At 34.2% G+C, this 64,985-nt stretch overlaps 4 protein-coding genes across 5 annotated transcripts; 2 read left to right on the top strand and 2 right to left on the bottom strand.

The window, feature by feature from the left end:
- Positions 1–8,237: 8,237 nt before the first annotated feature.
- On the bottom strand, positions 8,238–11,707 carry LOC130943497 (putative disease resistance protein RGA4). The gene is made up of 2 exons (XM_057871396.1): positions 11,538–11,707; positions 8,238–11,109 (listed from the first exon to the last, which is right to left on the bottom strand). The coding sequence occupies exon 2, from the start codon at positions 11,106–11,108 to the stop codon at positions 8,526–8,528; it is 2,583 nt and encodes an 860-aa protein (XP_057727379.1). The 5' UTR covers position 11,109; positions 11,538–11,707; the 3' UTR covers positions 8,238–8,525.
- Positions 11,708–14,586: 2,879 nt separating this feature from the next.
- LOC130944984 (DNA topoisomerase 2-like) lies at positions 14,587–21,478 on the top strand. 2 transcript variants are annotated; one of them, XM_057873612.1, is made up of 18 exons: positions 14,587–15,261; positions 15,820–16,112; positions 16,210–16,276; positions 16,374–16,644; positions 16,727–16,926; positions 17,121–17,330; positions 17,416–17,529; positions 17,623–17,733; positions 17,822–17,986; positions 18,085–18,426; positions 18,530–18,663; positions 18,757–19,105; positions 19,209–19,395; positions 19,483–19,532; positions 19,622–20,062; positions 20,132–20,309; positions 20,400–20,543; positions 20,636–21,478. In XM_057873612.1, the coding sequence occupies exons 1-18, from the start codon at positions 14,686–14,688 to the stop codon at positions 21,274–21,276; spliced, it is 4,473 nt and encodes a 1,490-aa protein (XP_057729595.1). In that variant the 5' UTR covers positions 14,587–14,685; the 3' UTR covers positions 21,277–21,478. The 2 variants fall into 2 exon arrangements, with proteins under 2 accessions (XP_057729595.1, XP_057729593.1); XM_057873610.1 differs by having other exon boundaries at positions 17,416–17,733.
- Positions 21,479–29,751: 8,273 nt separating this feature from the next.
- On the top strand, positions 29,752–33,154 carry LOC130944074 (cation/H(+) antiporter 28-like). The gene is made up of 3 exons (XM_057872217.1): positions 29,752–30,150; positions 30,236–31,849; positions 32,386–33,154. The coding sequence occupies exons 1-3, from the start codon at positions 29,980–29,982 to the stop codon at positions 32,992–32,994; spliced, it is 2,394 nt and encodes a 797-aa protein (XP_057728200.1). The 5' UTR covers positions 29,752–29,979; the 3' UTR covers positions 32,995–33,154.
- An 8,121-nt stretch (positions 33,155–41,275) lies between these two features.
- LOC130944646 (uncharacterized) lies at positions 41,276–52,239 on the bottom strand. The gene is made up of 12 exons (XM_057873070.1): positions 52,018–52,239; positions 51,500–51,830; positions 50,128–50,299; positions 49,630–49,679; positions 48,643–48,735; positions 48,459–48,547; positions 46,514–46,592; positions 45,993–46,075; positions 44,802–44,880; positions 43,248–43,974; positions 42,236–42,845; positions 41,276–42,032 (listed from the first exon to the last, which is right to left on the bottom strand). The coding sequence occupies exons 1-12, from the start codon at positions 52,047–52,049 to the stop codon at positions 41,891–41,893; spliced, it is 2,487 nt and encodes an 828-aa protein (XP_057729053.1). The 5' UTR covers positions 52,050–52,239; the 3' UTR covers positions 41,276–41,890.
- Positions 52,240–64,985: the final 12,746 nt, after the last annotated feature.

Below are 64,985 nucleotides of genomic sequence, written 5' to 3'. Positions count from 1 at the left end.
TGTTTTCCCCTTTGATGAAAATGAGGGTTAATTTCTGATTTGTGTTATATTTTATTGAATAGTCACTTTTTGATTTTTCAAATTAGCTTCTGCAATTGTGCTGTGGTAAACAATTTATGTGTTTATTAGAATACATTTCAGTTCATTTGTAACTAAATTTCGGTTCATTTGTGTTTTTTCTATTGTTGAGCTTTGATAAATACATTCAATGTATTTAATGTGAATCTAGATTCATTTAAATTAATTCGATCTTAATACAGCCCAAATATTTTCAACAAATAAATCAAATATATATATGTGTGTGTGTGTGTGTGTGTTAACATTTTTAATTTCTTACAAAACAGTGTTCAAGAATGTTAATAGAAATTCATTACAATTTAGAAGATTGAAGCTATTTACTTTCTATATCTCCATATGAGAATCCAAAAAAGAATTTGAGAGGGCAGCGGATGGCTTTGAGATTCTTATGACTTTAGATCCCTGGATAACTTTGTCTCTCAATTTATTTATCTTGTCCAAGAGAATGGTTGGACCATATTCATACCAAAAAGCATCAACTTGTACCTACAATTGAAAGAAATTTATTCATATTAACCGAAATAAACTAAGAAATGAACCAAAATGAACTAAGATATGAACTTAAATTATTTAAGGAATAAAAAATTTGGTTAATACTTATCAGCAGCATCAAGTGAACCTCAGTTAATTCACAAATGAACCGAAATTAGTTCAGATTTGAACAAGCAGTCAAAAAGACTCAATCATCAATAAAACACATTGAATATATACAATTGACAAAAACTAGAGGTATAACTAACTAAACAAGCACACATGAACAAGTTCAGCAAAGTAAAGTCAAACGAAACCAAATGAACCTCAATTAAACTAAGAAATGAAATGAAATTACTTAAGGAATAAAAATTTTTGTCAATACTTAATAGAAATATCAAGTGAACCTCAGTTAATTCACAAATGAACTGAAATTAGTTCAAATTTGAATAAGCAATCAAAAAGACTCAATCATCAACAAAAACACATCCAATTTATTTCTGGGTTCAAATAAACATCAATTAAATAAGAAATAAACCAAAATTTATTAATATGTATTAATTTAGAAGTAGAGGATCAAGTATGTTTAATGATACTTACCTGTTTCCAGTTTTTACATTTGTATTTTTGCTTTTTGATCTTTTTGGGATCGATTGTTTCCAGCCATTTTTATTACGTATATTCCACAATCCTAACTAATAAAGAAATAAGAAAGTAAAATATAATTAATAGGACAACCACAGAAAAGCACAGTAAAACATATTAAATAACACTATTATAGCAAAAAATAATAGGAAGATTGATACGATGTTTGTTGACCGCTAATCAAAATATATGGTACTTTAACACCCTCTTCGTTGTCCACCAAAAATTTTGCCCTAGTATAGATCCTCATTCGGGATACTATGAAGCTCTAAAAATGATAGGATAAAAATAATGATCAATCAGACACAAAAAGTAGTTGATATGATTTAATTAAAGCAGAAGGACTAGAAATAAGAGATAACTTACAACAAAAATATGTATTATGTAAATAACTTATAACAAATTTATTCAAAGCTATTTTTTCAACAGGCACATCTTCTTTTTTGATGGGGTCAAGCATATGAAAGACCTTCTTCTGAACATCAGCAATCCATAACCACCAATGGCCTTCATGGCAAATTGGTGCAAACAGCTGAAAGTTTGGAAAAAATGATAGAATATTTTAGTCTAAATGATACCAAATGACAGAAATATTTAAAAAGTTTTAGAAACCACAACTTACAAATAGATGGGATGCTAGTATTTTTGTCAAGAAAAGGTAGGTAGTCCTTAAATTCATTGATTTGGAAGGCCTTCTTTGTGTCTGGATCAATGTACTCATGTTTATGCTTCGCCAACATGGAATTCTGCAAAATGAACCGAAATAAAATTCTTGTATCATACCATACATAATCAAAATGAACCAAAATTAATGATAAACTTTAATGATAGCTTACCACAATATCTGTTGGGATGCAGTCTATTTCTTCATCAAATATGTGAATTTTTTTGTTGTTGAGAAGCATACACAGTGCAGAGACCACCTATAGGACCAAAATTTATTAGATATATGGGAATATAATTTTTTAGAAAAATCATTAATCTTAATATAATAGCAGAAGAATTTACCATATTTTCTACGTATTCTCTGTGTTTTAGAGATAAGAACTGGCATCTACTCCCCTCTAAATGAGCTTTGTGGTCCAAGAGGAATATGGTATCAAACTCATTGCTTGACCCTTTTTTTTGTCAGTCTTGATATGTGTCATCCACTGATAATATTTTTTCCTCAGCTTCTTTGTTATTTTCTTTTCCTTTATCGGAGTCTTGTACTTTTCAAGGGTGCTCAAACTCAGCTCCGGACTTGTTCCTTCGCATATTGCAATGCTGCTGCTGGTGCCACCCCAGCATCCATCACCACCTCTACCAAACTTTCAATTTGTATTACTGTTGGTGCAGAGCTCGGTGGAATTATGCCAAGGTTGAATGAAGGTACACCAAAGTCATCTTCCCAATGTTGAGGATAGAGAAGACTGCAAGATGACAGAAGAAAGTTTTCAAAAATAATAAAAAAGCATTATGATATAACATCAAAACTAATAAAAAGGATTTTCAATAGAACTTACTCATTAACGGGAGCTTCTTGCTCTGATTCTCTTGCCGAAGTTTCTGTGGAGGCTTGCTGTTAAGGTTGTGAAGGGTAATTGGATTATACAGTAAAATGTTTCAAAATGAACTGATAAAACTAATAAAAAGGATTTTAAGTAGAACTTATCCATTAATAGGAGCTTCTTACTCTGATTCCCTTGACGAAGTTTATGCGGGGGCTTGTTGTTGTGGAAGGTAGCTGGATTATACAGTAAAGTGTTTCAAAGTGAACTGAAATTATTATGATATAGAATCAAAACTAATAAAAAGGATTTTAAGTAGAACTTACTCATTAACAGAAGCTTCTTGCTCTGATTCCCTTGCCGAGGTTTCTGTGGAAGCTTGCTGTTGTGGAGGGCAGCTTGATTACACAGTAAAGTGTCTCAAAATGAACAAAAATTATTATGATATAGCATCAAGACTAATAAAAAGTATTTTAAGTAGAACTTACTCATTAACAGAAGCTTCTTCTGTTTGAGTTTGTGAAGGGACAAAGGTAAATGTTTTTGCTTGTTTTAGCTCTTCCTTAAGAGAACTTGGAAGAGCAATTGCAATAGAAACTCTAATGAAGGTAAACAAGAAAGAAATTAACATGTAGTAAAGTAAATTGAAAATCTACACCAAATGAAATCTGCACATTGATTAGAATATAAAATTAAATTGAAAAACTCACATATCCAGAAATTCAAACTGACTTTGTTGTCAAACTAAGAGGATTTGTTCTTCACGATCTGCTCTTGGGCTACTCATAGTAAATAAAACTCCATGTCAATAATTAAAAAAAACTTAATATTAGCTAAATTTAATAGAGCAATGTAAGTATGTCAACTTACATAGTTGCAGGTTGTAAACTATGTTTTTTCTATTTTTCATGCCATCTTTTTCTTGTAAAAAGTCTAACTGGGGATTTAGGTGTATTTTTTCTAATAAAAAAGATACGGAATTAATCATCAACCAAGATATTCTAATTAAAAGCAGAAGAAGTAAATAAATGTTAAGAGAAATTACATGGTATTACTCGGTGTAAAACCTAATTACCCTAAGCCTTATCCCGCATCGTAAAGCAAAGTTTACGATAAGTCTAAAGCTCATACGTATTTATCTATAGAAACAAATAATAATTCTAGAAACCCGATGAAGGATTAAGCTCAAAAAAACAGAATTTGAAAAGCGCAAAACGTTCACACGAAGCTACACTAATCGAGGCACAAGATATACGTACAGATATAAAGATATATATAGATATATCAAAGTATAATTGTCATAAGAGTCTAGCCGCGGCTTTGCGGAGTTTAAGCCGGCTAGTTATATACAGACATACAGAATTTAGAAAGTAAAACAGCTTATACAAACTTCCTCTCAAAGTAAGCCTCTAGGCAAAATAAATACAAAAGTGAGAGATCTACACAAAATAAATCAAAAGACTTCAAAATATAGCAAGGATCCTCCGCTCTGTCACCATCAAAGCAACTCACTGAGGTGGGTTGCGACCTGCATTTGAAAAAACAAAAACAAAAACAAAGTATGGAATGAGAACCGGAGATTCTCAGTATGGTAACAGTGCCCAGTGATGTAAGATACAAGACTCCTGGACGCCAGAGGCAATTCTAGAGCTTCATATCCATCATGAGATTCAAGCTTAAACCAAAAGTAAACTTAAAAGCATACTTTAAAACCATAAAGAGAAAGGGTAATCTAACTTAGTGGGTTTCTAATCTAACAACTCTCTACTGTCCCACAGCCTTTGCCTGCCTAACTTCCATGCGATCTCATCGCCACCACCTTCCGAACCTCCTCAATCCCAGTAGAAAACACAAATAATACAATGCAAGGAAAGCACAAGTATAAGCATGTATATCAAGTAATTCAAATAGGCAATTAGGCATGTTATACAATTAAGCAAGCAATTCAAGTCGGAAAAGCAAGCAAACAGATAAAGATGCACATAATAAATGCCTGCCCTTTTTGGATGTGATATCACATTGTCAATTCAACTGCCAACCCGACACATCTCCATGGAGATGTCGCCCTTCGGTCTCATAATGGGAACCCCCGAAATATCGTGCCCGGATCACGGTCCAGGATGTCAGTGCCTGCACACTATAGTGATTCCGAAGGGATGCGTGCGGGATACTCTTGCCACGGACCTCACATCTCAATGTAAGCAGTATAAACCTACCGTCCTTACGCCGCCGCTGCGACCTCGACAGGTGGGATTAACCTACCGTCCCTGCCAAGCACATAGCGTCTCGACAATCTCAGTATAAATTAGTAACTCAGTGGGTTTCATAAATCATTTTTCAATATATCAGTAAATCATCATTCCATTCCGAGTCCCAGACTCATCTCAACCACTATCAATTCATAATTTCCACAACTCATTATATCAATCGTTATTACAATGCTCCGTCATCTCTCTTAACAAATTCATCCTCAGTACACCAGAAACCTAAGTCTCTGTCTTCTAAAATTTATACAAAAATTTGTCTGCTTAGGTCATTAATTATCCTCTATTAATCCTTAGGCCTAACTATACCACATTACCCTCAAACTACATCTTAGGGAAGTTTAGAAAGTTGAGAGAACCCTTTTCAAAAACATAAAATCAATTTTAGTAAAGCAGGGGTCTCGCGTATGGAAGCCCCGCCTCGCGTATGTATGCTGTTCGAAAGGGGGTGGTCGCGTACGCAACCACTTACTCACGTACGCAAGTGTCTCAACCCGAATGGGTTGCTCGTGTCGCGTGTTGAAGTTTGCATACGCAAAGGTCGATTTTGAATAGTTCGCGTACGCATACAATGCCTCGCGTACACGAGTCGCCCAACCCGTAAGGTTTGGTCGCGTCGTTTGCACTGAGTCGCGTACGCATGGGTTAAAAATCCAATTGCTCGCGTGTGCAGGTAGTAGTCACATACGCGATTTACCCAACCCGAAGGATTTGCTCGCGTCGCGTGACCCATGTCGCATACGCAGCCAGTACCAAACTTAGAAAAATTTCAATGTTGCAAAATTCAGTTTTTGCACCAAACTTTGAGCAGTCATAACTTTTTTTTACAGAAATTCATTTTCTACAACCTTTATATCAATTAAAAGCTCTCAAAGCCAACTTTAATTTAAAACCAAGTTCATTCAATTTCAAGTTTTGAGGCTCGAGTTATGCTCTGTCAAAGTTCACTAAAAGCTAATTTATTACCGAAAGCAATAAGGTTCTCAACTTTCCAATTCATAACCAAAACCAAATCAATACCACACCAAACGCCAATTCACATCAAATCTTACCCTTTGGGTTATAATTCACCACTCTTACCATATTTGCACTCACATTATACAATCCTCAACCCCAATTATCAAATATATCACACTAAAATCATTTCTCCACCAACACAATCATCCATCATCATTTTATCATCACTAACAATCATCATAATCAATCTCATTCGACATCAATCTCAAACTTCAATATCATTTGTCAACATCAACAATATTTATTCATCCAAATCATCAAAGTTATCAATTCATCAAACATCATCAATCAACCAAGTTCAACAACCAATTCACCAAATCTATCCTATGGGTCACTAGCCTAAGTGTCCAACAATATTATATTTTACATAGAGGAAACTGAAATCATACCTTGGCCGATTTCTAATATGCACAAAAAACCAAGATTGAGTACAAATCAAGCTTCCAAACACAACCAAGGTACCAATCCAACTCCAAATGCTCCCAAGTATCCAAGGCAATGCCAACAAGCTCCAATATTCAAACTAACATCATATATTTCATATAAATCAAAACCTAATACTCATAATATATCAATTTACAAGGGTTATTGAGAAACCTTACCTTATCCACTGAAATTTGGGATAGAACCCAACAATCCCTCACTAATGATTAATACCTAAACAACCAAAACACAAATTTCACTCAAAACCAAAACCCACAAACTCAAAATTCTTAGGGCAGAGGAAAGGAGATGAAAATTTGAAATCTTACAAACAAAGGTTAGATAAAAGTAACAAGCTCGGCCAGAGCTTCGCGTAGCCGCTGACGGCACGCAAATCAAAACACCGTAACTCGAGTTATGATCGAAAGAGTGATGAAGTGAATAGTAACTCTCTTCTCCCCTTTCACCCTTAACCTAGCAGCTGGAACTGGTGTTTTATGAGAAGTGAATGTGCTGAATTGCCTTCACTTATGGGTATTATATGTTGGACTTGGGCACAACTTGGGGCCGATCCAACCTATTAGCGTTACTTTGGACCAAACCTTTAAAATTAGTATCCGGTTTCTACTATTTTTATCATTCTCGCACAATACCAGACATATTTAAGCCGATACTGCCGGTTAATTTATCGGTACGCATTTTTACGCAATTTTTCGAAGAAAATTACATTTTCCAACTCAGAAAAACCTACTGAGTCCAAATATCGTATTTATAGTTTCTAATTAATATTCTAAAACTTTGAACCTATTTCGTACAATTAAATTATTATTATTTTACGTTAATTAATCGGTTAATTAATTCACAATTCTTACACTCAATGCGTTTATAGACCGTTCTAAGCTTCACAGATTTATTTTCGCTGTCCAAATTTATTTTTATCACCTATCTAATTGATTGGTTGAAGGATCCAATTGATTGGTTAAATTATCTAATTGATTGATTGATTGGTTAAATTATCCAATTAATTGGTCGAAGAAAACAATTGATTGAAAGATTTTTCTAATCGATTGTATTCACAACAAACGAACACGCATCTTTGATTGTTTACGCCATCAAACAAATCAAAACAATTTATTATATAAATTCTTTTCAAATGATTCACGCTGTTTTTCTTGCTTTTTCCAATAAAAGTTCAATTCAAGAGAATAATTTGCGGATCAGAGTTCTATTTAATGAAAATAGATTACTGCAAGCATAAAATAGGATCCAAATCTTCAATACTTACTTAAACGCACTAGTAAAATCACTACTAGATCAATCTAAAATGGTTAAATTATTTTCATTTATGTTAAAAAGAAATTTAACAAGAAAAAGAAAATTTTGCCCAATCAATGATAGGCTCGATCTAATCAAGCAACAAAGTTTGGCTCCCATAAAAGAAAAAACTTAGTCCACCAAAAAACAATTATAAGAAAAAAGAACATAAAAGAGTATGAGAATAATTAGCAATTAATTCACACTGCTTTGTTAATTAGAGCATTCAACACGGACGGACAGAAGGAATTAAAGTTCCCACAGAACATCCCTTTCTTCAAACAAAACCACCAAACGAACCTGAGAAAAAAGGATCTTTCTGGTTCAGCCATTTTCTGTTTTCATTTTCCCAGAAAATAGAAAATGATACAGAAAACGTGTTTAGCTATCCATTTCATTTTCAATTTTAAAAAACGTTACCAAAACTCTAAAATTTTGAAAATGATTATGAGACATTTTTCCTGGTTTCACTTTGGGCGGATCCATGCATCACAATAAAAATTGAAACCAAAATTAAGAGAACTTTATTGTGAGAACAGATTCATAGTTTCAAAGAAAATTTAGAGATCAACTCATCAAATAGAAACTTACTTTAGCGACAAGCAATACAGAGCAGCAAGTTACTGCCAGAAAATAATGCGAAATACAGAATCGCTTTATGAAACTATCCAAGTGCAAAACACAATTTAAGGGTGGATTACGTAATTAAAAACCATTTGCATAAAGAGATTGTAGAGATCAGGTATCATATAATTGAGAGAATACTCCGAAACTTGAAGGAAGACGTAGAATCATAAACGAACTCCATTACCAAGGGAAGGTCTCAATTTATATACTTGAGTAGAGAAGGTGGTAAGGGTAAGATCAGAACTTTTGGAATGTGAGAAATTTTATTCCACTCGTCACCGTGATTTCGTGCACAACTTTCCTCCAACTGTGAGCAAGAATAAATGCAGAGTCTCTGTAATGATTTGAGGTTTCGCAGTCCTTCAGGTAGCGATGTCAAACCATCACAATTGTTGATTTCAAGAACCTTGAGTTCTGTGAGGTTCCCTATCCAATCTGGTAGTTTCTTGCCACAAAATCCGTTTATTACTAGTCTTTTAATTGATTGATGTGGCTGCAAGCCTTCTAAAATCACCTCATCTTTCAAACCATCTTCTTCTTGTTGTATGGTTGATTTGAAACCTCTGTTGAAAAGAGGATCCGACACCAAACTTATAGTCTCCTCTTCACACTGCCACTGCCACTGCAATTCCAATTCTTGAAGATGTGGCTTCTGAAGAAGTACCTTTGCAGACTCAACACTCGCAGCGATGCCTCGGAGTGAATTCAACCCTTTAATTTTTAGCTTCCCTCTTAGATTGTTTAGCCCACTCAGCTCACTTAAACTAAGCTTGCTTCCATGGCCTAACACAAAAAGTGTTAGTGTTTGAAGGCCAGTCAACTGTTCCAACCCGGGTGGCATACATGTCAAACTCACACAAGAATCCAACTCAAGATGCCGAAGACTCATCATTTTGTTGATATCTGCTGGCAATTCTTTGAGGTTGGAACAATTTGAAAGTTTTAGAGTCTGCAAGTTATATAGGCTGGTAATTTCTGATGGAAGGCTTTGAATATTGACATTCCCTTGAAGATCAATGTATCTCAAATGCTTCAACTCTTCAATGCCTTTTGGAATTACTGTTATGTCCAGTGCGCGAAGCGTTAACACACGTAAGCACCTAAGGCTTATAAGTGAACCAAAAGAAAAAACCAAGTCTCTACTTGAATGAATTGGTTGTCTAGGAACATGAAATGTCCTCAACTTGTCCCCATTGAGCAAATAAGATGATAATGTAGCTGCAGAAAACAATGGGATATTATATGACAGATAACGTGTTTTCTTTCCTACATTTACTTCTTTTTCACCAACAACAGCATATTCTCTTCCAACCACAAGCAGTGATAGATCATGTATAAGATCATGCATTTTATATGCAGTTACATCACCACAGTCATTGGTAGTGGCAGCTTCAAACAGAGACATTGACAGCAAATTCATGAAGTATTCATGGCCGATATCCTCTGCAGAGCGAATGTCATCTGTTGTTCGAATGAACCCTTCCGCGACCCATAACTGGATGAGTGTATTCTTTTCAAACATGAAACCTTTGGGAAATAACGAACAATAGGAAAAACAATTCTTCAAAGGGGAGGGAAGATGATCATAACTCAGTTTGAGAATTGCAAAGATTTCATCCTTCTGTGGATCAATTTTTGAAAACTCAACATCCCTGAAATATATCCAATCACTGCGGCCCAAGTTTCGCGAATACAAGAGGCTGCCAATAGTCCTTATGGCAAGTGGAACCCCAGAACACTTTTTAACAATGTCCCTTCCAATTGCTACCAGCTCCAAATCATTTGGTTCTTTCTCCTGATCAAAAGCAACCCGACAGAACAATTTCCAAGATGTTTCTACATCCATACCCTTCAAGAAAAGGGGTGGCTCTGTGCCCATGATCTTTGCCACTTTTTGATTGCGTGTTGTTACTATTACCATACTCCCTTTTGCTCCCTCCATCAGTAAGCTATTCAGTTGGAGCCACAACTCGCGATCCTCACTCCACACATCATCCAACACAAGCAGATACTTCTTCCTTTCAATTTTTTTCCTAAGTTCTTGTTGGACTTCCTCAACCTCACAATCCTTATTATTATTGTGTCTGATCATTTTTTGAGCTATTCGCCTTATGTCAAATTCATCAGATACACACACCCACATTATTAGCTCAAAATAGTTCCGAACCGCCTTATCATTACACACTAGCTGAGCAAGAGTTGTTTTCCCTAATCCTCCAATCCCAACAATGGGAATCACTGAAAGGTTACTTGTCACAGAATTGTTCCCCAGTAGATAACTTTTAAGAAGCAATTTTTCCTTCTGTCTCCCAAAAACTTCATCTTCACCCACAAAAGAGTATGTTTGCCTTCGTCCCCTGTATGAAACTGGAGGCTCAATCGAACAATCTCTCAGTTGCAGCACGTGCCTATCATTTGCAATATCATCTAGCCTCTTCCGGATTTCTTTCATTTTCCGGCCCATTTTATGAGCATAGGCCATTTTGTTTTTCCAAGAGAAGAGAGTTTTCATCTCTTTTATCGTCTTGCTTCTCAAAGCCTCGGTGGAGAAATCATCCAGTAAGTCATCTGCATCATATAATACCTCTTTCAGCTCCTCCAACCAATTACTAATTTGATTGTTAGTAGCTTTTGCTTCTGCATCCAAGAGAGCAGCTTTTATTGAAGTGGTGATCCTCTTCATTCTTTCTTGATCAGCTTTGAGATTCCATATGAATCTGAACTCTTCAACTGCCAGAGAAGCAATCCCTTCAATGATCTTTCCAGCAAACGCATCCATCCTATATTATTCAAACATAATTTTGAAAATGACCATATGTCTGACTTGTTTTAGTAAATAAATTCTAATATTAGTGAATGAAGAAATAATAAAAAATTAAGAACTCAACATCGTAATTTATTGTTTATTTGAATTATTAAAATTTCAAATTATAACACAACTAAATTCAATGAGATGCCTTTTCTTTTTTCCTTCCATATCACTGGAATAATAATAATAATTAAAGCATCTAACTGATGTCAAGAAAGGAACTAGGTTTGATTTCAATCATTCCCTGCTTCGTCATCAAATTACGAAGTTCAACCATATATAACTCTCAAGAAATGAAACGCACATCAATGATTCAATTGAATTATTAAAAAAAATAAAAAGAAAGAAAACAAAATAAAACGCACGCACAATAGTTGATAATTAGAGAAACTACCATACCTTAGATATTATCAAAAAGGAAGCAGCAGAAGCAGTTGTTGAGTTGCGTTGTCTGTTTTGTGTTGTGGATGATGAGCTAAGTGTGGATATGAAATTAGACGTAATACATAACATTATTGATCTTTGCCAAACAGATATCAATAGCAGTTTCAATAGACTTGGAAGTCAATGCCACGACTTACAAACAAGAAATAATGAATATTAAATACGCATGTTCATGGATGAAAAATAAATCGAAAATTGGATGTGCTTCATTGGAGCATTTTCAGGTTTTATTTTCATTCAAAATAAAAAATAAAAATAAAAATATGTTAGTTTGATTTTAATGAAAATGTTTTTTTTTTTAAATTGGTCGTTGCTCTCTTTTGTATTGTTTAAGGCTGGAAGTAAGTCAAGCCAACTCAAAAGACGGTTTGAGCACAACTCATTAATAGCTTGATAAGCTGAACTTGTGAGCTAATGAGCCGAGCTCATAAATTAAATGAGTCGAGTTTGAATTTGGATAAACTTAGTTCATTAACTCGTGAGTTGACTCGATTATACATATAATATTGAAAGTATAGATTAAATGCATATAGGATATATATATATATATATATATATATATATAATTTTATAGTAATTTTTTATATATAATTTTGAGGTAGGACATAAACAAAAAAATTATAATTGATAAATAGACAATATACAAAATTTATTTTTTTAATTAATATTAATATATATAAGTTATAATTTATTGATATAGAATTATAAATTATGTTTCTATTATTTGAACTCATGAGCTTTTGTTGAGTCAATTTTGAACTTACCAAATAAGCTTGATTATTAATAAGTTGAGCTGTGAGTCAAGCTTAATTCTTGTGACTCTAGTTTAAATTTGGTCTAACTCGACTCAAGTTGACTCACTTCCAGCCTATTATTGCCTCATTAGTCATGTCACTATTCTTTTGGTATTTTTTTTAAATTAATCTGTCTTCAAAATGATATTTTGGGAATTTTGGTTTCTCCCGATTTTTGTTAGCATTGTGCTGATTTTTATTAAGAGTCTAAATTTTGTTTTACTTCTACTCTTATGGTTAATAATTACATGTAACATTGTTGATATTTCTTTCTTTCTTTTGTTGCGTTTTATATTTAATAGATGATATTTATTATCATAAGATGAAAAATTTGAAACTGAAGATAGCAAACAATGGTTCAGTGAAAATAAAAAGATTTATATAGACATATTATATGAGCAATAAGAATGAACAGCTGTAATGTTCAACATTTGGAAGAACTGGCTATAATTGTTGGGAAATATTACAGTGTAGCTAGGCTAAAGAAAAAGTATAATTAACCGCGTATTAAATATGGCGAGTTTTCAACTTTGCTAGCTCGAACAAGAATTTCATGGGACATTACATCTAATAAAGTAAATACTTGAAAAAAAGTATGGCGAGACTTATGTACGGTATGTTCAATTATATTAAGTTAAAATATTAATATTTTATTTATATTAATTTATTTTATTTTATAAAATTTATTTGTTTTTTGTATTTATACTTGTCAGGAAGAAAGGAACTACATAAAGTTTAAGAAAAAATGAATTTATGTACGAAGGAACTACATAAAATTTAAGAAAAATGAAATAAATTTATGAAAGACTATAATATTTTAAGAAGAATAAATACATTTTTTGCATCCAAAATAACCATTTGAGTACTAAGGATAATAAACATTTCCAAAAATTTAAGTTAATTTTGGGGTTCACCAAGGTTTGAACTCTTGACATTTTGAGAACTCTGAAGTCTAATACCATGTCATGATACCACTAATCTCAAAAGCTTACGCCGATAAAAAAAGGTAACACTAATAGTTATATCTCTAATACTCTCTAAACCTCCATTATACTCTCTAAACCGGTGAACTGGACTTCCAACTGATCCGATCCAGTCAAAATTGGTAAGAATCGATCAAAAATTGTTGAAAACCGTCTGAAATCGGTAAAAATTGGTTCAACAGAACCATTCGAGAGAAAATTCTAAAATTGATGAAGAAGTGGTTTGAACGTGGGTCTTTTCTATGCCCAATACTCTCTTTACCACTAAACTATATTATTCTTTGATATTTTAAATAATTATTAATTATATAGTAAAAATGCACAATAATTTTTTAGATATTATTTTAATTTTATACTCACTTATATTTAAATTAATTATATTTATTATTCATAATTATTAATTTAAATATAATTAAACATGTATAAATAAAAAATATTAAATATTTTTATTAATTGCATTATAACTTTTTTATAATTGTATGATATTTATTAATAGTATTTTTCAATAAATATATAGTATATAATGATATAAACTGCTAATGAATTATAGCTCAAATAATATAATCTTCTCATACTCATCTAAGAGGTCGTGGGTTCGAGTCTTTCTATCTTTGATAAAAAAAATATAATGATATAAACTAATTAGTTAGTTATTAAAATAAAAAATAATTACTTTCATATAAAAATAAAATTAAAAAATCTTTATTATAAAAAATACTAGAATATATATTTATTTAATAATAACCAAATTATAACTTGTTGATTATAATTTGTTGAAACTTGATTGTTTTTAAAATATTAGTGAAGATATATTTATTTTAAATTTTAATTTTAGATTTTTCACAATTTTATATTTTTTATTTATGTAAGACCGATTCTGTCGATTTAACCTGTAATTTATTGGTTAAACCAATAAACTAATAAATCAGTAATTTGACTAGTTTAATTACCAGTTCGATTCTGACAACTATATGCTATATACTAAAAAGTAAAATTTAATCACCAAAATACTAAGAAGTATTAAAAAATTTAATACAAAATTCAAACAAATCCCATTCGTTAGATTCCTGCAACCCAAATCTCAACCATCAAATTTCACATTCCCGCTCAAAGCTCCTCCGCTTTCAAATTCAAATTTCAAACACACCCACTCGACCGTTAGCCCAAACCCAAGTTCATTAAAATGCACGAGGTCTCACTCTGCACTGCACCTTCCTGATAGTTCTCTACTTTCTCTTCAACCCTTTCACCCCCAACCAAAAGACACCATCTCCGTGTCTTCCTTTCCCTTCTCCTTTTCATTTTTGCTTCATTTCCTTCCTCACCATGGAAACCCAGAAGAAGCGCCCTCTTCATACCAGCACTGCCGTGAACATCCCAACGTCAACCGCACCGGCACCGGGGAAGACCATCGAAGAAATGTACCAGAAGAAGACCCAGCTCGAGCACATCCTTCTCCGGCCCGACACCTATGTGGGTTCAATCGAGAAACACACGCAGACCCTGTGGGTCTACAATGACATCAACAATGAAATGGTGTATCGCCCTGTGACCTACGTCCCGGGGCTCTATAAGATCTTTGACGAGATTCTCGTTAATGCTGCCGACAACAAGCAGCGAGATCCCTCGATGGACTCGCTGAAAGTGGTGATTGATCCCGAGCGGGGCCTCATCTCTGTTTTCAACAACGGAGATGGCGTCCCCGTCGAGATCCACCAGGAGGAGAAGGTGTATGTGCCCGAACTGATCTTTGGGCACTTGCTGACCAGCAGTAACTATGATGACAACGTGAAGAAGACCACTGGAGGCCGTAACGGATACGGCGCAAAGCTCACGAACATCTTCTCTACAGAGTTTGTCATCGAGACTGCTGATGGGAAGCGCCAGAAGAAGTACAAGCAGGTATTGGATTCTTGCAAGATTTTTATTTTATTTTATTTTTTACCTTTCTTTTTCCTTGATTGGTTTAGGTTCTGTAAATGTTTCTGTTCTTGTTAAAGTTCTTGGATTTTGAATTTTCCTTTTGTTTTGTATGTGTGAATTTGTAGTCGACTTTTGAGGATTGTTTTTGAGATCGGGAGTCGTTCTTAGAATGTCTACATTTCCACAATGTCAGCTTGTTTTATTTAATTATTTTTTTGGACTTATATTCTATGTGATTTATGAATTTGTTTACTTAATTTTGATAATGCTGAAACCCTAACTTTTATCTGCTTATATGAAGTGAATTTGTGAATTTTGGATCTTCATATGTTTTGTTTTCCCTGCATATATGGAGCTTTAGAACTGAACTGTGAGAGTTTAGTTGATTCAGCATATCATCCTCTTTGTTAAATTTTTTCCTCTTCTTTTAAAACCTTTTTCGTGTTTGTTGAAATGTCATGTTCAGTGTACATTTATGAAGCTGAATATAGATATTTTAAGGGCAATGCTTATTGTACTGCTTGGTTGTTGCTATAGGTGTTTTCAGACAACATGGGAAAAAAGTCTGATCCCGTGATTACCAAATGCAAAGAAGGTGAGAACTGGACCAAGGTAACCTTTAAGCCAGACTTGGAAAAGTTCAAGATGGCGGAGCTTGAAGAAGATGTTGTAGTTTTGATGAAAAAACGGGTGGTTGACATGGCCGGCTGCCTTGGAAAGACTGTTAAGGTTGAACTCAATGGCAAGGCAATTAAACTGAAATCCTTCCGCGATTATGCCGATCTTTACCTGAAATCCGCAGAGAAATCCAAACCAGCACCCCTTCCTAGGTTTGTCTCTCTTTATTGAAGTTTGGTTTTGGGGGAATTATCTAATATTCTTGAGAAATTTTCTGTACTAATTAATTTTCATGTTCATTGTTATTAGGAGCTTTGCCAAAATTGGTGATAGATGGGAGATTTGTGTGAGCCTAAGTGATGGGCAGTTTCAACAGGTAATTTACAAAGCAGAATTATAAGTACCTTGAGGAGAGGTAATTGTTGTTGTTTTTGTTATTCTCTCTAACATGACTTGAATTTTGTTATAAACAGGTCAGCTTTGTTAATTCCATTGCTACAATCAAGGGTGGGACTCACGTTGACTATATCACCAATCAGATCACAAGCTATGTGATGAGCAAAGTGAATAAGAAGAAAAAGGATGCCAATGTCAAAGCACACAATGTGAAGAATCATTTGTGGGTTTTTGTCAATGCCCTTATTGACAACCCTGCTTTTGATTCCCAAACTAAAGAAACCCTGACAACTAGGCAAGCAAGTTTTGGTTCTAAATGTGATGTTCCGGAATCAATGCTGAAGGAAGGTTTGTCATGCTTACAATATTTTTTGCCTGTAACGGAGTAAAAGGAAATGTTGCTTTTACTTACACTTTCAAACCTTTGCAGTTTCAAATTCCGGAATAGTGGACATCCTCTTATCATGGGCAGATTTTAAACAAAGCAAAGATCTGAAGAAGTCAGATGGAACAAAGACACAAAGGATTCGTGGGATTGTGAAGCTCGAAGACGCCAATGAAGCTGGAGGAAGAAACTCTGATAAATGTACCCTGATCCTAACAGAGGGAGATTCTGCCAAGGCACTTGCAGTAAGTTCTTGGCTATGCAAGCATTAGTGAAATCAATTTAAATTTTTTTATGTCTATACTTCAAAAATCTGAATTGAAAAAGTTTAATATCTGTTGTAATTTGTAACCATAAAGATGCTGTGATGTGGCGGCTATGCTGTTTGTTAACAGTGAAATATTTTCAAAATTCCTGACATCATATGTTATGTACGAAGATGGCAGGTCTCTCTGTTGTCGGCCGAGACCATTATGGTGTGTTTCCGTTGAGAGGAAAATTGCTGAATGTACGGGAAGCCAGCAGCAAACAGATTCTTGAGAATGAAGAGATTCAAAATATAAAGAAGATTCTTGGATTGCAGCAAAACAAAGAATACTCAAGTGTCAAGTCTTTGAGATATGGTCATTTAATGATTATGGCTGATCAGGTGAGCTAATTAAACAGCATAGTCCACTAAAACATTCTCTTTTGAATTTTTATTCAGCAAGATTTAACTGTTTGAAATTGTTCAGGATTATGATGGTTCCCACATCAAAGGGCTACTAATCAACTTCATTCATTCTTTCTGGCCATCACTGCTGAAAGTTCCTTCTTTTATGGTTGAATTCACCACTCCCATAATAAGGGTTAGTATTATTAAGTATTTAAGTTTATATACTATTTTATTGAACTTCCTCTTCAACATCATACTCATACATTTCTTTTGCTTGTCTACACAGGCATTTCATTCAAATGGGACAAAATTATCATTTTATTCCATGCCTGAGTATGAATCATGGAGAGAAAACTTGGGGAACAATGCAACTGGTTGGAAGATAAAGTACTACAAGGTTTGTTGGTGTAACTGGTAACCATAGATGAACTCACTAGATTTTGAATTTACCATTCTGAACTCTTTCTTGTTTTTGGTCTCTCTAGGGTCTGGGTACAAGTACTCCTCAAGAAGGGAGAGAGTACTTCAGAGATCTTGATAAGCACAGAAAGGACTTTGTTTGGGATGATGACCAGGATGGAATTGCAATAGAATTGGCATTCAGCAAGAAAAAAACTGAAGATAGGAAAACCTGGATTCGAAATTTCGAGGTGTGCGAATAATTTGCACTTTAGTAGTCTTAGATCTTTAATTCTTGGAAGTGATATATGTTAATAATTGAAGTTCTTGGTCTTCTATGCTGTTGCAGCCTGGCACTTGCCGCGATCATATGATGAAACGTATCAACTACAGAGACTTTGTCAACAAAGAGCTGATACTGTTCTCCAGGGCAGATCTTCAAAGGTCCATTCCCTCGATGGTTGATGGCCTCAAGCCTGGACAAAGGAAGATTCTTTTCTGCTCATTTAAGAAAAAGTTGTTCAAAGAAATAAAAGTGGGCCAATTTATTGGTTATGTATCTGAGCACTCTGCTTATCACCATGGTGAGCAAAGTCTTGCTAGCACAATAATTGGAATGGCACAGGATTTCGTGGGCAGCAACAACATCAATCTTCTTAAACCGAATGGTCAATTCGGTACTCGTAACTTGGTGAGATGATCCTGTCTATGACTTTGAAACCTGCCACTTTGTACATTGTCAACACTAATCTTTTTATATAAGTGTGTGCTTTTTATAACCTTAAATTTTCCAGGGAGGCAAAGATCATGCAAGTGCTAGATACATCTACACTGAATTGAATCCTATTACTCGCTGCCTCTTTCATGAGGATGACGACAAGCTTCTTGAATACTTGAATGAGGATGGGAGGTCAATTGAACCGAGCTGGTAACTAATTATGCTTTTTGGACAATCTTGTCTCCTGTTTCAACAATCCGATATGCCTAGAACTTATTCAAATTCTCTTTTCTGGTCACATAGGTACATACCAATTATCCCATTGGTCCTTGTCAATGGTAGTGAAGGTATTGGAACAGGCTGGAGTTCTTACATTCCCAATTATAATCCTAGGGAAATTATTGCCAATGTTAGGCGAATGTTGAGTGGCGAAGCAATGCTGCCAATGGATCCATGGTATAGAGGATTCCATGGAGTCATTGAGAAAAGTGCCAAGGAAGGTGGCTATATAGTCAATGGTATGATAGAGGAAATAGATGAGCAAGTTTTCAGGATCACAGAGTTGCCTATTCGTCGATGGACTCAAGATTATAAGCAGTTCCTTGAATCTGTAACTGATGGATCACCTAACGTCAAGGATCCTCTCATCGAGGTAACTGGCCTAAACACCTTATAACAAGTTGTGCAGCGGGTTAAATTGTATCATTTTTTACGGAAACTGAAACATGGTATTTTCTCTCTTGCTCTCTCTGCAGGATTTCAGACAGAATGGTGATGATGCAATTGTAGACATAGAAGTCAGATTGAAGCTTGACAAAATAGCAATGATCATGCAAGAGGGTCTACTTAAAAAATTTAAATTGACCAGCACTATCAGCACAAGTAACATGCATCTTTTTGATGCAGAAGGGAAAATTAAGAAATACGACACCCCGGAACAAGGTATATTAGTACTTGGAGAAGTTTTATTTATTTATTTATGATCATATGGGTCTTCATATTCACTGTTTTATGTCATGTGTTATACAGTCCTTGAAGAGTTCTTTCCACTTCGGCTAGAGTATTATGGGAAAAGAAAGGTGAGTTATTGTGGTAAATCCGAACGGTTCATTGATTTTTCTTGAGTTTGAGTTAGAACTAAAATCAATTTGATTGTTATGCTTTGCAGCAACATATACTGAACAATCTCGAACGGCTTTTGTTGATACTGGACAACAAAGTCAGGTTCATATTGGGGGTGGTGAATGGAGAAATTATTGTGAGCAACAGGAAAAAGGCTGATTTGTTGATGGAGCTGCAGCAGAAAGGTTTCACTCCCATGCCAAGGAAGGGAAAATCTGCAGAACCTCAAGTTGCCGGGGCAAATGATGACATTTCAGAAGAGCAAGATGATGACACCACCAGAGATGAAACTGCCACTGTTGAAGGAGCAAAACGCGGCGACTATGAATATCTGTTGTCCTTGCCCATTGGAAGTTTAACGATTGAAAGTGTTCAGAAGCTGCTGGCTGAAAAGGATGAAAAGGAAAAGGAGTTTGAGATTTTGAAGGCAACACCACCAACATCTATGTGGATGAAGGATCTTGATGAGCTTGAGAAGAAACTTGATGTAGGCATATCCTATTTTGTTTAGTTTATATTTGAATATTTGGTTTTAATAACATTGTCTGTATATCAGGAAATGGATAGCAAAGCTGCTGAGGAACAACAAAAGAGGTCAAGTCAAGGAAACAGAAAGACATCTAATCGCGGTATTTCAGCAGCGGCAGCAGCAAAGAAGCCGCCACAGCCACGAAAGAATACTAAGAAGGCGAAAAATGTTGAGCCAGAGAATGATAATTCTTCAATGGAAATTGGTAAGAATTTAGAACTGTTAAGTAATATATTTTGAATTTTCGATGTCCATGTGATGTGACTTAATTTCCTCCAAATGTGTGCATGATCAGAGAACCATGTTGAAGTTGCTAAACCAAAAGGCAGACCAAAGAAAGCTCCTGCTAAGAAGGTTGTCGATGAAGATGAAATTCTATCTCTTCAAGAACGCCTAGCTGCATATAACTTCGGAGCATCTAGTGATCAATCATCAGCAGGTAAAAATGATCAGAGATGATGTTTCTTAAACCTCTTGAATTTCGTCTTGGGTTAGTTAGTATTAATTCTGTTTTTGGTTCCACCACCACAGCCATGGAAGCTGAAGTGCCCCCCGAGGCACCTGCTGCGAGGAAAGGCAAAACGGCGGGTCGTGCCAAAAAGAAATCGTCAAGTACCATACTGTTAGACTCTTCAGACAGCGATAATGTCGAAGACGAAGATGACGAGGATGATGACTTTGAAATTCTGGAGCAGGCTGCCTCCGAAGCAGGGAAAAAGAAGGGAGGGAGAAAGCCTGCAGCTCAGAAGGCAGCGAAGGCACCTGCAGCCACCAAGAGAAACTTAGGCAGCAAGCGATCTCAGAAACTATCGACTGAAATGCTGAAGCCGGCGGAGGAGGAGACATCGCCGGAGAAGAAAGTTAGGAGGATGAGGCCATCCCCGTTTAACAAAAAAAGCGGCTCCCTGCTTGGCCGGCTTGCTGAGAAAGATCAAAACGCGAGTGAAGACTTGTCCGGTTCGGCTTCCTCAAACTCTCCTAGCACTACGGGGGAGGAGGTGGTTGAGGTTGCGCCGGTAGCGGCAAGAGCGAGGCCTCAGAGGGCCAATCGTACACAAGCAAGATACGTGGTGAGTGAATCGGAGAGCAATGATGATGATGATGATGGTGATGACAAGGATGAATCTGACGAACATGCTTCGGATTTCTCTGATTTTGAAGATGAAGATTAGTGATGAGTGAAGCATGTGTAGCTTGATTTTAAGAATTCACAATGCATGACGCATGCATTCTTGTATTGTCTCTGTATCTCGCGGAACAGCTTGATTTAAATTTCTTGTACTTTTTCATTCCTTTTTTCACTAGGAAATGGAAAATGCATGTAAACTTGATTTGTCTCTGCAACCCGGTTGTAAATTATGGATTTTACTTTTATTTTTTTCTAAAATGATTTTTTAGTAGATAAATTGTGGATTTTACTCTTTTTTTTTCTTTCTAAAAGTACATTTAGCTTTTTCTGGATAAATTGTTTTCATTTTATTTCTTGTTTTATTTTTATTAGCTATAAAAGGAAGTGAGTCAAATAAAAATGTCTAAAATGTTCTTAAAAAAAATATTTTTTAGTAATTAAAATTTAATACATAATTAATTAAACGGTATTATTTTTACTAGACAAATTAATGACTTGCTAACACAAGTTGTACTAGAGTATAGATAGATGAGGGTATCTCTTCCGGGTTTGATACATGGAAATGGAATTTGCTTATCTAAGGAATTAGTCATTAGATTTTCGACCGGATAGATATCTTAGTACAAACCAAAAACAAATTAATGATTAAAAAAATGGTGAATTGTTAAACGATCTAAATTAATATTATTCTTTATATAAAATAATTATAATATTTTTATTATAAAAATAATTAAAATATTTTTATTATATATATATTTTTTGAAAATTTTAAATTTTAACCTTATAACAGCAGAAAAGTAATAGGCTCTAATTTAGTAAATTAATATATATAATAAAAATATTTTAGTCATTTTTTATAAAAAATAATATTAGTTTAAATTAATTTAAAATTTGATTTATTTTTTTTGATCAAATTAATTTTTTTAACTTAATTTTGATAATAATAATACAGTTTAATTATATGTATTAAATTTTAATTATTAAAAAATATTAAAAAAATATTTTTTAGATGTGTTTATGATTTCTTTAATAATGTATAAATGTACATGAGTGTGTTCCAAGCTTTTGACGCGTGTCTGTAGTCCACAGTAAGTCGTCGACAGCGGTGAGAAGTCATTTTTTAGAGTTGCTTTTGTGATGTATTGATGATTAGTGTGGATAATCGCATCTTTATAGTGGATGGCTTAATTATTTTGTGAAATGGGTTTAATGGGCCAACTGCTATTTCGGTGAATTTGGGCACGGAATATGGGCTATTGTTTTTTTCGGTTGTTATCACGGATTGGGAAGCCAAGAAGAAAGCACGGTTATTTATTTAGAGTACGCATGGCAATAAAAACAGTGTGGAATTGATAGCTGCATTAAAAGGGTATTTTTGCAGCCGAAACCTAACTTAAATAGTAAAATCATATGCCTCATAATATGCTGCACTTGATTTTAAATCTTGGCAAATGTAAATTTATCTGATAAAAAAAAATTTTGAGTAGAATTTTAAAAATAAAATAAAAACCATTAAACACTTTACTGTTAACATTGTTATTATCGTGGCATGATTTTTTTGATCAAAAATACTATCTGTACATTAAAATTAATTATTAATATATTTGTGTATAAAAATATGTGTAGTTTAATTTATTTTTAATGTGTATTTATATTCTAACATATATTTTATACTGACAGCTGATTTTGATAGCTGATTTTTGTTTACATGTAACATTACTTTTTTCGATAACTATTAATTGCAAAGCATAGATGAACACATTAATACAATGAATCAATCTAGACTTGGATAAACAGGAAAAAAAAAAAAAAAAAACAAAAGTTAATACTTAATACAAATCATAAACCACAAAATCTTCTGTTAATGATTAACACCAAGAAGCAAGTTGTTAAACACTTTGCAATAAACAACGTTTATGGTGTGATTTGATACTCTACCTTTGTTATCCATGATCAAGACCTTTAGTCCTGAGCAATTATTTACTCTGGATAGCATAATATATAACTGACTATGTATAAATACGGGTTTAGGAAAATAAACACCAACGATTGATAAGGTTTGTCTTTATGATTTATTTATCGTCATAGCAAAACATAATATAATTAAAAATCGTCTCCTTGTAAACTTTATCGGCAATGTTTCATGATGATTAGGAACCATATTTATTCAGAGAATAAAAATAACTTGACCAATATTACAACCAGTTAATATCGCGCATTTAATAATATGATCATCAAGTCATTTAACTTGTAATCTTATCCCATTGCACAAACCAATTGATTGGTCAATATTACGCTAAAGCATAATCAGAACACCAATCTTAAAAATTAATTTATGTTGTGGAATACCAGAATAATTTAAGAAATTCAACATCTATGTACTCATTATGTATAATTTATATTCCATGTTAACATCCTCATTAAAGATTGAATCACAACATAAATAAAACTTCTCATTTCCAGGGAGTAATGACATGATATGCCTATTAACTTCTGTCACAACGTCAAGAATGGGAGCTAAGATACTCCTGTTTTTAAAATACTCAACATTAAAATCTTGAGCAATAGATTAAGATAAACAAACATTACCAAATCTTGCAACGAAGGAGAATCATAAGGTAAGAGAAAACTGTCTGGTATCCTCACCAATGATTCACCATCAATATTATCTCCAACTAAACCATCGCCTAACTGAAGCAACCATTTAGCAAATTTCTCTAAATCTTGAGTGCAACAATTTGAAGTTTCTCTAGGAAGGCTCATGTTGTCCCTTAATTGCAAGATATGGCAAGAATGCAATAGAACGAAGAATTAATGCATGTGTGTACAATATCCTCCTAAGAACCATGTGGAATCACAGACAATATTTGGTGAAAGTCACCACCAAGAACAACAACTTTGTGCCACCAAATGGAACATCGGGATTAAAGCCATCAGTAAAACGAAAAACATCCTTCAAGCACTTGTCTAATACTTCATAGCAAAATTTATTTAACATAAATGCTTCATCCCATATAATTGATTTTGCAGATGAAATAAGATGTGCCAAAGGTAAACCTTGTTTAATATTGCAAATTGAATCTTGGTTAACACTTAAAAGAACTTTGAATCGCGAGTGAGCAGTTCGTCCATTAGATAACAACGTCGCAATACTACTTGATGCAACATTCAAAACAATCTGACCTTTCGCTCTAACTAAAGCAGATAATAAATTCTAAAGAAAAGTCTTTCTAGTTTTATCGTATCCATAAACAAAGAACAATCCACTCATATTGTTGCAAACCGCACAATATTGTGTCATATGCAGTCCTCTAGTAAGGATTTAATTGGTTAACAAAATCAATAGACATCGTTAACGACTCGTCTCTATTGAAGTTGAGCTCATCAAGAAGCAGAGAGTCATAAAGGTCAATTTTATTAAATTAATCAGGAACTGGCATATCAACAAATTCTTCAAGAGATCTACCATTGTTCGACAGCAACTTCTCAAGTAAAAGTTGAATATCTACACCCAAAAAAATGAAAAAGATGTTAATGTTAATAGCACAAAATTCAATAACATAACGATCAAAAGATAAAAAGCAGAAGCATAACCAAATATAATTTGTTATCATGTTCGTGTTAACGTGGATACCTTTGTATGTAGTTCAATTGGTTGTCGTACATGGATTCTCGTATTCTGTCAAGAGTGCCTACGGAATTCCTCGGCCACCCACATGGAGATTTTTACACTGCGGTTGTGCCGCTAATATTTTTCAGGTGGATTGAGATTCTTAACATCGACAGAGTGTTGCGTCAATTTGGGGGAAAGCAAGGACCGTCCAACCCTCCGTTGAAATATCTTCACAGCGGGTTATACGACTCTTCCCAATCACCATAAATTTTAGCAATTGCCTTCTGCTTTGCCTGCCAAACCTTCTTGTAAGAAACATTGCACATGTATGCTAACTCTACTGATCCTTGCAACACCTTTATGCAAATAGTCGCATCTGCATGAACCATGGAAAATATATGCTGGCAAATGACATTGCTATCAAGTTGAGCATGATCTTGCGACATCGAGCTTGCCAAACAACTGTGAGGCCCTTCATATTTTCAAATAACCCAAAATCTGGAAGACCTCGTCTTTGCAACCTGTATTATCCAACGACAATGGTCCCCAAACTGCTTGCATCGACATACATACCAAGTTTGATCTGACTCTACCACCTCCTATATACTCCTATATACATACCAAGTTTGTACTTCTATAGATGTTGCAATTCTTGATAGCAAGCATAGCTATTTCTCTATTAAGAAACTTCAGTCCAATCTCCAACTCCATCTCACCCGACAAAGCATAGTTGCTAGATCTGTCTTCCGCGGTAGTCGAGTTCATCGCTACATGATTTAAAGACAGATAGTGGCCTGGAGTATCGCTGGATACAGCACCCCCCCCCCCCCACCATACCAACTGATTTAGCACGAATTGGAACATCCTTCTTGCGATAAAGCGGTTGGGTTGCGGGAACAACTTCTGCTTCTTCAATGCTGTCATCTTTAATGTCATCTTCATCAGACGTGGCTGCCAACCCATCTGTAATACCTTCTAGGTATGCAACACGGTTGGAGGGGATGGACGTGCATGGTGATTTTCTATATTCTGTTCTGACATCACAAAGGCGTTAGAGGTGGGACTATAGGCTCTACCAATTTCCTGAAAGGGTATGAAATCTGCTGACCCGAAATTTCTAAGCTGCTCCACATTATTAGAACTAGAGGAGCTTTCGTCAACATCTTGAACATTCACACATAGTTCTAACGAATAGATACTTCCAATGCAACGATGATAAGAAAACATCATCGAAACATGTTGGTCAGATTTAATTTGCATTTTATGATACGCAAATGATTTGGCAACTGCAACTAGCATTCTGTAAGTTAACTTCATGATTTTCTTCTTTCCAACCATACCGGTATTCATGAGAGTCAAAATTTTTAGCTCTTGCAACGATGTTTGTAGCGGGATCATTATCCAAAGTGGATCATCACAAACAAATGTAATACCTTCAGATGTATGAGAAATTTCTCCATTTGGATATATGATGACATAGACATTTTCAGAAGGCATAGGCACAACAAAATTACTAACTGTCATATTTGATATACAAAGTAAAGTGATGGAAGAAAGATTGTATAAAAAGTGTGAATTCCAGGTATGGTAACACACTAGTTGCCACAACAATTTATATAACAAAATCCAGAACCCATTTCGCGTGCGATACACCTAACTTGCTCAATTTCGTGTATAGTACCCATAATTTGGAGGTCATTTCGTGTCTGCCCCCCTTGACTTGCTCATTTTGTGGGCACCCGTGGTGTCTTGGCTCCAATGCCCCAATTCGTATTTATCAGGGGAGAAATAACTCTGCCATGTCAGCCTCATTTCGTGGCTGCCAACCTTAATATGGAGGCAAAATCTTATTTGTGGACACCAAGCTTGAAATGGTCATACGTATTTTCAGAACACTTTTGATTTTTGCGTATTTCGAAAATAAATGTATTTATTTTATTTATTTATATAAAAAAATTTTAAGGAGAGCTTTTTTCTAAGTTTTCTTTTAGGATTTAGTGTGTTTTTTTCTTATTTCATTATCAATTTTCTTCGACTACTCACTTGCAATATTAGGATTTTTGTTAATTTCTTATTCTCCTTAGTTGTTTCTCTAATTTTTAGCTTTATTTTTACATTTCATTTTTTTCTATTTTTAATTCAAATATTTATTTTAATAATGCTTTGTAAAGTGTTGGATATGAATGGCTAAACAATTGTGTTAGCTCAAGGTTTCAAGGGATTCATGAAGATGCTTTGAAACTCATTTTATTATAATGCGTCATTATTTTTTTCACTTTCTTTCTTCACCTTTACTTGTATGTTTATATTGAATAATATGGGCATCTAAGTAGAGTAAGCTTATTGTGTGTGATTATTTATGATTATGGATATTTATGCATGATAAATTAATTATTAGGTATATATTTATTGATTAATTATTAGAAAAATGATAATTTAACTTTTTTTATAATATCATTGTAAATATAACTTATTTTCAAACATGCATAATATCGCAAAAGCAGCTGTAGTCAAATATTATAAACAATTCGAATTCGTAACAAGTAAAATATAACAACGGTTTCACATTTATCGAAAATATCACTTTTGTTATTATCGGAAATATATATTTTTATTATTTATTTAAACATATGCCAAAAAGGCAAAGGTATAGGGACTCTTTATACACAAAATATCTTTTTTTTTTCTGCCCTACATATTTTGTTTTTGAAATGTTCTTTCCACGTGGGCCTCTTGTTTGCCTCCTCCACACAATAATGACCTTGTCATTATCCCCTTATCCATGCTATACTCCTATACCATTGCCCCTTTTGGAAAAAAGTATTATCTGATGCAAATTATCTATCAGATTAATGCAACTACTTCATCATACTACCATTTATCTATTTGAGCAAAAAGATCTTTATTAATTACCATGGCAACTCTTTCTCTTGGGCAATCTTGCCGTATCAAAGAAGCACCAAGCAATGAGCTCAGAAACAGGAACAACCCCAGGGTTGTTATTCTACTATCTTGCCAAGGAAGAGGACCTGTCAACAATTCTACCCATGGAGAAAAGAAAGACATAAGAGGAAAGATGACCCTTTTGAAGCTATTCACTGGTTTTGAGAAGCTTGGGAAGAATCTGAAGCAAAATTTGAGTCCACAGCGAAAGGGAGATTGGAAAGACTTGTTGCTTATGAGTTTATCTTTTGCTGTTTATGTGTATATATCTCAAAAGCTAGTTTGTGCCTATTTCGCTTGGACTTCTTTACCCAAGCATATGTGGTAGTTAGTTACATGTCTCAATGAGATCATTTCTTTTTTAATATCCTTCCCCTCCTTTTTCCATGTTGGCCGTTATAACTGAAATATGTTTAATGGGCATATAAACAGAGGAAGGAACTCCATCACTTTACTGGTGTCTTGGTGATGCTGGAAAGGGAACAAAGGATTGAAATTTAATGCAACTCAATTACCTTATTTTCTATCTAATTTCATGATGCAATAATAATAAGACTGTTCAATCTCATATGAACACACTACTCTAAGAAACTAGCAAATTTTTAATCCATTCAATCTGAAAAAATTATTACGCTTAGAAGTTTAAATATCTCCAAATTAAATTATTCTAATGTTTTTTTTTATGTCTAAACATGGAAAGAAACAAAGCAAAGACTATCCTATATCCGGACGAATGATTTGCTAGAGATCAACACAAAACTCAAATCAAATAACATGATTAGAGTTATTCTTGGCACCATATCGCAGCTCTATTTACTTCTCGAGATACCACTCAACGTGAACAAGCCAAGAACGAGATAAAAGCTCCTGAATCTTGTGAACCCAATCTGTTACTTTAGATGAATACCCACTTGTAAGCTCATGCATGATGGGCAAAATGTAAAAGGTAATCTGTTTCACATATAATATCCCTCAAACCGTAATCCCAATCTAAAATCAGCCCCCTCCAAACAGCAAATAATTCACATCTGATGATAGATCATGGAGGAATGCTTCCAGAGTAGCCCGAGATCCAATCTTCCTTAGAATCTCTAATCATACACTTAAATTCCGCTGAATTTAAATTCATATACAAGCTTGCATTACAATTAATTTTAAAATTGTTGCCTATCGGTAGTTCTCAACACAGACAATTTTAAAAAGACCTAAAAGCATTGTTTCGATTTCTGTAAATCTGTAAGTTCTTGATGGTAATTCTAGCCAATTATTCTATTGTTTAAATACCGTTATGTTATGACTCATTTTGGAACATGACGCTTGCCATCCCACCACGCAATATACCACCTTTACCTATACCAATGTCATTGCATAACCCACTCTTCATCTCACCACTATTGCTCTCATTATTAACATCAACCACACCAATGACCTCCCTACCGCACCTTCAACCTTCACTGCTACTACAATCGTCGCTTCTCTCTCCATCCGCTTTTGCCTCTTCCCTTTTCATTGCCACAACCGCACAACCCCATGCCTCCACCATCATAAACCTAACCTTAACTCTATCTTCCAATAAAGTATATTTTTTTTTTTTTGCTTTAATATTTTTGAAAAATTTTAAAAATACAATTATAAAAATGATTTCATTCTATGTAAAAGCAGTAAATTATATCTCTAGAAATAACACATTAACTATCCCATGAAAAAAATTTATATTTTATAATGTTGTATTTATTATTTTACACATAAAAAAGGAATAAGAAAAATATTTGTCTAAAGAAAATGAAAGTTTAATAGAAAAAAATAGAGACCTTTGTATTTATTAAAGAAAAAGCCTAAATAATTGCTTTCAAAGAGTAATATGGAACAAGAAAAATATTTCTATTTCTGACTTATCCATGTTTTACGGTTTATTACCTTCCTCTTATTGCTCCAAATATTGTATTCCACAATCTTCATATCCTTATTCTCCTTTAAGTGATCCTCTATTGTCTCCTGAGGCTAAGCTATGAACCACACAACAAGTAGCTTGGACGAAGGAAAAAAAAAAGCTTTGTGGTGATTACTCACTAGCAAAAAAAAAAATGAGAAAGAAAAAATATTGTTCGTGTAGATCAAGACTGCAGAGAAAAACAAAATAATGTAGAAAAAGGTATATCTGAGCAAAACGTAAAATTTTAGCTTGTCAACATGGCTTTTGGTTTTCAAGTTTCAACCACTCAATGTGGAGCGAAGCTAGGGACTCTCATATTTGAAGTTGGCAAAAACTTTATGGTATACATTGGTATGATCATCTTATGTAGTGGTTTACATTTTCTACTAAAGCTTTATTCACAACCCCGAATTACTTCTCAGATAATTGTAAGTTTATCTCTACCGCTTTCTCTCTTTGAAACTACCAAATAAAAGAGAAAATTCTTTTAATTATGTTATTCATGTATTGCAGGTAGGGTTAATTTTGGGAAACATAGGATTCATACGTAATTTACTTACAAAATTTCACAGGACCTTCGGATTCATAATTGATTTTGGTATGATGTGTTACATGTTTGTATTGGGGATAGAAATGGATCCATTTATACTGTTTAAAAGACCTTCTAGATATGCTCAAGTTGCTTATGGTGGCATACTCTCAACATTTATTATAGGATTGTTGATAACTCCAATTACTGGATATTTTCTACACCAACCTAGATTATTAGAATTCACCATCTATCTATGCACACTTCTTTCAAGCTCTGCCTCTCCTGTGTTAACCCGTTTGATAACTCATCTCAAAATAGGAAAGTCAGATATTGGACAACTTGTCATTGGAGCAGGGATGCATTCGGATTTTGTGTGTTCTTTACTCCTTTGTATTGGCTACATTATTTCGCCAATTCCTTTGTACTGTGAAGCTTTGAGAAATGAGCATGCTTTAGAAAATCATAAGAAGATAATTAAGACTCAAATTATCATGGGTTTGGTAGTTTTGGGTCAGATGATGGTTGTATCCCTACTATCACCATTATTTATGAATTGGGTTAATAATGAAAACCCAGAAGGTAAACCCATGAAAGGGTCACACTTGGTGCTATCCCTTGCTTTCATGGTTCTAATGTGTGCTACCTCCCCTTTGTATGGTTATCATCCAATTTTAAGTGCTTTTGTGACAGGGATTTGCTTACCAAGAGAGGGTAGACTATCAAAATGGGTTATAACCAGAGTAAACTATTTATTGACCATCATATTCCATCCTATCTTTTTCTTGTGGATGGGTTATGAAGCCGATTTTCGCAAGTCTGAGCCTTCAAATATAGGAACATGGATAAAATTCTTTGTACTACTAATTGTAAGCATGACTGGAAAAATTGTTGGAACCATAATTTCTGGAGCAATGCTTGGCTTTCATTGGCCTGATTCGGTTGCAATAGGGTTGCTCCTTACCATGAAAGGCCATCCTCATATCTATCTAGCTATCAAAGGAAAAACTTGTGATGTAACTATTTCTACATGCATTGGGATGATAATTGCAAGTTTTGTGACAATTGTGCAAGCCCCATATGTTGTAGCAAATATAATCAAGAGAGCAAGAAAACGGACACGTACTCATCAGATGGCTCTTCAACTTCTTGATCAGTCAAATGAGCTAAGGATTCTCCTATTCGTTCATGGACCGCACAACATTCCTGCATCAATCAACTTCATGGAGATATCACGTGGCAACACAGACCCTGGCATTCTAATCTACGTTGCTGACATGATTGAACTTACTGATGAACTTTCAGCCACATTAGAAAGGGATGAAGGGGTTCATATGGCAACTATTAAAGATAAGAAAGTCATGGACATGAGGGACCAAGTGACTAATTCTTTCCAAAGCTATGTAGCCATCGATGGCGATGGAGTTACACTGAAAAGAACTCTGGCACTCTCAACCATCAATAACATGCCGCAAGACATATGTGTTTTAGCAGAAGACTTGATGATTTCTCTTCTCGTACTTCCATTCCATAGGATCCAACGTCAAGATGGAACATTGGATGCTGGTAATCAAGGTTTCAGATATGTCAATAGAAAGGTAATCTCTTATTTATTTAAAAACCTTGTTATGGATTAAAACAAATTCTGATGAATGTACTTTCAAAGACCAAAGTTTACATTTCCATTTCCCTTCAAAAATGAAAACTTGATCTTCCCATGTTATTTGTACGAACAATATTAACTTCAATCCTTTCCAGTGAGAATGGTAGTCCATGTTTTTTGTTCTGAACCCAAATGCATACTACAAACCAAAAAGCCAATTGGTAAATATCTCCACAACTGTCATTGGTAATTGATACACAATTATTATCTCCACAACTGACATTGGTATATTTAATTTTGAGTGAATACTCCATCCGGCTCTAACAATTATCTCAAAAGGACAACAAGGTTCCTAAGAAAAAAAAAATACCAAATCTGGTGAACTGATTAGCCCTGTGCAAAAAAAAAACATCATTGACTTTTGTTGGCACAGGAATAATTGTCAGGGGCTGTTTTGAGTTTTTTTCTTTAATTTTTATACGATAAGTACTATATTGAGCTCCTGTATTAATAATACCTTTTGTTGAACAGGTACTAAGAAGTGCCCCTTGTTCTGTTGGAATTCTTGTTGATAGAGGCCTTGGAAATATTGAACGAATATCAAGATCTGAAGTAACAATAAATGTGGCAGTTATATTCATTGGAGGAAAAGATGATAGAGAAGCACTCGCTTATGCTAGTCGTGTGTCACAACATCCAGGAGTCAAACTTACAGTAATAAGATTACTAGTAGATACTAATGCTGAGTCTTCTAGATTAGTAGGATATATGGTGGTTAATCCAGAGCAAGAGCAAGAGAGACAAGTAGATGATGAGTATTTTGCACAATTTTATGAAAATCATGTAGTTGGAGGTCACATTTTGTATACGGAGAAGCATCTAGCAAATGCTGCCGAGACCTTTTCTACTCTAAGATCATTAGAAGGATTGTATTCGTTGGTGATTGTGGGAAGAGAAGGTGGAGTAAACTCTATATTGACAAGAGGGATGAACGACTGGCAACAGTGTCCAGAATTGGGACCAATAGGAGATGTTTTGTCGGGACCTGATTTCTCTACAACTATGTCTGTGTTGATCATTCAACAACATAGACTTAAAGGAGAATTAGATGGATTGGATGAGGACTTCTCTATCATGTAGGTGTTAGATGAATTGGTAGTGTTCTTAGCTATAAGAAAACAATAAAAAATTAGATAGGTAGTATAAAATTAGACACAAATTGTAGTAAAGAAATAGAAAAAGGAATAGAAGTAATATGTAAAAAATGATAACATACTATATATTATCCTATTAAAATATTAAAAATTCAAAAGGATGTGAATTTTTTTTTTTTTTTTTTTACTTTTACAATGGCTTTAAAATTACAATGCTTTTCTTTGAGAGATTAAAGTTCAAAAAATTGGATTCATTATTTAATGAGTGAAAATAAAAAAAATTCAAAGGTTTTAAGATCTCATCAAAATTTATAAAAATATAAGGGTAAATCACCAAAAATGCACCAGAATAATTTTGTTACTGACAAAAATGTACTCGAATTTTATTATCAATAAAAATGTCCTTAAATAATTTAAAAACGTGATAAAAATGTCCAACATTAAATATGTATTCTCAAAAAATACTTTAAAAATTGAGTTTTAATACAATTTTTTGTAATCATGATTAAAAAAATGAGATATTTTTATCCTTAAATTTTGGTGATTTTTTACTAAGTATATCTTTTCTTGTGTTTTTTTCGTCAACAACCAATAATATTTTTAAAAATAAAATAAAAATATAAAGAGCAAATTTTTATTCCATTTTTTGTGAATATTTTTTAAATAGTTATCTAAATATTCCAATAAAATTTTGGATCAAATGCATAAGCGATTTGTCAAATATAAAAGTTGTTTATCACTTATAAAAAAATATTTTTTTAAAAATTTTTGTTGTATTTTTAAATTATTTTAGGTACTTTTGTCAAAGGGTTAACTACCAAAAACGCCCCTAAATTATTTAAATGTTGACAAAAATGCACTCGAATTTTATTATCGACAAAAATGCTTTCAAATAATTTAAAAACACAACAACAATACCTAACAGTAAATATATATTTTCAAAAAATATTTTAGAGATTGAATTTTGATGTAATTTTTTACAAGCATGATTGTAAAAATAAGATATTATTATACATAAAAATTGGTGATTTTTCGGTAAGTATATTTTTTTTATATTTTTTTTTGTTAACAACCAATAATACTTTTAAAAAATCACAAAACAATATATACATAACAAAAATTACCAAATTTTAAGAATAACAATATCTCATTTTTATAATCATGTTTGAAAAAAATTACATCAAAATTCAATCTCTAATGTAATTTTTGAGAAATACATATTTAGTGTTAGTTTTTTTGCAAGATTATCTAACATTAAATATGTATTTTTCAAAAAATACATTAGAAATTAAATTTTGATGCAATTTTTTGCAAGCATAATTAGAAAAATAAGATATTATTATCCTTAAAATTTAGTGTTTTTTCGTTGAGTATATTTTTTTTTTGTAATTTTTTATTAACAACTAATAATACTTTTAAAAAATCACAAAAAAATATATACTTAGAAAAAAATTACCAAATTTTAAGAATAATAATATTTTATTTTTTTAATTATGCTTGTAAAAAATTACATCAAAATTTAATCTCTAAGGCATTTTTTGAAAATATATATTTACTGTTGAGTATTGTTGTTATGTTTTTAAATTATTTAAATGTATTTTTGTCGATAGTAAAATTCGGGTGCATTTTTGTCAGCGTTTGAATAATTTGGGGACATTTTTGGTAGTTAACCCTTTGTCAAATGTAAAAGTTATTTGTCACTTATAAAGTGGACTATGGAACCATCAACTATTGGAAGAAATTTTTTTTCAAGGAGATCTAATCTAGAATTCAGACGCTCTCACCAAGTAAAAATGAAGATACAATTTAGTGGGGTGTTAATAAATCTCATACCTATGATGTAGCTTCAAGGTATCAATTCTTTCATGCACCCACTGAATTTGGTATAGAGAAAAACCAGCAACAAATTAATTGGAAGTTCCTCTGGAAATTAGCCATCCCACACAAAATCCAATTATTCATGTGAAAATTGCATGAGAGGATACCGGTTAAGCTCCCTCTTTATAAGCAGTTCCCATCCACATCACCAATTTGCCCAAGATTCCAGTTAGAAATAGAATTGGTGACTTACCGTCTATTTCTTTGTAAGGAATCAATTGGAGTCTGAAAACGAAGCACACTGCAATTAATATTCTCTGGAGCTAGCCAAGGTAATTTTCTACAAGTGATGCTGGGATAAGGTCCATGACGATGTTGGCTCTAATCTGTTGGACTATATTAAAGTCCAGGAATAGGTTGATCTTTGAGCAGAACCAAACCTCACTAGAAGTGATTATCGCTGATTCAAGTAAGCTTTGCCAACAGTTGAGTGTGCTGCAAAAGAATAGAGCGTTTTAAGCCACTAGCTTCATCTTTTATTTTCTCCTTCTTATATTGTACTGCTTTTATTGTGACCAGTTGTGTGTTTAAAGTTGGGTGGTGGGAGACTCCTTTTTTCTCTTTTATTGTCTTGTACCTTTGGACACTTGTAATTTATAATTGATGAAATAAAATATTTTAACTTTAAAAAGAAAAAATAAAGCTAATCCAAATTTTGGTGATAGGAACATATAGTGAATAATTTGATTAATTTCTTGAAATGCTTATGTTCTAGGAAAATACCTGAAATTAAAGTGGTATAGGCCTAAACCCGAGGTCCAGACTCTTTTGAATAAATGCATCGACTTGTTCACCAAAGGGGTAAAGCTGTTCGACGTCCTCGAGTGGATGATGGTGGGAGGGTACCTGTAAAAAATTCTGATGTTTAAGTTAGTAAGAGTTTTAGGCAAGATTAAGTGAATTGGGGTTAACAAATATCTAAATCTGATGAGATATTTAGAGAGGTAGGTTAAGACTTGGCATCATTCATGAGCCTTGCCACTTGTAATAATAGGAAGCTATTCCTCCAATATCTGGGGAGTTATTCCACGTTGGAATAGTGGACGAGTTGTGGATGACTATCTGGAGTAGTAATCTGACAAGGTCTTTCTTGCCATGCAAGTCAGGGTCGAACATGAGTGAGTTACCCGTGTCCGAGTAGGTCGATCGAATGCCCATGTGCATTGGGTGTTTATTTGAGCTATGAGTTTTATTTTTGGATCATGACATGAATAGTGCCTTTGCTCGTGATGGAGTTTACAGAAGTCAGGGTTCGAGTAAATAAGCTTGTGTCATCACTTCTTGCTCTAATAGGCCGACGCACTCGACGTAATTGCGGCAATGTAGTCAGATAACTCGACATGATTTTATTGAACTGTTGCTTCGTCTTTTGTAACTTTTCGTGCGCCTTTGTAGTTTTCTTGGTCATAGCCTTTATCTTTTTGCCCCTCACCTCCAAATATATATATGGCTTCTTTCTCTCTTTTTTTTCCCTCTTTCGTTTCGTTTATCTCCATATCTTCTTCTATAAAGTCACTTCATCTTCTTCCCAAAATCTCATTTCCAAGTTTACTCTTTTTCTTGTTTTTGATGGTGCATTAAAAATTTTAAGATATGCTCTTTGCATTCTTACTTCTTTAAGGTTGGTGCCCTTTCCTTTTATTTTCTTGATGCATGTCTTTTTTTTTTTTTTTGTTCCTGGTATTCTATGTGAGTTTTGTTTATTTTCCTTCAAGTTTGCTTTGGAGATGCTAGTCAAATAGGTCATAGAAAATGTTGATAGAATAGTTGCTAACCTTTTGCAGCTCTGGAAATATTGGTGTTTTTTTTTAAATATAATTTTCTTGAAACAAAATTTTGGGTTGTTGAAATCAAATTTTGGATAATGCACTTTGTTGAATTTGTTGTTATTGTGCATGGCTTTTAGGGGCCTCCTTGCCTATTACTGGTGGTGTTAAGGTCTTTGATGATATCATTACTAATCATTATACGAATTTGACTGTTCATAAATCCCCTGCCATCACCAAGAGTGCCAAGATTGCTTATTGTCAATTATTGAAGACATTCCAACTTGTATGTGATATGACCGACTTCTTTCTCCTTTTACACGTGTTTAATTATTTCTCTTTTGTAGGTATTTCGTTCTATATGTCTCATTCCGTAGTTAATGACATAATGCCTCCTAATATTCCTGAGGGGTTGGATTGAGTAGATAGTACTGTGCTAGGTGATGTTTCTGCAATGGATAGAGATACTTTAGAACGGTTCAGTCTTGCACACCCAATATGTAGGAATTAGAAAGATGAAAAGAATTGTCTCGGTTGCTTGATGAATGCTAAGAACCAGTTTAAAAAATCACAAATTAAAAAATTCCAGTTTCAAATAGTCCGTATGAATAACATGTTCTAGGCAAATCTATTAGGTTTTTTTGGATCCTTTATGAAATTGAGTGTTTATTTGGACCATGACTTTTTTTTTGGGTCAAATTTGTTAGGTGATTTTGGATCCTTTACAAAATTGGGTTTATTTGGACCATAATTTTTATTTTTGGATTATAATATGAACAACTTTTAATACTCAAAGACTTTTTTCATATAATTGTCAAATGTCGAATTTCTCTTTTCTAAGATTGTATTTTTAAATCCAACAATTGACAAAATTTTTTTTCATTTATTATAAAAAAACTTTTTATTTTTTTTGAAAAATTTAAAACTAAAATTTAAAATATAAAATTTAAATTTAGATTTGCAAAAAATTAGAGCATACTAGCCAAAATAAATTAACTCTTTAGTTGAACTTTAAATAAATTAAATGTACTAAAAATAGTATCACTCCCGTCCCATTTTTTATGACACACCACAGACTTTTTGAATTGTGTTTGCATGAAATTTGTTAAAAAAATGATATTACGAAAAGCAAGAGTAATAATATTTATTTTATTATATTTATATTATTAATAATTAATTATAAATAAATGATCAAATTAATCTAAAAGGAATTAAAAATAGATCCTTTCCAGTAAAAAAAATTAGATGATATCCAAATTACACTTTATTCTCTCAGGTCACAAAAGAAATGAAAAGAATCCATTTCCAAAAAAAATTACTCCTTTTTCAAACTAGACTAACTAGTTTTTTAAAAAATTTTAAATCAAATTTATTTTTTAAATTAGTCATTTTAATCTTTTTTTTGCTAACAACATCAAATTTTATTAAAAAATAATTAAAAATTAACACAATTAATTTTAAGAATCTAAGGACAAATTTAATCATTTACCCAATTAATTATTGATTATTAATTATGTCACATAAACCAACTAGCTAATAATTTAGGCACTTTGCCGTTTGTGGATTTCAACTTGACAACACCTTCGATGCAGCCCGTCCTAAAACTAAATAAATAAAATAGAAAACTTAGAAACCAAGATGCACTTTGGCAAGGACCAGAACCAATGCCAATTGAACCAGCCTTCCCCTTCCGAATCCTGTTTCATTTCAAATGTCTATATATTTTATTAGAAAAAAAAAACTCGGTTCAAGGTTGTGTTTCATAGTCAAGGTTGTGTTTCATAGTCAAATATGATCACCTAGCGCTCTAAAACTGGTTGAATAATAGAGCTTCACGAGCAAATAAGTTCTGGCATAAAGCAACTATTAATGAATATATACTTAAAAATGAATCAGTATTCTGAAAAACGTTAAAAAGATTAATAAAAAAGCAAATCCACAAAATGTACAAGACTGTATATTATTTGTATCGATGGATGTAGAGTCCAGATGTAGCTCAAATAATAACGAGTTATATTACTGGGCAACGATGGACACCTTTCAAGAGAAGCATAAAAGACGAAATGGAAAACCCATCTCATCAGATTCACTTCTCTCTATATGATTTTCCAGATATGTAACGGTCCATACCAGAACTGGAAATCATGGTAGAACCTGACTATATCTGGATAGAGTAAAATTATTCAGAATGGCAACTGCAATATACATTGAGTTGGATCCACTGGAATGAAGACATGAATGCTTTTGCTCGACAGGAACTGAAGAGGGAAAGAGAGAAGACAAGGTGGCGGCAGCTGCCGACTGTGAGAGAAGAAGGGTGGAAGTGGAAGGGAGAAAGTGAGATCAAAACCCTAATTGTGGTTTGGGGAATGGGGAGAGGAATTTAAATAGGCATGATTTTTTTTTTGGTCGCTAGGCCTGATTTGGGTCTTGAAATGGGCCAGAATCTGGGCTGGGTGATATTTTTTTATAAAGAAAAGTCCATTAATGAAAACTGTTTAGATGGTAAATGCCAATCATGCTTATTATTTTGCTGATTTATTCTGTTCATAATAATTTTTATTATTATGTTGCCATATTTTTTATTATTTCACTATGAATTATTTGATTATTCTATTATAAAAAGTTTACCTAATCGATTATTTTATTAGAAAAAATGAATGAAACACGTATAATTATACATAAATCCTATTGGTTTATTTTCTTTATCAAACTATGATGTTCTGAATGAAAATGCTAATTCATTCAAGCATCAGCCACCCCATGATATTTATAGAAATTTTAGAAGACCAACAACATACACCAACGGATGAATGACATTAAACTCTTCACATTCTATTAGTAAACACGCATTCACACATGAACTATTGTAATTTATACCCACATTATTTACACAGATTGATTGACAGAGCATTCATATATGAATATTAAATAATCCTTACCCCTTATATAAGTGTTAACTACATATTGATCATGCTTATAATATAAAAAAAAAAACTACATATTGATCATCTAAGAGAACTTCAATATTTATTATATAAAATATTTACAATTATAACTGAATATGTAATAAAATCATAGTGAATTCTAAACATAATTTTAATCAAACTCACTAACCACCTAGATCTGAATCATAATTTGAATAAATATTTACCTTTATGGCTAAATACACGCTAAAAATAATGGTTTATTCGGCTCATAAAGACCAACGGACAAATCCAACCTAAAATGAATCTAATTAAAATAATACTCAATTTAATTTCTAAACTTGCATGCAAACTTTAATTTAATTTTTGAAATTTCAATTGTCTCTATTTAACATTCAAATTTTACAAACATGACTCACATTCAATTATAATTATAAATTACTTTATATAATAAAATATTGAAGTTCCCTTAGATGATCAATTTGAAAAACCTTTTAAAGTCTCAGACACTTCAAAATTTTCTCAAAGCTTTGATTCAACCCTTAGTTCCGGAGCACATCTTTGCCATTTCAGTTTTTTCACTAGTATCGAAAATCAAATCAATGGATATAGGGTGCATCTTATGGCGGAGAGAAAAAAATATGAAAAGAATGAAAAAATTTTTTAATAGATAATTCAATATCTAGCTCGTAGTTATCAGAATTGGATCGAACCGGTCAATTCAATCGAAAAACCAATAAATTAGTAATTTAGCCAGTTTGATTTACGATCGCTTTTGCAATTAACCCGATCAACAGTGGTCAAATCCGTTAAAAATTCCACTAAGCCAGACATTCTTTGTAGACAATTATAGGCTAATAATAAAATATATAATAACAAAATTCACATGAAAATGTTCTAAGTCTACAACCATACACTAATTCATATGTGTAAAATTAATTTTATTTATATGTAACTTTTTTTTTAGATTAGACCCATTAAATTAAATGCTAATAATTTATACAAGTTATATATATATATATATATATCATATTAAAGTAATAAACTAATGAAATTTATATATAATTTATTTAAATTTAAATAATATGAAATATTAAACACTAATTTTTATTTTTCAATAAATATTGTATTATAAATTTATATATTTATTTAATTATTACCGGATTAAACAGTTCGACCACTGACCCATCGGTTGAACCATTAACCCAATGACTCAGTAACTTCACCAGATCGATTGCCGGTTCAATTTTGATTCAGTTAGCTAGATAAATGTTCCATTTTATTTTTATTAATTTTTTTAATATAAATTATACATTCCTGACTCCTTCATTTTCTCCACACAAGTCTTTTCATCATAGAATTAGCCTTAGCCCCATAAAGCTGATAGGTTGATGCAATATGAGATCTATCTCTAACAATTATATATACATGGGTGATGATTTCCAGGAACAAGTTTGCCAGTTAACTATACATTAAAAGTTCTGAGAATGCATAATCTTCATGCTTTTATGCAGAAGATATTACACTTTGAACTATATACGGATTCCATACAAGTCAAAGCGAAATAGTGAACTCTGTGGGGGATTATATTTTTTTTTCCCTCCACTAAAACCTGAATTTCTAATGCGCAATCATACATATACAAAGGATGAGCTACAAAACGATTGTACCTAAAATTTAAATAAAAGAAAAATAGTAACATAATGTAGCACTATAATTTGATGATAGTGCATTTTGGTATTTAGATTGCAATATAGGTTCAACAAAATGGGTGCCAAAAGTTAAGAAAACAAACGGCAAAATAAGATCTAGCTTTAAACAGAGCAGCATAACCAAGACCTAATCAACCTTTATCTAGTAACTACAGATGCTTTATCGATGCATGATCGTTACAAGCATTTTATGAACTTATGCCAATGCCCTAGGATCTACAATCGAGACAAATATCTCATTCCATTAAGGCTAGTTCAGAACAAGTAACAATGGTCTTACATCTAATACTTGCACTTTCTCCCCCTATTCTAAACCACAGGTAGAAGCTAATCTATGAAAGCTAGACACATGCAGAAAAGAACAAAAACTATGCCTGATGAACTCGCAGTGAGGAAAGGAATGAAAGGTAAGACAAGGTTACATTCTTAAACAAAAGTGAGATAGCTCCAACAATGCTTTGCGCAGAAATAACGGACCACCAGTGGGAGCGACATTGGTATAAACCCACACTAACTGGAGGCTTCGAACATTAAATTTGCTGCGACTCAATGAATATAAAGTCTCCACATGACCTAACTACCAAGAGTGGACATTTCATTCATGTTTTTGGTCTCTTCTGTTCCTGAGGAACCAAACGGATCCCCTGTTTCCCAAGTTCCAAGATTTTCACCCTTCCATCATCTATAGTGACATATAAATTTGAAGAGCCGTCAATTATGTCAGTAATCACTCCCTTGTGCCTGCATTTTAGAAGGTTTTAAAAGGTAACATATCTAATAAAGTGTGCATGTGTTCAATAAGAGTTGAGGCAAGAAGCATAGAGAAATATATAGCAAGATTCATATAATACTAAATTAACAAAACATGACTGACACATTGCCAGCATCACTAGTGCATGCTATTACTGTCAGGTGATTAAAAAAGAGCAATAAAATAAGCTAACCAAGAATTGTCAGGGGCCTGATGAACTTCAACTCTCTTTCCAATTGCATCTTTACCCAATTTCGTCAATATCCAGTTGGCATCCATAATCTCATCCATTAGATTGTCCTGATGCAATTGTGTTACATCATCCTCATTAAATGATGTTTTTTCCATATAAGGTGGCGGCCTCTTCCTTTTAGACCTCTGTCCCTTGATTGAAGATTTGTCCTGATGAGGAATTTTTCCGTTTTCAAAGCTTGGTTTCTTGAGTTTAAATCTTAGTGAAGTTCTAGGATCTTTCGTCGAAGAATGTGAAGGCATCTGATTAATATTTTTATCTGCATGAGACCTGCCTTCAGGAAACTTTCCCATCAACATTCTTTCACCTCTTTGAGGCATATCTTCTACGGCTCCAACTTGATCAATTCCATCAGTACTATCTTTACCCAGCATGATGTGAGGTTGCTGTGAAGGAACAGCTTCACATCCGTCAGACAGACTACCACTACCCCTAACAGAGGTTGAATTCAGTTCAGAAATTTCTGGCTTAAATTTTCCCAATTTGATTACATTTCCTTCTCTTACAGAACCCTTTATAACTTGTGATTGACCAGAGTCAATTCTGTTTCCTGCAAGTGACATGAACCAATTTTTGCTGCATTATACATTTTAGAAGTAAAAGTCCAAACTATGTTAATATATGCATGTCTGTGTGTTCAGACACACGTGCGCAAACCTCGCAGAAAGAGAATCCAAACAATAAAAAGTCACAACTTAAAAGAAAACAGAAACAAGAACGGGTTATCATATCACTCAAATGTATGTGCAGCGAGCGCATGGATATTGCACGTACACATTGCTGTAATTAAGTAAATTTTGATAGATTTTGTGGAAGGGCCATGTTGGTTAAAGATTGAGCAGCAGCCGACTTTCACACAATAAGATCCTAAAATCCTCGTACTCGAAGTCGCTATTGCCAAAAAAAATAAAATAAAATAAATGAAGAAAAATAATTGAGAAGAGATGCATACCATGATGGGCAATCACGGCTTGATCTCTTTGGCAGCTTGATGAATTAGACTGTGGAGAACAAGAAACATTAATCTTACGTGCCCCCAAATTTATAACCAACTTCTTCCCTTTCACATTCTGGGTCATATCAGCAGGCTTTCCACTCTCCCCTGCACTATCAAGAGTGTGTGCCTTGCTGCTTTTAATTCGAACAACTCTAGGTCTCCTCTCTTCATCATAAATGCTTGCTTCATCTACAGATTTGTGTCTCAAAATCACTGGCTGATTAACAGGGCAAGATCCTTCAGTTTGACTCATGCTTCCAGCAGCAGGTGATGAATAAACATTGGGAACTTCATTTTCATGGGATTGGATATCATCATCAAACCCATGCAAAGATTTCAATCCACTGTGTCCCTCAAGATTACATTGTGCATCAATTTTATCAATAAATGTCTCTAGGTCCTTTTTCCTAGCATTCTTTCCGCTTGAATGTTTCTTTCCATAATCTTTCATCTTCTTTGTTGAGTCACCAGACAAGTTCTTCATATAGAATTTCAGGGAATGTCCAGATTCACTCTTTAACTTTAGAAGCCCGCTATCTTCATCATCTGAATATGGTGAAATACAAAAGATTTCTTCTTGAGTTGGTAAACCAGCTGCAGCCCTTAAGCTGGCAATTAAATCTCGGTCAGCTACATCTCTTCTCCTCCAAAGCTCTTGAACAGCATCTTTATGATTCTTGATCTGGAGTATAATAATTGGATATATAAATAATGGAATAATGACCAAACATGCTCAATCTGAAGAGTTTTAAAGCAATATTGTCATCCAGGTTAGGTATTAGACCCGACTAAATCCCCAAAGTGGTCCCTAAGATCCACACCATGCACCAACTTGGTTCCTGAAGTTCCAATTGCACTATTATCGTCCTGGAATTGATCTTCGGGCACCATGGTGGTCCCTCGACCCCTTTCTGGCAGTGACTCAGCAAGTGGAGTTAGGTGAAGCAATCCAATGCCACCTTGGACACGGGTGGAACGATGTCGTTTGCTTTTGGCACCCAATGAAAGCATATGCGACATCGTTTTGATATATGCGAAAACCATTTTAGATGCCAACATATATCAAAATGACATCGCATCTACTTTCATTGGGCGCCAATAGCAAACAACGTCGTTTCACCAGTGACCAGGGTATTGGAGTGTCAGTTCATTCCATTTGCTGAGTCGCTGCCAGAGAGGGGTTGAGGGACCACTATGGTGCCTAGAGATCAATCTCGGGGACAATATTAGTGCAATTGGAACCTCAGGGACCAAATCTGTGCATGGCGTGAATATCAGACCACTTTGGGGATTCAATATATTAGATCCTATCAACTGAGAAACTGATTAGTTGATGCTGTTGCTTCATTCCAAGGAGTTCTTTCCATGGAGGCTGAGCCACAATAATATATGGACATATGTATGAATAAAAAGAATAAACAACTAATCAAGTCATTTTCCACTAGACGGAGTCAATTACATAGATCAAACAACACATGAAACACATAAATATTAATATACACTGTATACCTGATAACATTCCCCACGGCAAGTAGGACATTGATACTGAAGATTTCCATCCACTTGAAATTGTTGATATTTTTCGTCACTGCAAAACATGTCTTCCAAGGTGAACTAACTAGCCAAATCCGCTAACAAGCAGAAAAGAAACATTGCATCTTTATTTATAGCGAAAACACATCCTGGATGATCTTTATTAACAAAATAGATCCAAACAGGTAAAAAGTATTTGATAAAGCGATAGGAACTGGGCCTCTAGCTACTTGGCTTTAGCCTTTAGGTATGAAATAGGGGATTAATATTAAGTTAGTAAATGTAAAAGAAGAGAGGAGGTATAATTGAAGATATTAGTAGTTGAGTCTAGGAAAGCAACAAATTTCTCAAATAATATAAAAAATCCCTATCCTTTGTAGCATTCAAGGCAGTAATATACACTATCTGGTATAGTCTGAAGCAGTTACAGTAACTGCTATCAGAGCTCCCTAGAATTCATTTGATAGCACATCACCAAGTTTAGGGAAAGACGGAAAACCATTCCCCTAATTTACATTCCCTTCCTAAATATTATTATACTTCCAAACAGAGAACTTCTCTTTGACATCACCCCTTCCCCCCAAATAACCAAACCAAAAAAAAAGAAAACAAAAGAAAACCCTTACATTCCATTTGTTACTAAACTATTGTTAAGCTTACCTGCCACTGGGGAGGGGGGCTTGGGCGCCACAAAACAAACAAACAAAATAACCAACAATAAAACAAGGGGAGAAAACCACACCAAACGCACTGTAGAACTAGTTCTGCTGCAGGTAATCCACTTTATTCCTGCACATAATATTTTCCTTGCTATCTTATTCTCTCTTATGAAAAAAACAAATTAGAACAAGCAGCTTTTTCACAAAAAGAAGCCACTTCCACCAACCCACAGCCCTCTCCCTGGTCTCTTCTGCAATCACTTAGAGCTTCTTTTTAATGGAAAGTGCTAATATCAATTTCGCTGAATACTATAACAGTAAGTAGCTATTCAATCACATTATTAAAATCTAAATGCACTATTCGCATTGGGGGATATAAAACTACGAAGTTAAAACCAAATAACCAATTTATGAAAATATAACTAAACAAATACATACAATTTCAAAGGAAAAGAAGACCATAATACAAGTAAGGTTATCTTTACCAAAAGTTTTTATTGATACTAACCTAATATTATCACACTGGCAATGTACCCAGTGTTGACAAATGTCACAGCATACCATTGGAGTTGATTCCGATTCTCTATAAACCTACAAAACATACAAAGATAACAAGATCTACTCAACTTTGAATTTTCTTCAAAATCACACTCTGGAATAACCCTATTTTCAAGAGTAAATTAACATGAGAAACTATCAATATGTAAGTGCATTCTCCAAATACCAAGGTAGTTCAAAATTCTAAATATGTAATCACCTAAATACAGTAAAAATTCTGGATATAACTTCCTTCCAAAATTAGACAAACAATCACAAAAAGTCTCATTAGATTTTCCTAGAACTTACCATAATGATATCAATTATGACTTAATGTCTTACGATAGTAATCATGTTAATAATGACTAGAAACAGCAACCATATCAACAAAACAACATATAATCACAGAATTGACTGTATTTACATTTCATGAACTTAGGATCAACTAATAGCCGGTTATAAGATCCAGATCAAAATATAAATAAACAATACCTTTAAACAAACAGGACAGTAGTTCCCTTTCAGAAACAATCTTCCACATGCATCACAGCAAGTGTATCCCAGGAACCACCTAGAGAAATTAAAGGAAACGATGGTGAAGAAATCAAAACTGAGCTTCAGTGTTCATGTAACAACATTCCTAAGGCCTAAGGGTGTCAACTAACTAAGACAGTCATGCATAATAGAAAGGTCATGGTTTACGTGATTGTTTCGAAAAGCAAAAGATTATACCTTTTTTATAAAAGATTAAACTGATTTCAATACTTGCTTATTTATTTGCATACTTGTTTTTCTACAAAATCAATTATATGATAATCAATTTATGTATGTTGAAAGTGGTTTCCAGGATAATTTTATTCCATTTGGATTGTATTAAAAAATTGCTTGTGCATGGTAAAAGTACTCAATGGGTACAGAACCCTAAACCTATAATATGTAACAACGGGGGTAGGGCAAAGCATGCCGCATTACATAGGGCCGGAGAAGGGCCGCATCCAAAGAGTGTAATGTAGGCAACCTAACATAAGGCAAGTATCAGTGGCTGATTCCAATCTTGAACTTGTGACCATGAGGTCACACGGAGACAACTCAATCATTGCTCCAAGGGTCCCCTTCAATCTATAATATATACTAGTCAGGGTTAATCTTGTAATAACTCTGTATTGTAGAAATAGATTATAAGCTAATAATTCTCAAAACCAACTTAACCTTTTTCCCACTGAAGCTTAAATTCTATAAAACAAATTACAATCCTTTTGAAAAGTTTCTGTTTTTTTTGGTGGAGAAAACAAAAAAAGAAAAATTATCGTAAAGGACCATTAGCACATATTAATTAGTGAAAAGGACCAATTAAACTAAAATTATTATAAAGGACCTAATAAAATTTATTTACGAATAAGGACCAAAAGAAATTTATAAATGACCATGATATCCCTTAATGTTATCATTCTTTCCCATTGTAATTGAGCTTTCTTTCCACCTTTATCCTCAATGCCCCCCACCCGATTTCCGCAAAATCTATCTTCTTCGGTATCAAAGTGCTGTAATGAGGAAATTCTGGCCAAGAGTCTGTTTTCACATATATAGCTATAATTGATTTTGGATTAACTAATTCCATCGATCTAAAAATCTCATCAGTTGGGGAGCTAGTCTATGTACGTAGTTGTCGATGATAAATGAGTTTTCTAGATGAAAAGCTTATGGAATGTTACTAATCTTTTATCAAGTTCAATTAGGAGTCAACTTTTTTGAATCCTAAATTTTTTAATTTTAAATTCTAAATTTTAATTTCTAATTTTATTTCTAAACTCTAAATCCTAACCTTAAAAACCTTAAACCTTCCAAAAAATAAGAGTGAAAATAATAATTTTATAATAAAAAATGACTAATGTTAGCAAATAAAAAGTTAATTTCCTATACTTATTCATCTTTTATGTATTTGATTAAAGTGAAAGACTTCTCCAAATAAATAAAACACACAAACGTAATGTGGGATTACAAATAAGCTGAAAGGTTCACCCAATCCCTGATGATAGGATAAAATGAATCTGAGTTTGGTTCATGGAATACAGATATAATGAATAGGTAGTGAAACTGTGAATTTTAAGAACTTAATTTTAGAAGGTAGAATATGATAGATGAGAGGGGAATGCTATATTGAAAGGTAACATTGTAACTTAATGAAAATAACATGATCCTTCTCTTTAAATAAAATTTATTATGGTCGTTATCAATAATTAGCATATTTGGCCTCTCTTTTTAACTCACCTTTACTAGTTGTCCTTACCGTTAATTCTCCCCCAAAAACAACAAACAACTTTTTATGAAGTTCCAAAACATGCTTGTATATCATAATTCATAAGAAATAACAGAATTAGAAACAAATTTATGGAATAACACAAATATGCAAACAGACTCTAAAGTTACCAATATTTACCTCAAGCTTGGTCCATTTCCAGGGACATTTGATCCACAACTGTGACACCTTGTATGCTTTGGGCACAAATAGGGACCAGTACTAACATTCTAAATTATGAAAAAACAAAAATGAGATGGTTGCTCATACTGGAAAGTGCTATAAGTTGAATAGTGATTGCACTGACACATTATACACTTCCTACCTTATGAGGAGGTTGCAGACAGTAACAATGGTAGGCACCATCACACCTTTTACAAAACATGAACTTGCTTGGATCTCCAGTTCTTCTGCAAGCCTGGAAGGTTCACATATGGAACAAAATACTAAGAAAACTAACAAAAAATTAGTTAAAGCAGCAACTTATCTCAAGAAACCTAAGAAGCTAAGACATTCAACTCCATTAAATAAACAATCAAGGCGTGCAAACAGGAAGAAATCACTATGATGACTATGGAACTTCACAGTTAAGAATTTGAGGGGAACCTTTTTTGGCCAAAAATGAGATATAAATATTGAAATTGAAAACAAGCTGAATTATAGTGATAGTCAGAGGTGCAGCATATAAGAAAACTTCAAAAATAATCATAATAGAAGAATATCATTAACAAAACAAAAAGAGAAGAATAGTACAAGATGGGAGGATATCCTTCTTCAATAATAACACAACATAACAAACAGAACTATCACCGGTATTAGCCACCCACACTAGAATACATAACAAGCATGAGAAACAGCAGGATATTAAAGAGGCAAGACTGAATGAGGGTGATAAAACCAACAGAATTCGGGCAAGAAGTATATAATATATAAAGTAAGGCTCTTCCATTATATACAATCTCCTACCAAAAGCTAACTAATATCCCTTTTGTGTATTGTGTGAATTGATCTGTTTGTTCATTTCATCAAACATCCAAACCTTACCTTCCATTGGCATGAAAATAAACCTAATAAATAAAGAAACAATTTGAGAAGAATAATGAACAAATCATAGAATCCAGAAAATTAAGTTACAAAATCTTTGACAAAGGATGTATGAAAACAGATTTTGTAAGATACAATTGCTAAATTGAGAGCAGAATCACTGAAAGCAATCATTTGTTCACATGAAGACACAACAGAAGAGCCTTCAACATGGAAGTGATGAAAAATAAGTGAAAAAGATGCGAGCATTTTCAAAAAAACTGATTACCTCACAAATCCGGCAAGATCGACAGGTCCATGAACTCCAGTGAAATAAATCTGAAAAAGGAAAAAGAAAATGAGGCCGTGCACAAATATGATGATTTATTAAAATATATACTATGAATATAGCAACATAAATTTAATATAATGTTAAATATTGAAGTTTATATATAAAATTAATGAAAATAATATATGATATTTCATCAAATAACCCTTATTTAAAATAAAATAGGAAAGTATCTAACGAGAAAATTATTAAATATTAAAAAAAGGTATCATAAAAAAAATAAATTTAAATTTAAATCAAATTATATTATATGGAATTTATTTATGTAGATTATTCCTTATTCATTAAAGTTCTGCATATTAAGATTTGATTTACAAAACATTTTGTGCAAATAAAAAAGTCCAAGGGAACAGTAGTTGTGGTAAGTATGCACACAATACATAATTGAAGTATTTGTCATAACAAACCTTCAGGATATGAACAAACATATATTCGTACCTCTATTTTGAGCCCAACTTCTCAGGCAGTTCCTGTGGTATTTCTTACCACAACTTTTGCAAGATAGCATCTTTTTGGCTCTCTCACTTCCGTTATTTTCAACACGATTGCACATTCGACAGAAGACATTTGATTGACCCTGTTCTTCTCCAGTGTGATTTCCTGATGTATCCTGTTTATTTATACCAACATTATACTGGTAATAATAAAGGCAAGAGTGCAAGGTCTTAAGAACCATAACAAACTACAAAGACTGACCAGGAATACATTCATACTAAATATACTTGAAGGCAGGGTGGGGAAAAATTCTTCCTAAGGGTTGCTCTTATCAAAACACTCTTCCTAGAGCTACACATAATTCATTAAGAGAATAAGATATATGGCAAGGAAGGGGAATACTTCAACAAGTTTTCCAAAACAACTTCAAATGCATGATGCTAGGTAAGATTACTCCAAAGAACAAAACAGAAAAAGCCACACTTTCAAAATTGGTAGTAATTCAAATAATAAATAAAGCGTTCAAAATGACCGTTACATTTGCAGTTTGCACAAAGGATTGTGGAAAGAGTAGCAGAAGAAGAAAAACTCAGAGCCTCACAAGACAACTCAATGCTACACACAATTGACTATGTAACTAAATCCTCACTGTTAAGACTGAACGAGCCGCAAACACTGTGCTATTTAGACTTTAATATCTTCATTTCCCTTGTGGTTCACATACATTTATATTTAATCGCTACACGTAGAACTATGTCTGCCATATAGATACCAAAACAGAGGGGTGAAAACTATAGCTAAAGTATTCAATCTCCAGTGACAAATATGCAGTTCATGTTCAGAATCACATGTTTAATTCTTGATATAACCAATAGGAAGGAGTAGCAGGGAGGAATTTGTATAGTTTGCTCAAAGCTTAATGTCCAATAACCAGTGCTACTGATATACTATAACACGTCAAAAGATTTTTCCATTTCATCTGACAACCAACAGTGGAAACTTGTAGAGGAAAAAGTTTGTAAGAAATCCAAGAACTGGAATAACAGGAATCAATCCCCACTACCAGGTTTCAGTCACACAACTCAGCACTCCAGAGAAAAACATGCCAATCAAAAATAAGTGAAAATTAAACAGACACAACAGAATCATTAAATTCTCAAAGCCCCTTAGCTGAAAACCCCAATCGAACCAACCCTCATCAAACCACCATTGCCAACTCCCAACCTTAAGGCTGTGTTTGGATATTGTTTCTTACAAAGAAATACAGAGTGAACATAGAAACTCGTGAACTTGTAGAGAGAAATGATGCAATTTTTCCGTCTGCATATCTATCAAACAGGATCCAAACACAAAAGCCAACCAGCATTGCACTCACCGTGACATCCCCGGACTCAAATCGGCGAGCATACTCCTCAGCAGCAACCATGGCGGCGGCCCCCTTCCGCTGCAGCGCAGCCCTCTTTGCCTGCACCGACGCCGCCTCGTCTGCTTCGTCCACAGCAGATGGTAGCACCTGGCGTGGTGGCGGAGGCTGCGGCTGTGGCACCACCTTCGGTACAGCGACCTGCACCGTGAGACCGCCACCGTCGAGTCCCGCAATTCCGGCGGGATCACGGAGAAAATCCTGGAGCCTCGAAACGACGTCGTCCTGCTGCTCATTCTTCGGGCCGCGCAGAAACCCTAGCGGACAGGTGCAGATTCTGCGGCTGAAAAAATAAAAACAAAAACCAAAAAAACGCAACGAGTGGGAAAGAGATAGACGAGAACAATGAAATAAATTGTTGAAGAAGCGAAAAAGTGAGAAGCAGAGTTTTGTTTGAAAAGGTGCGAACTAAAAACTAGAGAGTGCGTGGTGGGTGAGAGTGCATTGATAGAGTGGCGTGTTACCATTACCATGTAATTGGACAAGCTACATGAAATGCCATTTTGAGGGATTTTTGGTTTTTGGATTTGGGTTTCAAAATTTTGATTTGCACAGCGGATTCGTCCTCTAAAATTTACGTCTCGTGTTTCTTAATTTTTGTAAGAAATAATAATAAAAATAAGGAAAGGAAAAGTAATTTGAGAAATAAAGAAAAAATAAAATGAAAATGGGGTGACGAGGGGGCTGTTGTTGGAGAGGTGTGATGTGAGGCGAACACACGAAAAGAACGGAACAAGATTTAGAAGAAAAGACAAAATCACAAAACTATAATGAGAAGGATAATGCATAGAATTTGAGGTGATAGGTCTATGTGGCGAGTTAATAATTAAATTTATCCTTCGAAGATTATTCGATTTCTATTTTAATTTTTGAAAAATAAAATTAAAAAAAATAAATTTAAAAAAATAACTAACTGTTTTGGTTGAATTTGTTCTTTTGTCATTTCGACTGATGACATGACTAACATTTCACTATATTTACTTACGTAGAACGTTAATTAACAGTATGACACACTTTAAATTTTATATTATTAATGCTAATAAAAAAATTTATCAAATTAACTCAAATTTGTCCCAATGTAAGAATTCTAATCCCAATCTCAAGCATAAATAACTTTGTTTCTCTGTTGAGACGACCTTGTACGTTTGGTAGTAAGTAAATTTGTTAAGTTGTTGTCATAATGGAGTTAGGAAACAGAAGCCACGGTGGAGACTTGCCGTGTCAATCTAATGGTAGTCATGGTGCTAGTTCGTCTATGGGCGGAAGAAGAAGATCAAGAACCAAACATACTTTTGCAGCTTGAAGACTTTGATTAAGAAATTTGGGACAGCACAGAATTTAAATATATTGTTCCATACTTATAAAAGATACTGGGTGAGTTAGTTAAAATAAAAATTTCCATCATCGTCCGTTATGTTGCCTACTTTTATGGGTTGTTGTTGTTTTCTCTAAAAAAATGCATAAGGGAAGCCACTACAATGATTTTAGGTGGATTGATGATGATGAATATAAAAGAATAGCAGAAGGTGATGGAATGACAAATACAGAAATTGTTGTAGAGATTGACAATGACTATTATGAATACAGAGTGAATAGCTTAAAAGGTAAAAATATTAATGATGTAGATGTCAATTGCAATTATTGTAGCTACTGTTATTAATAGATCACTTTTAATCATGGTTGTCCAAGTAAAGCTAGTAGTGATATTATGTTATTGTGTTTTATGGGTGTTGATAGACTTTTGACATAGTATGAGTTGATATATAATGATAAACTGATATTATCACTTAAATTAGTTATTCCAACCTAATTATGTTTAATTTAACATATAGCTGTCCATCATGTCTAATGGGTTGCTTAAAAATGCAATATGGTAATGTTTATAACATAAATATAAACTCAAAAAAAATGTATAAATCATAACATTATCTTCATTAGTAAGTATAATCATAATCATAATATTGTTTTAGTAGATATACCACGGTAAGTAGCAAAGGTTCCATAGCATAACAGACATAAACAAAGGCTCCATAACATAGTGAAACTAAACAAAGGGCTACAATATAATAGACCTAAATAAAAGGTTCCAATAACAAAACAAGATAATTAATCACATTGTTTACATAGCCTTGTTTCAAAACACAGGCAATAACCTTAGACAAAACATATGTTCCTAATCAAACAACTTTATCTTTCTTTCTTGATACTTGAACTTTGGAGTTGGCACAAATATCATGAAACTTGTCAGCTTCTTAATAGTTGCAGAATTTGTTCTGTTGATTGTTTCAACAAAAATGGCCACAAGTGCAGTTGCAGTTGGTTTGAAAAAGACACTCATTCTTGCCTTTTCTTTAATCTCATGCAATTTGGATGGCCTTCCTCTCACTTCATCTTGCATAATCCAGTGAAAAATTTATTATTATTCAACTAGATGAAAGTAAGGACAGTTAAAGGAAAATTACGAAGTAAATTACCTCACAAACTTTGATGGGCTATTAGGTCTATTGTGTTGATGGAAAGCCTTCTAGTTGGCTTATTGTGATCTCAAATTGTGACTAGACTGGTGGAAGTGCAGGCAATGTTGGCTGGGTAGATGCTGCAACTGGAACAAGTGTAGTATGAGATGGCCCATCAGTGTTAGTGTCTGATTCACTTGTAGTAGGGGCAGCTTCTTTAACAAGTGCAAGCTGCAACTACATTTGTCTAGCTTATTCCGCAGCATCCATATGTTTCTTCTTTGCACAACTTTTTTTGTTGTGGCCAACCTCACCACAGTACATGCAATTGATTAGATTGTATTTACTCTTTATCTTCATATTCGTTCTCGATCCAAAGGTTGTTCATCCTTGTCTCTTCCCCTTTTTTCAGTAGGCCTTTCAGGTTTCGACTTAATTAGGGTGGGACAGTGATGTGTGAGAATCTTTTCTATCTTTTTCTAGTGAAATTGCATCTAAATTATTGAGTTTAATAAAGAATTAATTATCTTTTAGCCAATATGGATGCTACTTTGAGTCTTGTGCAATTTTGTTTATTTTAGGTAGCATTCGGCTGGATTTGATGGAATTTCTGCAGCACAAGAATCAAAGGAGATGGCAGCGAGGAGCGACGCGTACGCGTGACCGACGCGTACGCGTGATTTGGAGCTTTCCATGGCGACGCGTGCACGTGATTGACGCGTGCACGTGATTGACGCGTACGCGTGATTTGAAGAATTGCACAGCAACGCGTACACGTGACCGACGCGTCCGCGTGACTTGCGAAAAAGATTATCGACGCGTACGCGTGACTGACGCGTACGCGTGACATGCCCCATGTGCAGAAAATGCAGAAAAATACTGGGGGTGATTTCTGGGCCCCATTTTAGCACCCAAGTTAGGCGCGGATCCAGTGAAGCCAAGTGGTCCCCACGTTACAAGACGCGGAGTAGTTAGTTAATTCTGATTTAAATTCAAATTTGATTTTAAAATAGGAAAAGATATTATCTTAATTTTAGATATTAGATTTTAAATTAATTAGAATTAGATATAAAAAGGGGAGACTTCTCTTCTATTAATGAGGTTCCATTAGGGGATTCCATTAAGGAATTCTATACAAATTTACATTCTGCATTTCATGAGCAACTAAACATCCATTGTTAAGGTTAGGAGCTCTGCCTATTTGTATGGATTGATTTTATTACTTTTTCTATTTTAATTCATGTATGGATTTATAATTTAAGAATTATTTTCGCTCTTTATCTTATGAATTTGGGTGGAACAGAAGTATGACCCTCTTTCTATTTGAGTTATTGTATAACTTGGAAAAGCTCTTTACTTGAACAACAGCTTGAAAACATATTCTCCTAAATTTTAATTATCTGGATTTAACAGGATACGTGACATATAATCCTTTTATTTTTGAGTAATTAGAGTTTTTGTAGCATATAAACTGGAATTTGATCATGCAGCTTCTAATTGGAATTAATTGACCAAGGAATTGGCAGTTAATGAATTTTAGAGGAGACTAGGAAGGTCTAAGGAATTAGGGTCTAGTCACATATAGTTTGCCATAAATTAAATCCTACATGATTAAAATAGTTAGTAAGAAAAGTTAATCCGAAAAAATAGATAACTCTGAAGACTTAACTGTTTTTCCATATTTTATTCCCAACTTATTTATTTGTCTATCCTTTTGATATTTTGAATTCATATTTAATGCTTTTTGAATATCTCAAAACCCTTTTTTGCTTGCCTAACTAAGCCAATCAATCAATCATTGTTGCTTGATCCATCAATCCTCGTTGGATCGACCCTTACTTACATAAGGTATTACTTGGTACAACCCGGTGCACTTGCCGGTTAGTTTGTGGGTTATAAAATTTCCGCACCAAACAGGGGCTGGTAATGGCATTTTTTCCCACAAATCTTGTGCCTTCACTAGATTGACATTAGAAGGGTATGTTCTCTAATACATCATCAACCATTTATGGTAGTACTCCTCAGTCCTTTTATCATTTTTATTTTGTATGGTTGAGATTGCATGCATACATGGCATCCTTGTCAAATACATGTACAAGCATTGTTAAATCAGTTGATGTAAATGAGTTCATGCTTTTTTGGTGGGATGAAATGATTTTTTGGTAGGCTTAACTACTTTTTTGGTGGGTTGTAATGGTGGTCCAGTGGACTTAGATGATGGATTAATGGACTGAGTATGTATCTTATTAGGCTGACTTGGTAGCTTAGTAGGCTGCTAGGTAATTTGGTGGGCTGAGAAGGTAGCTTGATGGATTGAGATAATGGCTTAGAGGATTAAGAGCATGTTTTTAGATGAAAGGGCATGTGCATGTGCGCCATAATCGACTGTGCTCCTCGGCTAGAATCTCTGGATGCACAACAGCGAGCACGCCGAGCACAGCATAAGATTCCCAAATAATCGACTATGCTCCTCGGCTAGAATCTCTAGATGCACAACAGCAAGAACGTCGAGCGCAACATAAGATTCCCAAATAACCTGTAATTGTTTTACAGAATGTTTCATTAATACATTACAGACTCAGCATGTAGGCAAACAAATAACGAAAATGTGAAACAAAGACAGACAACTTACATCACGATGACCTAAGCGGTCCAATGCAAGGCGACACTATCTAACTCTATCCTCCCTGCGGTCGGATGTCAAGAAATACGTGGCCCACCTGAACAAAGACAATGTTATACGAATATATAAACTAGGGGTGCACAGACCCGGCCCGGCCCGAAGGTCCGGCCCAGTCCCGAACACTTTAGGGGCTAATTTGGTGTGATTTCATCGGGTTTAGGGCCGGGTAAGGGTCTCAAAAATAGACCCAGTCATTATTTCGGGTCGGGTCCGGGCCCTAGCTTGGGTCACCCGAAGTCGACCCGGTGGCCCGGTTATCATACACAATTAATATTTTGTGTTATTAGTGATGGATCATGTCTATTCTTATGTGGAATTTAAGTGTTGTAAACTTTAATATTTTGTGTTATTAGTCCTTATAAGACTATAAGTTAATGTTTTATGTTTATAATGCATAAGACTTTAGACTAATGCATAATATTGTATTATTTGTATTGATTTAAATATTTGGTATTATTAGACAATATTAGTATTGATTGTAGTTTTGCTTTGGTATTGATTGTGGTTATGCTTTAATTTTAAAGAATAGTTGGTTCTTGTTATATTTTTCTAAGTGAATTTTACCATGTTAAATAATGGTTGGAGTCTTGGAAATTTGGATATTTTTACATACTAGCTTACAAGAAGGTATCAACGTAATGTAATGTTAACGGCCCGGTTTTCACCCGGTATAATTGTGGCCCGAAAGTGTATTGGTTTCATTGGGTCTAGGGTCAGGTTCGGGTCTAATAAATAGACCCGGTGTATATTTCGGGTCGGGTCTGTGTCCCATCAAACCTGGCTTCACCCGGCCCATGTGTACCCCTAATATAAACTGGGAATAATGTAGGTTGTAACTGGAACCATAAAATCTAAGACTGAAAGTCTAAGTGCCCATATAACGATACCTAGAAGCCAATGGAAAATAAAAAACGTCGAATCCCCACGGTCTGAGACAAGAAAACTGCCAGAAAATCCATGACTGCAGTGGCTGAAGTAGGCTAGCCAAGTTCGTCACATTTTTGTTTGCAACCCGACACATACATCGGTATAGCCAAGCCAATGCTGCCGAAGCCCAACTATAGCTGCCCATCTCGTCTAGCCTCGGCACAAAGGGCAACCGTATATGAACCTGATTTCCACTCTTATTACCAAACAACTGAGTGGATAGCAGCATCATAATGTAGGCACGTGCACATATCCGTACGGTATCCTCAGTGGCATCCTGCAGCAGCACTCTGTATCTCTCATGGAACTTGGTGAAGTGGACTGTAAATTGCTTTATCTTATTCGGCGGGGAAAGCTCGCCAAATAGTTCCTCAAACCACTCCCAAACGGGTTTGACATCATCCATCAGATTTTCGAAATCCGTAAGGCACCCGGATATAGGTAAACCATCCACGGGCAACCCCAGATGATATGCAATATCTTGCAGCATGATTGTGCACTCCCTAAATGGCATGTGAAAGGTGTGCGTCTCAAGACGCCACCTCTCAATAAATGCGCTGACGAATGGCTCATCCAACCAAAACCACCTTCTGTTGAATTGCGTCAGGTGGTACAAACTTATCCTTTTTAGATAGGGTATGATCCTTTCTTGCAGAGGCATGTTATGTTGCCTCTAGACACTACAAATGCACCTACTAGGCTTTAACATGTGAGAGAAATAACCAAAACCAAGTGAGATTCAAAATTAATAAGGCTTAAATTATAAGACTCAAATCTTTAATTCAAAATAAGCAAATACTAAACGTAAGATTATATAATCTAAATCTTAAGTTAAAAAAACTAAACTACAAAATTTATAACTTTTAAATTTAAGAATGCGAAATACAACCATTAGGTTCAATTTACAAAATTTAATCTTTAGGTTTCAAAATCCTAACAACCAAGACTACAATACTTGAATTTAAAGTTACATGTTTAAAAGTTCAAATTTCAAAACTTAGTTTTCAAACATGATACTTAAACAACAACACTACAATTTGAACCCTATGTCTCAAATACAAGAGGATCATCACTATACTTAAACAATTGGACCTATCTCTTAACTTCGAAATCCTAAACTGGCCAATCCTAAATTATGCGTTCTAACTACAAAATCTGAATACTTACATAAGTATATACAAGATAAACCCAAAAGGCCCAAAAGACAATTTACAGAACATGTTTCTCCAAATTAACCTCTAAGAGGGACATAACATAATCTATTCAATGGAGATATAACGTATCTACATATATATATATATATATATATATATATATATATATATATATATATCAAAAACAAAATAAAAACCCAAAGGCAAGAGTTCTTCGCTTTAGAAACTTCCAGAATGCCTCAGCGAGGTGCTGCTTGATCTGTATCTGAAAATCACAAAATATGTATGGGGTGAGAACCAGAGGTTCTCAGCATGGTAATAGTGCCCACATAACTAACATATAATGTCCTGTGAAAGCTGAAGGCAATCTTAGAACTTCCGACAACAGATTCGAACTTAAAACAATTCTTTACAACCATAAATAAGCCATAAACAAAGTGGGATAGCTAAGGGTTCAAAATTCTAACTCAACCTAACTTGATCCTTTAACCTCTCACCTTCCTCCGTTCCTCCAGAACTCCATAGCACAGACAACCAAAATACAGACAAAGTAAGCACAAGTAGAATACAATTACAGCAGGTCACAAATTTAGCAAGTAGGCATAATAATCACATAGGCAAGCCCAATTAATGCAGAATCAAACAAGACATGTAAATGCATATAATGCATATCTGTCATATGGCTGATGATATCATCTGTCGATTATATAGCCAACCCGACACGTTCTGGTAGCTAACCATAGACAAAAACACCCATTGCGGAGCAAGTGAGTTTGAGCTACAACCCCATTGCTACTTAATAAACCACTATCTTATGGTTTATTTGTATTGAATTGAGTGAATTTTGTCAACTATTCTTACACTTATTCATGTAAATTGCATGTTTTTTAGATTCCTTTCTAATTTTGTGCTATGATTGAAAACATGTTTCCTAGGCCATAAAATTACTAATTTTTAATTCTATCTTATTACCATTCGATGTCGTAATGTGTCCGTTGAGTGATCTCAGGATTATAGGGCGGGAATGGCATGGAGAATGAAGAAGAAGCATGCTAAAGTGGAAGGAACACAAGAATTTGGAGATTTAAGAAGCTGGAACCGACGCGTACGCATAGCTGAAGCGTACGCGTGACCAAGCTATAGTCCAAATGACGCGTACGCGTGTCCAATGAATTATCAAAGCGATGCGTGCGCATGGCTGACGCGTACGTGTGACAAGCAGCACATGCCTCAGTAAAGGAAAAATGCTAGGGGCGATTTCTGAGCTGCTTTTGACCCAGTTTCAGGCCTGAAAATGAAAACAAGAGGCTGGGGAGTGGAGCTGGACGGAGATTATTCATTCATTCACAACTCTAGTTAGATGTAGAATCCTAGAGAGAGAATATCTCTCTTCTCTCTATGATTTAGGGTTTCTTCTTTTATTTTCTCTTTAGGTTTAGGTTTCAATCTTATTTTAATTTAATTTTCTCTTACTTTTATTTGTTCTAACACTTTAGTTCACCAACTCCTCTTGTTAATTTCTTTAATTTGCAATTTTAGTTTATGAGTCCTTTTGCTATTCTCAATTTCCTTTCAGTAAAATTTTATGTTTTCATGTCTCTTGATATTTGCCTTAATTACTATTATTGATTTTTTTGTTTATGTTAGTCATAGCCTTTACTACTTCTTGCATTTTGTGATGTTTACTTTTATTGCATGCTATGTGTTTGATGAGATGTTTCTTTTAGCTATAGAGTAGATTTTTTTATTCTTGACTTGGGTTGGTAACTTGGGTGACCTTGAGTTGCTAATGTCAAAGTGATTGATGATTGATGTCCATTGACACTAGCTTCTACTAATTCGATTAGTGAGTGGCTAGGACTTATTGATTGGGATTGATAAAGCTCATTTGACATTCCTTCAATTGTTAGAGGATGACTAAATGAGATTGATCCCTACAACTATTAACCCTTGCCAAGAACTTTTTACTATTTGAGTTTTCTTTACTCTCTCGCTATTTGTATTTCTTGTTCCTTTTTTCAAAATCCCAAAAAGAAGTACATCATTACCAATAATAAACACATTTCCCTGCAATTCATTGAGAGACAACCCAAGGTTTGAATACTTCGGTTTATTTTTATTGGGATTTGAACTTGTGACAACCTAATTAAACGTTGATCGAGTAGTGGTAAAATATGCACAAACTCTAACTATAATGCAACCTATCATGCAAATGACTAACTACAAAAGGTAATTTATACTAACTAACAAAGAAAATTAAGATTTAGTGTTGGAAAAAGGAAGTAGTTACCCACGGAAGTCAGTCTCGATCTCCCCACACTTAAAGATTGCACCGTCCCCGGTGCATGCAAAGATGAGCAAGGTGGGTTAGGGTGGATGCTACAACTGACAAGCTTCCTTACAAAGGATTGTATGCAGGGACTTGGTTGTTACCCCATTTAGAAGTTTTTCTTTTCCCTTCTTGGTGGCCAGTCTGAAAGGTAAGAAAAGACGGAAGATTAAGCCAAAAAATAAGGGTATCAAAGCAAATAGGATATAAGTGGGGGCTAATGCCGAATAAGAGTGAGGTACTCAATTACATGGTAGCTACAACATGTAAGTGAAAAAGCAATAAAAGCAAATGGTATATCAACTAATACTTGATGAAAGAGTAAAGTCAAAGTATGAGTAAATGGCATGAAGAGCATTTGGGCATCAAGTTCAAACAAGAATTTACAAAAGCAAGATTAGTTATAAGCATAAGAGATTTCGATCCCACCGTAACTCAATGATAATAAAGCACAAAAACAAGGTTAATGAGTTAGAAAGGACTAAAGTACTAATCTTATGTGTGGGACAAAAATTGCAAATAGTAAGTAAGAAAGAGTGGGTCATGAAAGATAATATAAGTTCATATCAATGCACAAAGAATGCAGGTGTCATAAAAGATGAAGCATTGACCTAAGAATACATCACCGAACAATATCAAATAATACCAAGCAAGTCACGAAGCACCAAAATAGACCAAGAATTACTCAACAGTGGAGTGGGAAATTCAACACCAATGTTAAAATAACATGTGAAATATGATAAAATAGCTACAAAAATAAAGTAAAAATGTAATGAATAAAAGTATGCAAATGCAAGAGACAAAAGAAAATGAAAGATGGGAAAAAATTAGATTGAAACTTTGAAAAGAGGGAGAAGGGGAAGATAGAAAGGGGAGAAAAGAAATAGGAGGAGAGAAGAGGAAGAAAGGAAGAAAGAAATAAGAAGAAATAGGAAAGAAATAAAGAAAGAAGAGACAGGGATGCGACGCAGATGTGTCGACCACACGTATGCGTGGTGTGCAGTAGAAGGGATTGACGCATACGCATCGTCCACGCGTACGTATGGGGGATAAAAAGCAGAAGGTGACGCGTATGCGTCGGTCACGCATACGCGTGGTAACTTCGTGCTAGACGCATGAAACTTGCACAGTTCCATCACAACTCCCTGGTTTTTGTACTAGACATGGCAACATTAAGATACGACGCGTACACGTCAGCCACGTCTACGCGTGAAAGGCCAAAAATTCAAATGACGCGTACACGTCAGCGAAGCGCACTACTACCCGCTTAACCCAGAGTGAGTGAAAGAACCACTACTACCGTTATTACCCAAAAGGGTGTTTAAAAGCTCAACCTGGAGCAAGTGGAATAATCCACTATTACTGCTACTACCCAGGCGTCAAAATCACTGACCCGGAGCAAGCAGGACGAACCACAATCCTTGCTACTGCCCAGGTATCTCAAATATATATTCATTTAGTCTAAAACAATTATCGTTATTATCAAATCTCAAGCCTTGACCTGGAGCAAGCGGGACAAACCACCATCCTTGCTACTGTCCAAGTATCTCAAACATACATTCATTCATTCCTTCTCAGTTCAATCATCAATCATCATATCATTATGTATCATACATTTAGCCATCAATCACCCATTTTTGGAAAACCATTTTGGGCCTTACACACAGAAGATTGGATTGCCTGAATCACAAGTGTGTATATATATATATATATATATATATATATATATATATATATATATATATATATATATATATATATATATATATATATATATATATATATATATATATCATAGCCATTCTTTATTCATCATCATCCACTTTACCTCTTTCTTCACCAACAAGATATATTTCCCAACAATCCCAACTATACTACACTACCCAAAATCTTTCTACCAGGCTTTAAATGAGGGTTATAAAGGTTATAAAAGCTAGAGGAATGATTTAAAAACACAAAAAATTCATATTACAGAAAAACATGGGCTGTGCATACGCAGACCCTTGTCGTGTGTACGCACATGGCTAAAAATGGGCGGTCGCGTACACGACCCCCTTGCTCGCGTACGTGAGTGTTCCAACCCGAACGGACTGCTCGCGTCGCATGTGTCCCTCGCGTATGCATCTTTAGCAGAAATCTCAAAAAGCTGCCAAGTCCAGAATTTCTGTTTTGCACACCAAACTTTGATCACGCATAACTTTCTCGTTTTAAAACATTTATTCTCCGTTCTTCAAATGGTGTAAACCTCTCGAACAAATTTTCTTTCAAGATAATTTTGATAAAATTTAGGGGTCAGAGGCCAAGTTATGCTCCACAAAAGTTGACCAAAAAATAAGAGTTTTCATAAAATTTGCAAACCTTAACTTTCAAAACATGCTAAGTCCAAACCTTTCAAAAACCAACCTAAAACTTACCACAAAAGCTCCAAACCAGCCTCAACAACATCATAACACCTCTCAAAACATCAATCCATAATTATAATCAGTTTGCTCAATAATTTCACACAAGACAACATCAAACAACATCATCAAGCTCCACAAGATTACGTTATTTTACCAACAACATCAAGTCACCAAGCCTAAAAAACACCATCCAATTCCACCTTATTAACAATATACATTTCAATCCTATCTTACGGTCACTGGCCTAAATTTTCATGACACATTATATTTTAGTTACGAGAAACCGAAACCATACTTTGGCCGATTTTTCATTAATCCTAGAACACCTCAAGCGTCCACAGTTAACAAATATCCACAGCCCCAAAGTTCGCTAAAGCTCCCAACTTTGCCGATTTGCCTTCAATATCACCAAATTGTCTCCAGGTACACAATTCAATCTAAATTTCATACAACAACACTAAGATTACTTAGGGTTCACAAATTCAGTAATTTGACAAGGGTTAGGGTTGTCTGAACTTACCAACGCAAAATTGGGACAAGATCCAGCAAGTCCACAAAGCCAATTCAGTCCTAAACAACAAAATTACACAATTTCTCAATACTAAATTAAATTTATTTTTGAAAATAAGGGTTGAGCTGCATTAAGTGAAAATGAAGCTGACCTATGAAATTTTTGGATGAGTTTTGTAGAGTTCGTCACGGTGAACGCGTTGCCATAAACAGTGTGGCGATCGAAGCTCCAAATTTAAAGTTATTGAGAATTGAAATTGGACAAGGGTTTTGGTATCTCCTTCCTCCCCTCCCCCCCATTTTCCTCTTGTGCAGTGTGAATGGATTATGTGGGAGAAGAGAATGCTGAATTTCATTTAAGTTAAATGAACTTGGGTTTGGCCTTAGGTCCAATACGGGCCCAGTTCGTTCGGTTTGGTCTGTTTGGCCCAATCTTGGGCAAAATTCTTTAAAATTAGTGTCAAAATTCTTATTTTAATTAGTTCTACCTCACTAAACCATAAAATTCTATTTTCTAATTTATTTGATTAATAATTAATTTATTAGCTAATTATTCGCTAATTTCACGGGTTTTACAACCGGCCATTAGATCACTGGTTCAACCGGTGGGTCACTGATTTACCAGATTAACCCAGTCATAACTAAAGAAAATTAAATTATATAAATAAAATTAAAATAATGTCTTAGAATTTAAAATTAAACATAACTAATGATCTAAAAAAAGATAATAAATTAGTTTCTAGTACAACATACTTTTTCAATTTAAATAAACAAAGGCGAGTAAAAGATAACACAATCGGTAAATCAAGTCCAAGTGGTGATCTCAAAGTCGGTATAAATATCTTCATAGGACAAATTTGGAACTTGATCATCATTTCTCTCATTTTGATTTGCATCCATATATTTCATAGCATTGTTACTTGGTCCATTATTATCTTGATCGTCTTCCAATTTTAATTGATCTACATTTGTGTATT

Source organism: Arachis stenosperma, chromosome 8 (genome assembly GCF_014773155.1).
Source record: "Arachis stenosperma cultivar V10309 chromosome 8, arast.V10309.gnm1.PFL2, whole genome shotgun sequence".
Classification (NCBI taxonomy): Eukaryota; Viridiplantae; Streptophyta; class Magnoliopsida; order Fabales; family Fabaceae; genus Arachis; species Arachis stenosperma.
The sequence above is the reverse complement of the archived record's forward strand: the minus strand, read 5'-3'. Positions and strand labels throughout refer to the sequence as shown.

Excerpts from the sequence above, each read along its gene's own strand:
- LOC130943497 (XM_057871396.1), bottom strand. The coding sequence starts at position 11,108 with ATGGATGCGTTTGCTGGAAAGATCATTGAAGGGATTGCTTCTCTGGCA.
- LOC130944984 (XM_057873610.1), top strand. The coding sequence starts at position 14,686 with ATGGAAACCCAGAAGAAGCGCCCTCTTCATACCAGCACTGCCGTGAAC. Across the intron at positions 16,645-16,726 it reads GGAATCAATGCTGAAGGAAG|TTTCAAATTCCGGAATAGTG; the intron begins GTTTGTCATGCT and ends AAACCTTTGCAG. Across the intron at positions 20,063-20,131 it reads AGCTTGAGAAGAAACTTGAT|GAAATGGATAGCAAAGCTGC; the intron begins GTAGGCATATCC and ends TCTGTATATCAG.
- LOC130944074 (XM_057872217.1), top strand. The coding sequence starts at position 29,980 with ATGGCTTTTGGTTTTCAAGTTTCAACCACTCAATGTGGAGCGAAGCTA. Across the intron at positions 30,151-30,235 it reads GAATTACTTCTCAGATAATT|GTAGGGTTAATTTTGGGAAA; the intron begins GTAAGTTTATCT and ends CATGTATTGCAG. Across the intron at positions 31,850-32,385 it reads TCAGATATGTCAATAGAAAG|GTACTAAGAAGTGCCCCTTG; the intron begins GTAATCTCTTAT and ends TTTGTTGAACAG.
- LOC130944646 (XM_057873070.1), bottom strand. The coding sequence starts at position 52,049 with ATGGCATTTCATGTAGCTTGTCCAATTACATG. Across the intron at positions 49,680-50,127 it reads AAGTTGGGCTCAAAATAGAG|ATTTATTTCACTGGAGTTCA; the intron begins GTACGAATATAT and ends TTCCTTTTTCAG. Across the intron at positions 46,076-46,513 it reads ACTGTCCTGTTTGTTTAAAG|GTTTATAGAGAATCGGAATC; the intron begins GTATTGTTTATT and ends TATGTTTTGTAG.